General features: G+C 55.7%; 3 protein-coding genes across 4 annotated transcripts; 2 read left to right on the top strand and 1 right to left on the bottom strand.

Moving 5' to 3' along the window:
* The first annotated feature begins 3,435 nt into the window (after positions 1 to 3,435).
* Positions 3,436 to 28,962, top strand: ALAD (aminolevulinate dehydratase). Of its 2 annotated transcripts, none has more exons than XM_067561531.1 (12): positions 3,436 to 4,616; positions 15,134 to 15,280; positions 17,322 to 17,372; positions 19,037 to 19,133; positions 19,778 to 19,913; positions 20,592 to 20,675; positions 21,033 to 21,121; positions 21,430 to 21,485; positions 23,452 to 23,539; positions 24,703 to 24,789; positions 25,530 to 25,659; positions 26,829 to 28,962. In XM_067561531.1, exons 2-12 carry the CDS (start codon positions 15,168 to 15,170, stop codon positions 26,894 to 26,896), a joined length of 999 nt encoding a protein of 332 aa, XP_067417632.1. In that variant the 5' UTR covers positions 3,436 to 4,616; positions 15,134 to 15,167; the 3' UTR covers positions 26,897 to 28,962. The 2 variants fall into 2 exon arrangements, with proteins under 2 accessions (XP_067417632.1, XP_067417633.1); XM_067561532.1 differs by lacking the exon at positions 3,436 to 4,616 and adding an exon at positions 12,945 to 13,460.
* Positions 28,963 to 29,803: 841 nt separating this feature from the next.
* Positions 29,804 to 34,665, top strand: HDHD3 (haloacid dehalogenase like hydrolase domain containing 3). Its single transcript, XM_067561534.1, has 2 exons — positions 29,804 to 29,901; positions 31,807 to 34,665. Exon 2 carries the CDS (start codon positions 31,838 to 31,840, stop codon positions 32,558 to 32,560), a length of 723 nt encoding a protein of 240 aa, XP_067417635.1. The 5' UTR covers positions 29,804 to 29,901; positions 31,807 to 31,837; the 3' UTR covers positions 32,561 to 34,665.
* A 920-nt stretch (positions 34,666 to 35,585) lies between these two features.
* On the bottom strand, positions 35,586 to 54,446 carry BSPRY (B-box and SPRY domain containing). The gene is made up of 6 exons (XM_067561533.1): positions 54,108 to 54,446; positions 52,144 to 52,242; positions 50,272 to 50,502; positions 45,503 to 45,528; positions 43,911 to 44,035; positions 35,586 to 36,368 (listed from the first exon to the last, which is right to left on the bottom strand). The coding sequence occupies exons 1-6, from the start codon at positions 54,408 to 54,410 to the stop codon at positions 35,842 to 35,844; spliced, it is 1,311 nt and encodes a 436-aa protein (XP_067417634.1). The 5' UTR covers positions 54,411 to 54,446; the 3' UTR covers positions 35,586 to 35,841.
* Positions 54,447 to 58,351: the final 3,905 nt, after the last annotated feature.

The raw sequence follows: 58,351 nt of genomic DNA on the forward strand, positions 1-58,351 counted from the left end.
TTTCATCATCTGGATTCAGTCAAACCATGGAACTAAAGCAACGAAGTTTAGGGATGTTAGGTAGAGGGCAGCCCTCCATTTTTCATGCACCTGCCTGCATCTCTGTCACCAGAGCACTTCGCTCACTAAGGCTGTGCTTGCTGGGAGAAGGTGAGGTGTCAAAGAACTGGTGCTTACGTGTTTTACACCAGTCAGACACCTGCTCACAACGTATCCAGCCAGTCTGCAGGCCAGACGTACTACAGCACTCCTTGCTTGCGCCCTGCGATCCACATCTGCAACAAACTCACTCTGTCTCTGATTAGGGTGCAGTCTTTTAGCCCACATTGCAGATGCTGACCTAGCCTCGATAACATACAAGCTGACTGCCTCCCAGCTGGATTATAGCGATACAGTTTTTGTGGGCTTGAAAGTATGAGTTTTGAGAGAATTCCAGCTGGTCCAACAGGTGTCCGTGTCGCCTCAGCAACACAGGTTATTAGAAGTACTTGTCCTTTGCTTGCTATGCTGGCTTCCCATAGAATACTGCATCGAGTTCTAGGTCTTGGTCCTTATTTTCAAAACATTTAACGTGGTCATAGGATGCCCAAAGGGATTGCATCATGCTCCGGACTAGGAGTGCTCCCACCAGCTCTGCTTCCTTGGCACATGCTATCCTGAGGGCGAAGCTTGTCTTTGCAGGAGATGGAGCCTTCTCAGAGACTCATCCAGGACTGTGTGACTTGCTCCTGCAAGACGAGATCGATGCCAAACCTTTTCGTCCAAGCGCAGATGCTTTTGCTGAGACTTCCTATTAGGGAGCCCTATGGAGAATGCCTTGCAAGCATCCACTCTGGGGGTGATCACTGTGGTGAGGGCTACGAGAAAAACATCCGCCTGCTTCCCACCTACAGAAGAGCTACAGCTGCTGCTGCCTGGGAAGCCTGAAGCAGCCACGGGTCCAACAGAATGCCTCAGTGTGGAACGTGGTAACAAAGGGGGTGCAAACTCCCTCAGCAGATACCCAGAACACCACCAGCTCCGCTTTAGCTTTGGTGTCCTTGAATTCGCTTCCTCACTTTGGCATGGGAGCCTGCCCTAGACACTTGTTCGGCTGTTTCTTTAGTAAGACCATCAGGGAAGGACTCCCCTTCTGCTTCTTCATGCTGTGCCTGGACTTGTCAGCAGATGGTGCTCACCCCCTTGAAACCCGGCAGCTCACAGCTCTGGTGACTGTCCTCCAAGAATGGCAACAGGGAGCAGGATTTTCCCATGTGTGTGTTGGAGAGTTTCTGTCTTTCCTGACTAGAACAGACTGGAATGTCGGCCTCCTGCGAACGGCTCATCAGACTGGGCTTCATTTCACTGCTGGATTCTTCTACCCTAGAAAGGATTCTTGTTTGCTTTGTGCGTTGCCTAAAGCAGGAAGCCAAATCCAGAGCGCCGGACACTTTGGAATAGACTGAAATCTTTTTCTTTACTTATCCTTGTTTTGTTTTCGGAGTCTGGACCTTGACTATAATTTGACTAAGAAACTTGGACCTTGGCAGAAATAATCGATTATCCCTGACCTAAAGAATAGCAGCCTCCCGTCTGCACCTCCATGCCCAAGCGCCTTTCTCAGTGACCTAGTGCTGAGAGCCAGACAGCTGTTTTACCCAACTTGTCTCCTCAGATTGCTGGGGGCTCCAGGGTTATATGGATCAATTTCTTAGGATTGCTGCTAATTTGCACCCATGTAATTTAAGTTCCAAGCACATCACTAACAGGCCTAGCCTTGCCAACAATTGGCCTCTGGAGATTCACAAGATGCCAGCGTGGGCCTATCTGTGGCAGATTTGTTTCTGGTGATGCACTGGACTCTGTGACCTTTAGCCCTTTGTTACTTCTCATACAGTTAACTCAGTTCATTTAAACACCGGAAGCAGCACAGAACAAAAGGGTGGCTAGGAGGAAAAGAAAGAACTAGTTAAAATGAGTGGGCCAAATTCATCCCTAATGTAAAACTCAATTGCTCTAGTGGCGTTACAAGAGGGATGGTGTTAGTTCTATCTCCCCATAGGGAAAGGCTGTCTGTCTCATGAGTCACTACAGAACAAGTAGTTCCTGAATCTTTAGAAACTGAAGTCTGAGCTGGCTGGGCCACTGCAGAGGGTGTTACCATGCAGACATTTGGAACAGGAATGTGATCAAACGAACATGGCAACAGGGCACTTGCAAGGCAGATTAGCTGTCAGCATGTGTTGTGAGCTGGTGTGTTGTGTGGCTGGCTGACTAAGGCAATAGCAGGAGTTGCTTTCGTCTCCAAGGTGAGATGAATCAGAAAGCGAAAGATCAAGTGGGAGTCTCCCTTTATGAACCATCATGTTCTGACTGAACTCCCCTATCTGCAGTATTTGAAACGCCCATCCTTCCCTTCCAAGGCCTGAGCACAGCGGGAGAGGGTCTGTTACCTCACTGTGACTATTTCCTAAACCCTCAAGTGACTGGGTTAATGGTTGCATTCAGGGCTGGCCCCGTACAGTCGCAGGCTTTGAAGTTCATGATTAGTAGCTGGCTATAATCAGTTTTGCAGCACTGCAGAGTGGTAATCAGTTACAAGCTAGTTACAGAGAGACTGCGTGAAGCTAACTTTCCTTGAGTGCTCCTTCCCTTCCCAAAGGAAAAGCTCCTATGAAAAGCCCCATCCTGGGCCTTGCCTCAAATCACTGTGCAAGCTGTGTTTGCCCTTCTGGTTCAGAGCAAGTGGGCCATCAGTTTAACTTCTGATCTGCGGTCCACCAGCGAACTACTGCACAGGGACAGCCTCCAGCTGAGGATCTTCAGCTCACTTCTGTGATCCAAACCCAAATACATGCTGTGCTGAATTCCCAGGGAAGAAGAGGTCAATACTGGCTCCTCCCCTGCACTGCTTTCCCGTTGCTGCTGAGAGTAGAATTTTGAGGAGAGAAAAGACTATGAATGCGTTGGTGCGTGGAAGGCGGCAGCAGTCTTTCCAGGTGTGTTTCTATAGCTCCTAGCACAGTGGGGCCCGGACTGCCAGTGGGGCCTCAGGCCATTGCCACACTCCCCTGGAAATTCTCCAGCTCTTGACTTTACCAACTCGCTAAACCAGCCTCTGGTTCTCTAACCGCTGGCATACTGAGCATGTAAAGTAACTTTGGGTTTAATACAAACATTTGGGCTGAAGTGTGTAAATGGAACGAGGAGACTTATTGCAGCAGGAGTAGATCTGCCCCTACACCTGACATGTGCCAGGTAAGGGTTACACAGGGCATGCTTCTAGCAGCAATAGAAGACACCCTTGACCTGCACTCACAGTGTATTCTGCACTCATGGAAGGTGCTATGATGCCATTGTCTCACTCCAAGGCTTCCTTTCTTCTTCAGAAGTAGCACAGAACTAAACGGTGGCGTAGCATGGGTCAAGGGGCCAATACTTTCATTTGTGCCTCCCCTTACCCCCATCTGCAGCAGCTCCCCATGGGCCCGTTCCCTGCTCTCCCCCACTTCCCCTCCATTGGCAGCAGCGCCCTGCGGGTGGGGAGGGAGTCTGCGGGCCTGTTTCCTGCTGTCCCGCATATCCCCCCCTCGGTGTGGGGGCGTTGGGTGCGGCTGGGAGCAGGAGTGACGGGCAGTCAGATGCCCCCGGGCTGCCCGGTGGCAGTGGGAGCATGCCAGGCTCTTGTCCCCAAGGCTCCCTCATTGTGCCCAGCAGAGGGGCCAGGAGAACGCTTGCTCCCCTGCAATGGAAGCCCACGGCTGCTGGTGTCATACCAATCAGACTTTGGGACCTAGGTCTGGAACGTCTCAAATTCTGATAGGTCCTAGTTACCGATACTACAGTTGGTGTGGCCGCAGGGCCCTGGCTGCCTGTGACGGGGGGTGGCTGCTACTCCGAGGGCCCGGCTGGTGCTCCGAGGGCCCGGCTGGTGCCCCCCTCAGTACCCGACTGGAACTAAATCTACAATCTGCTTTTCAGCTGTCAATAGGTTACTGAAGTTTCATTGCAGCTGCTAAGTGCATCACCGCCAAGTCCCTAGCTAGACCTGAGACCGAGCCCTGTCTCTGGGCGGCTCCTCGCCCAGCAAGGCCGTGAACAGCAGAATACCATCTCTGCAATTCGGTGAGCAAAACCAAGTTGCTTTTGCTTATTACTGCAGCCACACGCATAAGGTGCCTCAGCCGCTGGAGCGGACGCTGGGGAAGGGGTTAGGAGCCCGATACCTAAGTGTGATCCTCGGCAGGTGGATGGAAATCTAACAGCCTGGCAGCGGCACGCAGGCACTGGCAGGGCTGCGGGGAGCCCAGGGCCCTGGGCCTTGGCGTAGCCAGAGCGGGCGGAATGGCCCGGCGCCCGGCCAGGCGGGGAGAGTGGGAGGCAGGAAACCTGGACCTGCAAACCCAGCTCCTGGCCTGTCCTTGAGACCCGTTTCGGTCAGGGGCGGGGACGGCTCGGGGTGCACGGGCAGCAGCCGGGCGCGGCAGTCCCGCAGGAGGGCGCCGGGCCGAGCCCGCGGAGGGCAGGGCCGGGCCGGGCTGGGCTGCACGGGGCGGAGCCCGACCCCGCTGGGCGTGGTTCGGCGGGTTGGGCGGGCGGAGTCGGGACAGCGCGGCGGCGGCGGCGAGGGAGGCCAGGTGAGCCGGGCACGGCCGGGGGGCGCGGAGCCGCTGGGCTGCGGGCGGGGGGGCCCCATGCGCGGCGCTGGGCAGGAGCCGGGCGGGGCGGTGCCGAGGGGCCGCGTGTGTGTCGCTGGCGCCAGCCGCCCGGAGCCCCGCGGGCCTCTGCACCGGGCTGTGGGAGCAGCGCGACGAGCCCGGCTCCCGGCTTGGCTCGGCCCGGCTCCGCTCGGCCCGGAGCTCGCCGCCTTCCCCCGCAGCCGGGCCGGGCCGGGCCGGGCCCTGCGAGCTCTCCCGGTGCCAGCCCCGAGGCCGAGCCGTGGGCGGTGCTGAGCCAGCCGCTGGGGGGCCGGACCCGGGCCAGAGGCGGGGAGCGGGCGGGCGGGGGGTCTGGGCCTTCCCCGGCGGGGGGGAAGGAGCGGCCAGGCCTGAGCTGCTGTTCGCGGTCTGCGCCCTCCTCCGCTGTGGCGGGGCAGGGTCTGGCTCCTGCCCGCCGTGCCTGTGCTGGGCCCCGGGCCTGCAGTCCGGCCGAGCAGAGGGTGCGGGCGGTAGGAGGCAGCAGCTCGTTTTCTCCCCCTCTGGCTATTTGCCAGCCCGGCGGTGGGCAGGTGGCAGCTGGCGCCTCGCGCTGCAGGGGACCAGCCGGCCTGCGGGTGCCTGTGTGGGCTCACGAAGAGCCTGAAACCAAGTCCAGGTCCCCCTCTTGCTTCCCCTGTGACCTGCTGCCGCAAGCGGGGCGTGCTCCTTGACCAGTTGGCATGTCCCCATTTAAAGCCCGCGAATCGTAGTTTTCCAGTGGGCTCCGCCAGGCTGCTGCCAGAACAGGCCGCTCAGTCGGAGAACCACTGCCAGTGTGTGGCCCTGTGTCAGCCTGTGACATCGCCTGTGTGCAGGGCCCACAGACAAGGATGGCTGTGTCCTCCACAAGCGCTGTCTAGGCGTTGTCAGTTCCCAGAGCTGAGGGCACCAGCCGTACTATGAAGTAACTCCCAGCTAGAAGGGGTCATCGGGTACAAGGCTGCACCAGTTAATATTTGTTAGCATTTGGGTGGAAATTGCAACAGAATTTACCGAAGCTTCACCAGCCAAGGCAGACCCAGGGTCAGGAATGTACTGGACAAACTCGGTGGGTTTTTTAGTTTAGAAAAGCAGCAGATTTTTCTTGTAAGTAATTAACATCCTCTGGCACTGCTAATCCTGCTTTGTATGTAGGGGGCTGGGAAGCTGTCTCGCCTGGCCTGGCTTTAGATTTATGCAGCATTTTCACCTGTAAGTGGATCTGTGATTCAGTTCAGCTGGAACAAGCCTGGGTCTCCTGACTGGGGTCCTGTCCGCTTCCCATCCCCCACCCTTCTCCTTCTGTTGAGCTGCCCTCAGCTGCTCTCTTCCTTATCCTGTGGGACTAGAGTTACTGGGAATGAACGGCTGGTTCTGTCCTTGCAGGACTTTTGCCTGTCATTAGCTGTGAACAGAGAGCCTCTTCACCCTGCAGGGAAGGGTGGAGCGTGTGATGCCCTATTGTGTGCTGGGCACTCAGTGGACACAAATGCTAAATCATTTTTACATCAGTGGCAAAGGAGAGCACAACATTCCAGCATTCAACCCTGTTCTCCCAGGGCACCAGCAGCTGCCTCGTGGCCCAGGGAAATCGGTTGCTCCTTGACTAACCTGATCTCTTGGGCAGTTGGTATCTCTGCTGCAGATAAAGACATCTGTTCTTCTCATAATGATTGCCCAGCCAATTCCTTCCAGCTCACTCCTACCACAAGAAGTGTGCATGGTGGGGGATGGTTATCTCTAGCACGCGTAATTTAAATGTGTTTGCACTGTCACTCTTTGCATAGATTACCCAGAGCAAAGTGGTATCTCGCTGCTCCATCTGGAACAGCTGGAACAGGGTAGCATGCTATTGTGGCCTGAGCACAGTTAGGTTCAGTCCCTCCCTGCTTAATCACTCCTCATAACTGTCCGGTAACAGTCAATGAGGACAGAGCGTTCAGGTGACTTTAAAGAACAGGCGTATTCACTAAAATGGGTTAGGTAAAAACAGCTCCCAGGGATGATTTGCACAACAGGCTTATGCCCTAATGTACGCTCCCTGCAGTGCTGTGGTGCCATGCTCACAGTGCCTTAGGAATGCCAGAGACAGTAAACCTTTCTCCAGAACAGACTCCTCCTTGGTGTACATGCGCGTGCCCTTGATTGAAGCCAGCAGCATGGACGGGCACCGTCCGATCCCCCACAAGCTCTCCTGGGTGTCTGCCCAGTTGATTGAACAGCCCAGTGAGCAGGGCCTGGATCTGTGAGAGTGAGAAGTTTTCCCTAGGGGGTGTGAGGCCTCGGCTCTCAATTTCTGCAAACATTTGAACCACGTGGCTCTAATCTAGACCAGTGCAGTGTGGTGTGCCTGAGTCTGCGCCTTTGCCTATGCTAAGGCCTTTCCAAAGCTGCAGCAGGCTAGTGGAAGTGACAAGACTGGTCAGTTTCAGGTTAACAATCCTGTCAATTTCATGCTGCTTCTGAGGAAAGCTTTGGGCAAGGGAGAGGCAGACACTGGTCTTGGTGGGAAGAAGAACCCATAAATCAAGCTGACAAAGACAGTGGGAGAGGCACTCCATTCTTGCAGCAGTCAGAGGCTCTGGGGTAGGGAGACACTCAGAAAACTCCTTCCTCCTAACAGCATCTAGCCGAGGCTGGTATGAAAAGCAGAGCCCCTGGTCTTTCCATGCTGGGGTGGCAGGGGCAGGGCCCTTCCCCAAGATGGGCTGTCCTTGGGTTTTGCTGGTGGAGTCCCTGTTCCCCTTGAATTTGTATCTCCCTGGCTTGTAGGTTTAGGGCTGGTACACACTGCCATTTGTGTCGGTGTAACTTATGTCGCTCAGAGGTGTGATAAGCTTCCCAACGAGTGACGTAAGTTGCACCCACCTAAGCATGGGTGTGGACAGCTCTTCTGCGGACATAGCTACCGCCTCTCACGGAGGTGGTTTAATTATGCTGACCGGAGAGCTCTCTCCTGTCGGCAGATAGATAGAGCATCTTCACCAGGCACGCTGCAGTGGCGCAGCTGCAGCACTTCTAGCATAGACCCACCCTTGTCTCTTGGCTAGCAGGTGCCTGGTAAAATGTTCACGTCCTGGCAACAGTACCTTTGCCTCAAATGGATGGTATTGTGGATCTGCAGCCCTCCTTTCCTTGAGGCTTATGAGAGAGTCAATGATCTCGTGACATGGTATCCTTCCACAGGCACCCAGCTTCTCCCCTCTCAGCTAGCTATTACCTCTGTTAGTGTATGCACCAAGTGACTCCACGATTCCCCACCCCCACACCTATGCTCTGTCAGAATACCTTCCATTTGTAGCACTTCTGTAGTGCCTCCTTCCCAAAGTGCTCTACTGTGTCTCCCCTCTACAGGCATGCACATGATGGAGCTGGATTGCTCACTCTAACGCACGGGAATCTCCTACCCAGCTGTCCCTGGGGTGGAACAAGGGGCTGTTTGACAGCCACGTTCCATACTGGCTTAGGACAGCAAATGAAGGGAGAATCCAGTTTCTATTGGAAACTGGGACAGGATGTAATGATGTGGGCTGAAGCTAACACTGGGGTCCTGGCCAGTGAAATACAAGTGAAATACCAGGGGCTCTCTCCCTGCTCTGAATGGAGAGGGTGCTAGAGTTAAAGCTTATCTGGATGATGGCATGCTCTGCAGCACACCACCACCTAGCCCCATGCTGTTTGGCACTGACAAGAGAAGAGTAGGAGCCGCTTCCTGCCACACTCGGGGGGAGTTGAGAACAGAACAGAACAGCAGAGAGTTTAAAAATGCAGTTCCTGTGTCTGGTGCTGACTTTCATTTGTTTGCAGCCTCCCTGCCAGAAAAACACAGGCATGGCACGTGGTCTCAATGGCCATTGTGAGAACTGGCACCTTGCACCAGCGTCAAGCTGCTTAGGGGATTGCTTTCATTGGCCTTTCCGGGCACAGGCTTACAGCAGTGTTGCAAAATATGCAATCTTGGTTTGCTAAACCAGACTCTGATTAAACAAAAGGAAATAGGAGAGGGCTAGGAAAGAGATGAAATAAGATGGGGAAAGAAAAGGACACATGGGGGGGGGACACACACAAAGTCTCACATCCCCGGTGGTGGTTGGGATTTAGCCAGAGCCAGGGGAGTTGACGGAATCAGCTGGGTCCCTTTTTGTCTGGCCTGGTCTGATCAGGAGATTTCTCGGGGTTAGGCCTAGTGGTGTTATGGTGGGTCCCAGGAGACGGTGGGGCTGGCAGCCGTGGCGGTAAAGCTCGTTCTTTCCCCTGCTTTCGGTTAGCAGGGGTTGAGTTTTCTTTTTCTTCATTTTCCCCGAAAAGGTTTCTTTTTAATGACCTGAAAAGGGAGTGGTGGTGGAATAGTCGATCCCCTTATTATGTGGTCACCAAGTAGGCCTAATTTTCAACAAACCAGTTTTGGTCCATTGACTTCCAATCCCACATGCACTTTGCCAGGCATGATCTCAGCACAGCCCTTGAGTTCTATCAGTTGGCCTTTCCATTGGACTCATTCAATCTCACTTTCGTGCCTTTTCCTATCAGTGTTTGTTGTTGTAGGTTATTGTGATGCTTTATGAACTTTTAAGGAGAGCAGCCCTATTGGATCAGATCAATGATCCCGTCTTCCCACAGTGGCCAGGTGCTTCAGAGGGAATGAACAGAACAGGGCAATTATCGAGTGATCCATCCCCTGTTGTCCAGTCCCAGCTTCTGACCATCAGAGGCATCTCACAGCTGAGTTTACAATTAGGTAAATGTGTAGGCCCAGTTATTACGATCCCTCAGCCTGCAGAAGTCAGGCTTGCTGAATAGGCAGCTTTCCTCCAGTGGTAACGGCCCTGTAGGATGCTTTCCTAATGTACTGCAGGGCAGAGTCGCAGGCATTTGTGTCTGACTCTCCTCCCTGCTGCCAGGGGGCAGAACCAGGCTGTTCTTGCAAACGTGTGTTGCAGTTAAAGGGGACTCAGGTAGCTTCCCTTCCCTGAGAATCTCTTACTTGGATGCTGCGGTGTAACAGTCGGGTTAGCTTCACCTCTGAATGCACCGGGGCTAACGATGGCCCTGCTGGCTGCAGGCTCTTGAACTATTCCAGCCTGAGCTGGAATCTCCCTCTTGGCTGTGAAGGATTCATCCTGAAGTTGTGCTGAAGTGTCTGTTTTGAAAGTTAGAATGAGTGAGACGCACCCCCACAACGTCTCAGATTAACCACACGCTCTCCAGGGAGCTCTGCAGAGAGGCCATGAAATGAGTCCTGGCAGGATACAGAGCAGGACCGAACCTAGGCCCCGACCATGTGAGCTAAAGCAGTAAGTGGCAGGCTGTTAGCCTTGGTGTGGGCCTGCTGCTGGAGGGATCTGGTCATCTGCCCTTGGCTGCACTTGTGACACACCTTTTCAGCCAAAAATAGAGACAAATCTGAATGCCGGAGCATGGCTCTGAATGGGGGATGCAGTCTTTTCCCTTTGGCCCATTATAGATCCGGACATGTTAAGAGCAGAAGGGTGCTTTGGATAGTCCAGTCTGACTTCCTGTGTAATGCAGGGCAGATCCTCACCCGGTGGTGCCGGCAACCAGCCTGTATCTTGTGACTGAGCCAGAGCCGCTCTCATCACACGACATGTAGAGAGCGGCAGAGTGCTGGAGGTAGAGGGCAGGCATGGACCCAACCCTGCCGAAAGCCCTCGTGGGGTCGGAGCTGATGCTCTGGTTGGAGGTTTGGGGGAGGATCAGAGCGTGGTGATGGAAGCTGTCTGCCAGCCCGAGCCCTGGGGGACGGGGGGGTCATGCTGCTGCTCAGAATGCAGTGACAGTTCTGATACCCCAGGAAGCCCCAAGGAGCTCCCACCATCCTGCCTGGTAGCCTTCGTCCTGTACGCTAGCTCCCCTGGGCCATTTGATGTCGAGGTTCTTTGAGCTGCGTGGACGTGGACCCTGGAATAATCCCCAGACGGGGGGTCTGTGCCCTGTCTTACTGCGTGTGCTCTGCCCCGTGCTGCTTTGCCCCATGCGCTCGTCCAGCCCTTCCCCACAGCCCCTGGGTCCAGCATTGGTCAGCTCTGTGTCATGCTGCCTGTGTCAGTACCTCTCTGCTCCTCTCATGGTGGGCGCTCTCGCTGTGGTGTGGTGGGGAACTGCAGCCCCCAGGCTTTTGCCCCACATCCCAGGCAGTCGTGGTAATCGGACTGAATCTTCCATAGAGAGAGGAAGTGGAGCTGGATTGCTCGCTGCTAAGTGTGTGGGAATCTGGCGTCTGGCCTACTGCTCAGACCCCATCTCTCCCCAGGCGCCATCCGCCTGAGTGTCTGCTTCACATGAGTGACTTTATCATCACAGCTTTGGCTGACAGCTGCGGTGACCTCTGCGAGTGAAGGGCCAGCGTTTCCCATGCAACAGAGCCTGCTCACCTACTATCCTTGACAGGGCCTAAATACAGACATTGACAATAGCACCCAGCCAGTCCCTGTTGTTCTCTCTCCCCTGTCGTCTTTGGGGCCCCTGCTCCAGGAGAGGTTGTTTCTCTAAGCTAAGACCTTAGATCGGCTGCTCACCTGGCTTTTCCAAGGTCTCTGCCCCCTCTTGTCTCTCTGGCACCTCCAGCCTTTTCCTGCCCAGGGAGGAATTATTAAAAGCTCCCGTTGCACCCTGCTGATTACATTCTCCAAAGCTGCCTGTGCTGAGCTGCTGCGTCCCGTATCCCAGCCCTCACCAGGCAGAACTGGAGTGCAGCATAGCTCCTGGCTCCAAGCTCCCCTACGATTCTCTCACTCTCTGTTGATGAGTAGATCTGACGGGACGGCTTCCTGTGTCAGCAAGCTGTGCCCCGCATGACCTGGCAATGTCGCTGAGCGTTACTGTCTGGCTTTCCGCAGGGCGGGCAGGATCCTGCGGCTGTGAGAGCTGCTCCAGGGAGTGTCTGATTGCCTCTCCATGCAGCACAACAACTTGCAGACTGGCGTCTTGGGTCCTTACCTGGAGAGCTTCATTGCCATGTTCTACGTTGTCATTTAGTGCTTTGCTGCTGCTGCTGTCAGCAAAGGAGGGACACGGGCTGTTGTATTTGTGTAGGGGGACTGGCTAGCAGGCCCAGCCTGGGATTGGAGCCCGTTGTGCTAGGGGCCGCTCAGAGCTTGCAGTCCAGGCTGTAACTCAGCTGGTTTAGCACCTGCCAGGGTACGATTGCTTTGGACTAGAATTCTGGAGGAGGCCACAGCCCAGCAACACAACCCTACGTCGTGGTCTAGCCAGAGCTGGAGACAATAGATGGTGGGTGGAGCACAGAATAATCATGACTAGGACCTGACCTCCTGAACACGTGTCTCAGTAGATAGGGGCTAGTCGGCTCCTGCTCACCCTTGTGCGAGGAATTAATCCGAGTATCAGGAAAGATACCCACCCCCGCGATCAAAGAAGAGGTCTGGGTCATTCTGCTGGAAAGGGCCAAGCGCTTGGTGTAGGGCACGATCTTGTGTTGGCCTGGCATGGCCACGCTGGCTGGGCCGGTCTTTTCTAACTCCTGGATCAGAAGCAAAATCCCTGCCCCTGAGCAAAGGGTCAGCCCTGAAAATGAAATCCTCGAGGTCCACCAGGGACTTGGCAGTTGCTGCTGATCTTCTGAGGAAGGCTCTCAGATACTGGCCTGGTGGGTGATAGATTTCACTGTCAGTGTCTGTCTCTCTGGCTGCTTTGTGTTACTGGCTGGGCTCCAGCCTGTCCTAGCACAAGCTCAGTCCTTGTGTTCCTGGCACGTCCCGAGGCTCTGTGTTGCCCTGGGTGCTGGAAACGCTGTGACTCTAGAGATGACGCTGACTGGCAGCAGAAAGTCCTTTGTGCACAGCTGCCTGCTGTGGCTCTGCTGGGAGGTTGAGGCTTGTGAGGGCTTGAGCAGGGTCACCCTGGAGCTTGAGGGCTGGCCTGGGCACCGCTGGACACTGGCAGGCTCCTCCGGGCTGCATCTCGGGGCTCCCCTGGGGCCGAGGATTGCAAAGGATACAGCCGTTCCCTGGAGCAGTGCGGCTCCGTGTCCCGTGTTGGGTTAATGGACGTGTGCTGGGGACTGAGTCGGGGGGGTTCCCACCGTGGCGGTGATGGTGTGAGACGGGATGTGGGGCCTGCCGGTCGGATAGCTGTGCAGAGCCGGCGGCTGCCTCTGACGCCGCTCTGAGCAAACCAGCCTGATGGCCGTCCCTGCGCTGCTGCCAGGGACAGTGCAGCCGTCCTCTCCTGACTCCCATTCCGAGCCTCCTCTTCCAGTGGGACTGTCCAGGCGGCAGTATCCCTGTGTCTGCTTGCGGGGGGTGCTCCTGTTTTTTCTCCCCGATACAATTGCAGCCCTTGCGAATAGCGGGCCCGGTAACCCCGCTGGCGGGGCTCTGGGATGGGCAGTGCCCGCCCTGGGCTCGGAGCAGGAAGCGCTGCGAGACCAAGTGACCTGTGAGAATGTGAGGATGGACAGCAGGATTAGGCACTGATGGTTTATCTGCCTGAGAACCTGGGGACAGGGATTCCCAGGGGGTTGCTGTCTAGCTTTGAGGGCTTGCCAGATACCGGACCATAATATTGCTGTTCCGATTCTTGTGCTTTTTACTTCCCCTTTCAGTCATCGCTGGGCGTTGGCAGCCTGCTCTCGCGGGCCTGTAGCGCTCGATAGAACCGTGTTCTGCCTCCCGCACTGCGTCTGCATGATCTGCAGCTCGAGCAGTTTGTAGGAGATCAGCTGCTGAAATGCTGTTGTGATTGCTGCAGGAGAGAAGCCAGGTGGCCATGGGGAGAACGTAATCTGCACGACAGAAGTCTGACTTGTGACCTGTCCATGCCGAGGTAGCCCACCTGACAATATAAAGATCAGGGCAGGCGGCAAGAGGAGAGCGGATTCTCCCAGACTGGTGGCGAACACTGCAGTTTGATTTCCCAACCAGTTACAAACAGCGCTTCTGATTCCCCACACTGGTTATCAAGAAGCTAAAACAAAAAAAATACACAGCCCCCTTTACTGCGTTTCAGTCTGTAACTCCCAGTCAGCCACTAGGCCCAGTAAAAAGATAAGTTATTGAAAACTCTTCCCTTTGCCAAAATGTTCTCCTGAGCCCAAAGGGTCAACCACAGTACCAGATCAATGAGAGTTTGGATCTTACCCAAAATACCACGCTGCCAGCCAATCCTTTAGTAACTAAAACTAAAGGTTTATTATAAAAGGAAAGAGAGTTTGCGGACGAAACAAATGAGGAGTGATAGATACCATGGTCAAAGGTCAGGGACACATACAAGTGACCTAAACAAACTGGAGGATTGGGCCAAAAGAAATCTAATGGTGTTCAACAAGGATAAGTGCAGAGTCCTCCACTTAGGAAGGAAGAATCCTTTGCACAGCTATAGACTGGGGACTGACGAACTGGGCAGCAGCTCTGCAGAAAAGGACCTGGGGGTAACGGTGGATAAAAAGCTGGATGTTCCTGAGTCAGCAGTGTGCCCTGGTTGTCAAGAAGGCTAATGGCATATTGGGCTGCATTAGGAGGGGCATTGCCAGCAGGTCACGGGAAGTGATTATTCCCAAACTATTCGGCATTGGTGAGGCCGCATTTAGAATATTGTGTCCAGTTTTGGGCCCCCCACTACAAAAAGGATGTGGACAAGTTGGAGAGAGTGCAGCGGAGGTGCAACAAAAATGATGAGGGGGCTGGAGCACAGGACTTATGAGGAGAGGCTGAGGGAACTGGGCTTGTTTAGTCTGCAAAAGAGACCTCAGAGTGAGGGTGGTGTGTGCGGCCTTTAACTACCTGAAAGGGGGTTCCAGGGAGGATGGGGCAAAAGGCTGTTCTCGGTGGTGGCAGATGACAGAACAAGGACCAACGGTCTCAAGTTGCAGTGGGGGAGGTCTAGGTTGGACATTAGGAAAAAGTTTTTACTAGGAGGGTGGTGAAGCACTGGAATGGGTTACCTAGGGAGGTGGTGGAATTCCATCCTTAGAGGTTTTTAAGCTGTGTTGACAAAGCCCTGGCTGGGATGATATAGCTGAGGTTACTCCTGCTTTGAGCAGGTGGTTGGACTAGATACCTCCTGAGGTCCCTTCCAACTCTAATATTCTATGATTCTATGATTCTATGAAACAAATGAGGAGAGATGTTACATGGTCAAAGCAATCAGACACATACAAGTGACACATATCAGATTGTCAGCAGAATTGTGGCGTTTGCAGAGTTGTACCGTCCCTCTGGCGGACGGGTCTCCGTCCTTTGTTTCACAGCTCCGGTTGTAGATGAGCTGATCCAGAGGTAGGGTTTTAGGAAGCAGGAATGAAGACAAGATGGGGATGGTGCAGCTGCCTTTTATGTTCCTTTGTCATGTGGTTTGCCCCAAACACAGCCACACGGCACATGGCCTGGAAAAGCCTGAGTCCCCTGTCCATACACACGTTCTTACATGCCCTAGTGACCCTTAACGTGTAGTCCCTGGGATGCAGCCTCTAACTTGCTATTTCTCCTTGTGTGTTTCAGGCTGTCTTTGCTGGCCCGTTGCTGAGTTTCCAGGATGCAGGCACAGTCTCTGCTCCACAGCGGCTACTTCCACCCTGTGCTGCGCTCCTGGCAGACCTCGGCCACGGCCTTCGATGCCTCAAACCTCATCTACCCCATCTTTGTCACGTAAGTGAGGTCTGGAGCCGCAGGCCTCGCCTGAATCTGTGCTCCTAGCTGGGTGGGCGTGAGGAGATCTCGGGGGGAATGTGCAGATAGAGCTCCGTGGAGCAGCTTCCTTGCTCCAGAGGAAGTCATGCCAAGGGGCAAAGGCTCCCTGCTAGTGTGCGACACCAGAGTCTGCAGGCCACCCACCTAGGAGCAGGGAGCTGACATCCTGAGCAGAGCCATGGTCCCTCTGGCAGGGACGGATGCTGTGGCTTTGGAGGCGTGTGCTCCTCCAGGAGCGCCATCATTTGTGCATGTTAGGGCTCCACCACCCTCTTCTCTGTTCCCAGAAAGCAATGGTCCAGAGTCCAGGCGATGCGATGGGTTTACTGGGTCAAACAGGCAAGCTTAAAATCCCAGCCCTTCATGCCAGCTGGGCTTCCTCTCCCATGACCGTACTTCTACAGGCCCATAGAACTTGCTCTGCCCCTCCGCCCTCCTCCTCCTTGGTAGGGTTAATGATAAATGCAGGGTCCTCCCCTGACACCACCCACTCCGACACAGGGTCATGTTCCCTTTTGGGGGGTCGCTTTTCTCCTCTCCCTCCCAGCTGCTGGGTCACTACAGCAACTCCTGCTTGAATCTGGTCCCTTAGGTATCTCCTCTCCTTACAGGAAGGCAAAACTTTAACTTGCTCTGGGGGGGCCAGTTTAACCTGGTGCTTTCACTCACATTCTTTCTTATTTGCCTTCTAGTCTGGTTGGGTTAAAAGCAAGGTTGTTATTTTGTCTTTCACCTTATTTGCTTCACCTTCTTCCGACAGTGCAGCGCTGTCCTAACTGGGTGGGGAGGGGCAGGGCAGATTTCTGCCCCCTCCCACCCTGCTGCTCTGAATTCCCTTCGCTGCGGAAGTAGCCATGGGCATAGTCACCCGTTAGTAACCTCTGTCCACGGGGGAAAGCTGAGCATTGCAGCCCTTCCCTGTACCTGAATCAGCTTTTCCTCTGTGACCGGCCTGCTGTCTTCCCTGGACTGTTTACTAATCTTCTGAGCAATGGCCAGGGTCTGAGCTGAGGCGTCGGTGCGTGGGCGGCGGAGCCAGTCCGCATGCACTGCACAGCTTGGGTGGTGTCTGAGGCCCTCGGGCATCTCTGACCTCAGGCTCCATGGCCTTGGGATGCTGGCGGACATGGAGCTGTGCGTCCCCTCCTGAGCGTGCTGGGTTTGAAGGAGATCATTGAGCCCCGTGGAATCGGTCTCTTGGCTGGTTCACCAGGCTATGAGCTGGCTTCATTCTGAGCCCTTCTTGCGTGGCACCTGCCACGGCCTCTGGAGCTCGGGGCAAACCTGGCCTCGTTGCTCTGGGCTGGGCTGTCCTTGCCAGCCACGTTCTCTGCCTACGGTGGCAGGACCCCAGGCCAGTGATCCTCTGTCACAGCACTGGTGGCAGGGTCCCAGACTGGGGCAGCCACAGGTCTCTGCCCACTGCGGCGACTCTTGGCGTGGCACTTTGGAAAGACGCTTGCTGGCCCCGCCAGCCGCCAGGGAAATGCAGCGTGTGCGGCCACCCGCAGGAGAGCCGGGGTCGGGGCTTCCGCCTCCATCCCCCCAGGAGCAGCGTGAGACTCCGGGAAGTTGAGACTTCGGCCCCTAAAAAGGCGGGGCGCTCCCTCTGGAACCTGCCTTCCCCCGCGGCTGTGTGTGGCGTGCTCTGCTCTCGGGTGGGCTCCCCGTGTCCTAGCTGCCACACAGAGACCTAAGCTGCCCTTCCCCAGAGGCAGGACGCTGCCGCTCATTGCAGAGTCTCGCTCTGGGCCTGGAGAGGGGCAAGGGGGTTGAAGGCCTGTTCCTGCTGCTCGCAGTCGCCCCCAGGTTGCCAGGGCGAAGGGAGGCTGCCTGGCAGCCAGTGACTGAGCCCGATCTCTGGCTTGCTCGCTCGGCTGCCTGGCGTCACACACAGCCCACGTTAGCCGAGGGGTCTGGGCCACGGCTCTCCCTGCTCACGGCCTCGCTCTCGGAGAGCCGACCTCTCACTGGCTCTTCGCTCTGTTTGACTCTCCAGAGACAGCCCTGACGCGGTGGAGCCCATCGCCAGCCTCCCCGGACAAGCCAGGTAGGAGTCCGTGGAGATCCCTGCGCTAGCCGTGCTCCACGGGCCGGCAATGCTCCCTGCCGTGTCCGTAGCTCAAGGGACTGCCCAGTTCCGGGCTGTTGGGGGGGCGGGAAGCAGCCTGAGGGATTCTGGGAGCTGCACTCACCCCCCAGGAGCTGTGGGACAGAGGGGGGCAAACTGAGAATACTCCTCCCCGTGTAGTGCCTGCTGAGGCACTGTGGGGCAGCCACCTGCAATTCCCAGGCTGCACCCGTGAATGCCGGCAGCAGCAGGGGTCCCCTTTGAGGGCTGCTCTTTCCGTGGAGGACATTGGCCCTGGATCTCGCCGAGCTACCAGCAACCGTGCTGGGAAGCTGCCTCTGTTGGCAGCAGGGCTGTGGTCGGGCTCCCATGACCCGTGTGGCCGAGAAGCGGGAGCTGGGGCTGGGTGGCAGTTGTGGAGGAGGGGTTTTTAGAATAAAATCTCCGCCCGTTTACGTCTGGGAGCCCCAGGTGGCAGGAGCTGGGTCTGAACAAGGACAGTGCCTTCTGCCGGGCCCTCCCTGCCAGCAGTGACGCTGCTGGGCTTGGGGAATTGGTCCCGCTGGCTGTCAGGGCGGAGGGAGACCCTCTGCGATCTCCCCTCCGTGGTGCGGTGACTCCCATAGACGCCCAGCTGGGGGCTGGCCTCCCACCCCATGCATTTCCTGGCACCGCTGGTCCTGCCTCCAGAGCCCAAGCTGTGCGGAGCTGAGCCACAAACGTGAGCTGGGCAGGGCCTCGTAACGACTGCTGAGATAATGGTGTATCCAAAGGCAGTCTGCTCCCCGGTCCTGCTGGGGAGACTGGGCCCGGATCAGCCTATCGGGGACCCTGGGCTCAGCCCAGGCAACAGATAGAAAGCCAGCCTCGCCTCCTGCCCTGGGGACCCCAGATAAGGCCCCAGGTTGCTCCTCCCATGCTGCTCCCAGGATCTCCAGCGGCATCTGCTCTCGCTAAGTGCTCAGCTGCCTGCAAAGCTCTTGACTGCCTGGGACTGAGACCTGCCCTGCCCCGGTTCAGAAGCAGGGATGGGGCCAAGCAAACAGCTGTAAAAGTCACTAAGTATGGGCCCTCTCCCCTGGCCAGGACGGTGCGGGGTGGGGGGCACTGAGCATTCACCTGGGACACAACAGGCCCCCCCCCAGTCACAGCACCTCTAGGCAACAGCACTCAGCCAGGGCAGGAATGGCCGTGCCCGCGAAAGGGGCAAACCTCTCGGATGGGGCGGAGGGAGAAGCGTGGGAGAGTCGGCTCTGAGCAGCCTGCATTCCCCTGTGCTGCCCTGCAGCCTTCTGGGGCCCTGTGGGCAGGGAGGGAGGGAGACGCTTGCAGCTCTCCCTGTGCTGGGGGCAAGGCCGGCCGGGGACAGGCTGCCGGGCCGTGGGGAGAGGCCCCGTCCCCTGCGGTGCCTGCACAGGCCTTCCCGGGGCGGTGGGGACCTGGCATGTGGGGGGCTGCTTCTTGGGGGTCCCTGCTGCTTGACAGCTGCTACCCGGGAATGGCCCTGCCCAGGGACACTGGTCTGTCACCCTGGCTGCCTCTGGGTAGCCAGCCTGCTCCTCAGTGCCCAGCCCAGTAGCCCAGAGCCCGGCTGATTGGGGGGGGTCCCTGCAGCGCCACCCCCAGACCTGTTCCTCTTCTAGGTATGGAGTCAACAAGCTGGAGGGGTTGCTCCGCCCCCTGGTGGACAAGGGGCTGAAGTGCGTGCTGATCTTCGGCGTCCCCACGAGCCTGGCCAAGGTTGGTGGGGCGAAGGGTTCCGGGGGTTAATGCAGCTGCACAGGTAGGACCGAGGGGCTGGGGGTGTCATAGTCGCAGGCTTTGTCCTGCAGCTGCATTTTCACTTCTTCTCTGAGCCCCTTGGGCTCTGACTGGTCAGATCTTGTCAGCTAAGCAGGGCAGCGAGAGCCCAACCCTCGGCTGGGAGACCCCCGTGGAGCGTGCACTGTGGGGGCTGGGGAGTGCTCTGACCCCAGGGCCCAGCGTGGTGCGAGGGTGCTGCACTGCAGGGCGAGGTGTGGGTGGCTCAGCAGGGGATACAGTCCCTCAGGCAGTCCAGCCCCCCGGGGCAGCACTGTGCTGTGGGGAGCGGGGTGGATGGCTCAGCAGGGGACGCGCTCTCCGACAGTCATTGCTGACCCCCGTGTGGGGCTGGGGGAGCTGCTGTGGTTTGGATGAGATGTGAATCCACATCCTGATCCCGTGCTGTTCCAAATGCTCCCAGAGCCTTTTCCAGGCTCCAGCTTCAACTGGATGCGGGACCCTCTGTTTCCTACGCCCTCAGCTGCGCCATTCTGCCCCTGCGGGGTCTGTGCGTCGGGGCTGGGTGAGGGGACCCTGCAGAGAGGTGAGTCCTTACCAGGGAGCATCTCTTCCCCACGCAGGATGAAAGAGGCTCAGCTGCCGACTCCGAAGACACCCCGGCCATCCAGGCCATAAAGAAGATCCGCTCCTCCTTCGTGGAGCTGCTGATCGCCTGCGACGTCTGCCTGTGCCCCTACACCTCTCACGGGCACTGCGGTGAGCACCAGGGCGGGTGGGCGGGCAGCCACTGCCACCAGCCAGCCACTGCCACCAGCCAGCCAGCCACTGCCACCAGCCAGCCACTGCCACCAGCCAGCTGCTCCTCTGCCCTCATCGATGGCCATGAGACGAGCGGGGTGTGCTCAGCTGATGGGCTCTTCGCTGGGGATGTGCCCGGCCAGTCTGCACTGACCGTAGGGCCATGTGCCAGCTGGGCCAGGGCCGCGAGCGTGGAGGCCAGCCTGCCAGGGACGTTCGAGGTTCTAGGGGCGGAGGCAGAGTTAGAGCAAAGGCTGCAGTGACTGGGTGATGCATGGCCGGCCGCTCCCGTCACCTCACGCCTGCTGCCATCCTGCTGGATGAGTTGTTCCCTGCAGCCCCCTCTCCTCTGTCCTAACCCTGCTCCCACGGCGGCTGGGATGTACGTGCCGTCTCCAGGCAGCAGGCCCTTGGCCTTCTAACCGGCTGCTTTGCCTCCATCCCCAGGCTGCTGTGAACCCCCAGCAGAGTTCAGTCGTCCCAGGAACCTGCTCCCCTGGCCCAGTCACCCCCCTCGAGCTGGGTGTGGTGTGCGGTCTGGCCTGGACGGGGCTCCTGTCCCGGGGCGAGGGGCACCGGGCAGTTCAGGCTGGTGTGGGCTGGGCTCCCCGTCTAACCCCTGGACTTGCCTTGCAGGCATCCTGCGGAAGGACGGCTCCATCCACAATGAGGCCAGCTGCCAGCGGCTGGCCGAAGTGTCGCTAGCCTACGCCAGGGCAGGTGAGAGGTTCCCAGCAGCCACTGGGTCCTGCTGGCTGCCCCAGCTTCACCCTGCCGTGCCGGCTGCCCCAGGAACGGGTCTGTGCAGGGCTGAGGGCTGCGGCAGCCGCCGGCCCCTCCATCTCTGCAGCTCTGCGTACAGCCTGGGGGGCACTGGGGTGTCTGAACCAATTGCTCCCCTCCTCCAGCAGCATCTGGCGTGCTCTCTCCAGCCAGGCGGAGCCGTGGCGCAGGGGCCCTTCTGGCTGTTGGGACTTCAGTTTTGAGTCATCGTCATCCCCTACCCAGCCCGTGAGCGCCTGCAGGGATGGGTCCTGCTCCTCGCAGTCCCTCAGCATCTGTGATCTCTCCCTGCAGGATGCCACATCGTGGCCCCCTCGGACATGATGGATGGACGCATCGCAGCCATAAAAGAGGCTTTGATCTCCAATGACATGGGCAACAAGGTGGGCAGGGAAGGCACGCGTGCTCGGGGTGCTGGAGGGAGGGGCGCTGGTGTGGCGCAGAGCCTGCGGGGAAGAGAGATCCCGGCTTTCCACAGTGGTAGGCCCGGGGGTTCGGTGGTGGTTTCCGTGGTGCCCCAGGGAGGGGTTCCCAGGCCCTAGCGGGTGTGGATGGGAAGGTGACGCCAAGGTTCCCGGCTGGGGGTTGGAAAACGTAGTACAAGGGGACTGCACAGAGAATTCTCCCCCAGCCCCGGGCTGGGCTGGAACTCCCCTGTAACCACCCTGCTGTGTCAATCCCACCCCTGCAGGTCTCCATGATGAGCTACAGCGCCAAGTTTGCATCCTGTTTCTATGGCCCTTTCAGGTGAGTTTCTCCCGGGGCGGGGGGAGCGTGAGCAGTGTGTTGGCCGGGCTCCCAGCGTGGCCCCGAAGGACTCGTGCTTGGCCTACGGCTCCGAGCAATTCAAACGTAGAACTCCCAACGTCTGGGACGCTCACTAACTTATGCTGAGCTCTGTGCCTCAGTTTCCCTGTTTGTAAAATGAGGGAGGTTTCTCCTTCTCCAGGGGAGGGCAGGTGAATGTTGGCTCCCACACAGGGATCATCTGTGGCCAGAATATAACTGCAGAGAGCCACTGTCCCTCCCACCAAGCCTGGAGAGGACTTCTGCTCCCACCCGCCTTCGTCTCGGCTGCTTGTCCGAGCTCTCAGCCCTGCCAGCTGCTTCTCAGGGCCACACGGGACAGGAGGGGGAGCATTGCACACAGCCCTTGTCGCCCTAGAGAGGGAGTGCTGGGGCTTGACCCAGCTCGCTGGGCTGGCAGGTCCATTGCACGGGCTGGGCCCTGGCTCAGAAAAGAGGGGAGAGGTGGGATCTGAACTAACTTACTGCAGACCTTAGGTGTGGGAGGGGCAGGGGTGATGGGCTGTGTGCTCACTGGGGGTGGGGGTTGTGTCACAGATACACAGGATCATCAGTGCTGTGCTCCCAGCTTTGGGATGGGGTCTAGGAGGACCCCCGTCAGTGTGCCAGTCACCAGGGCTCCCACTCTGCCTCCAGGGTAAGCCCCACGGCCTCACTGCCTCCTTAGACGGGACCTCTGGGCCTTCAGCCCTGCTGCTGCACACCGGGAGCTCGGCCCGGCGAGTCCAGTGGAGACAGCCTTGTGGCAGAGACGTTTCCGCTCTGCAGGGATTAATGCACCCCAAGCGTTTGCAGGGACACTCGGGGCGAGTCTGCATGAAAAATGCTGCATCGGTGCAGCTTCAGTGCTTCGACGAAGACGCTCTCTCTCCCGTCGGCTTAGTTAATTCGTCTCCCCGAGAGGCGACTTAGTGCTGTCTGCTCTGGGGGTTAGGTCAGTATGACTACGTCACTCAGGGCACGCTGTAGTTACACCAATATCGATCTGTCATGTAGACCAGATCGCAAACAGTGGCATCAAATCAGTCGGGTTTATTAGCTGGCTGGAATACAGCATAGGCCAGCCTAGGAAGGCCGGCACAGGGAACTGAAGGTTAAAGCATAGATCAGCGGTTCCCAGCCTATGGTCTGCAGACCCCTGGTGGTCCGCGAGGCTACCACAGGGGGTCCATGGAAAAGAAAAATAACAACATCCTCACCAAGGAAATGCACAATTTCAAATAAAACTAGCAGCATGTGGTGGTCCACGAAATGTTTGGAGGTTGAGAAGGGGTCTGCACACCTGAAAGGGTTGGGAACTGCTGGCACAGACCATTCTGGTTAGCCCAGAAGCCAGCGAGCCAGACGGTAGTGACTGCATTGTTCAAGCGGTCTGTCTGTCTCCATCTGACTTGTCAGTTCCCAGGTGAGGTGGGGAAATCATCTCCCCGCTAGGTGTCAATGTCCTGGTGATTGGATTTGCCATTGTCCCAGGCCAGTCCTTGTTAATGGCCCATCCGGGCCCAGACAGGAGCCAGGTGACATTCAGACCCACTGTGTCTCTTAGCCTGCCCTGCGAGCAAACAGTGCTCCTCAACTGGGCAGCCTTGCAAAATATGAGGGAAACTGAGGCACACATAGGAGTCATCAAAATATTTCCAAAATTCCCCCTTTGTCACAGGCTGCCAGGCCTCACTGTGGGGCAGCGTTCCCACTGGTGGGTTCGTGTGGATCTTGGGGGTGGGCTAAGCAAGCTGCTGCCTCCTGGATTGGGAGAAAGATGGGATTTTGCTAAGGCACCTCCTTTCCCCTGTGAGGGGATTGCCCTGATGCCCAGGTTCTCGCAGGAGGGAGCTGCTGGATCCTGAGCATTCTCTGAAGCCAGACGCTGTTGTTTTACTGCCTGGTGTCTCCTTTGTGTTACCAGAGATGCTGCACTGTCCAAACCTGCGTTCGGAGACCGACGATGTTACCAGCTTCCCCCGGGCGCCCGGGGCCTGGCCCTGCGAGCTGTGGTGAGTGAGCCTGCCCGCAGCAGGCACCAGCCAGGCTTCCATGGCCCGACCGCCCTGGACGCAGCAATTCCCGGCAGCAGAGAGAATCCCAGCATGGCTACGTGCAAGGAGCTGGCTGCGATCCGGGGATTTGTGGGGAGGCAATGGGCGTCACGGTGTAGCAGATCCTCAGGGCCCCAGGCCTGTTGTACCTGCCCTGGGACAGCCTGGGCAGCGGATTAGACCCCACGCTGACCTGGACTAGGGTCGCCCCAGCAGATCAAGGCCTGGGGAAGCAGGCCCAAGGTGGTGGGTTCAGCCCTGTGCCACGAGGTGGAGCAGCCGGCTTGGCACTGGCCTGGAACAGTGGAGGAGTTCCTGCAGCCAGCTGGGGACACGCTAACCCCAGCATTGCCCAGCTCATCAGTGCCAGCACTGCCGAGCCTCTCCCAGCTTTCTTTGGCATGTGGTCCAAGGATTCAGGGCAGGGGAGGATGTTGTTGGGAGCTGTCAATTTCGGGTGTGACTGCGCTTCCCATCCCGTTGGCCTTGCGCACATTGCTGCTGCTCTGTGTCCCCAGCCACGATCTCCACGTACGTCCGCCCTTCCCGGGCGAACCCATCCTCTGGCAAGGAGTGCTGAGCATGGCTTCCCCGTCTCCCTCTTCAGCCCCTGCCTGCCCAGAGATCCCAGGGCTGGCAGTGGCCCAGTAGCCAGAGGCCCCTCTAGCCCAGCTTGCTATGGCTTACGTCTGTCAGTCACATGGAGCAGTGACTGGGCTGAGCCAAGACCAGTCCTGTCGGGCAGGGGAGGGGATGTTGTGGGTCTAACATGGCAGCTGGCCTGGCCAAACGCACCGGCCCCTACGATCTATCTCTTCAGCAGAGCCCTTGAAACCCAGGTCTGGTGTCAGCCCTTTCACATCACACAGACTGGGGGATCACCCGCTGCCCCTCGCCCCCCTCCCACAGGATGGCTCCTGGCCGCCTGCCCCACAGCTGGGCTCTGTTTGTTGCTAGGACTGTGTGGGGCACAAAGGGGGCTAGGAAGACCGAACTCTCCCTGGAAGGGACTTCCCCCCCCAGTGGCCAGGACCTGGGCTGATCTCCCAGGAGTCTCCTCCCCTGCCCCCCCCCATCCCTGTGCTGCTCTCACAGGCCCCTGCTGTGTTCTCTCCTTGCAGGACCGGGATGTGCGGGAGGGAGCAGACGTGCTGATGGTGAAGCCGGGGATGCCCTACCTCGACCTCGTGAGAGACGTCAAGGCCAAAGTGAGCCCCGCCTCCCTGTTGGCAGCCACGGGCGCTGGAGATGGGGCACAGAGTGGGCAGCTGCAGAGTGACAATGGGCTATTCCAGGAGTCTGAAACCAAAGGGGACAGTCCCCTGGGCCTAGCAAAGGGCAGAAAAGGCCCTGAGCTTCCACGGCTCAGCCTCTGCTCCAGGCCCCGGGCAAGCACAGGCAGGGCGTGCAGCAGTGTGTACAAGCTGCAGCGCAGCCCCAGACCCTGGGTCACAGTCCAGATGATTTCCCCTAGGGAGAGTCTCCTTGGCACTGGGCGGCCCCTGGGCATGCTGCTGTGGCTCCCACCAATACAGTGCGTTGGGGGAGGCGGCTTGCTCTGGTTGGGATAATGGGGGGCTGATCAGACCCCTAGGCTTCGTTAGCATCCCCTTGGGATGCGGCTGCCTTGCTGCTTGAAAGCTCTGCCCTGACTCCTCCCAGTTACTGGAGCTGTGTGTTTCTAACCCTCGCCGTTCAGACACCAGCAAGTGGCCCATGAATTGGTGGCATCTGCCGTCCCCCCGAGATCCTGGCCTTGTGGGTGGGGTTGCTAAGGGCACACTGCAGACACTGCTCCCTCTGTCACGCCCAAAGCCTGGAGAGTCGCTGGCCACAGAACAACCTGCTTCGCTTCGCTTCGCTGCCAGCCATGCCGAGCTGGGAGGGGCTGGGCCGTGCAGCTCGGGGGCCAGGGTTCTCTCGCTGACCTTCCTGCTGCTGTTTTCAGCATCCCACCCACCCGCTGGCTGTTTACCACGTGTCGGGGGAGTTTGCCATGCTGTGGCACGGAGCACAGGCAGGGGCCTTCAACCTAAAGGCTGCCGTCATGGAGGTGATGTCCGGGTTCAGGCGAGCAGGTGAGTGCGGTTGGACAGGGTCAGCATCGTGACCAGTGAGGCTCCAAGCCGCTGGGGCACCTGGGCCCTGAGTTCTCGTCCCCTCTGGGTCAGCTGCTGTGGGGTGACAGCCTGAACCCTGGCAGTCGCCCACGACTCTGGGACCCGTCCTGGCCATTGCGGGCTGGAGGCCGACCCTGGAACGCAGAGCCAGGCCTGGTGGAGCTCTCTCAACCCTTTCACAATAGCACAGTAGCACTGCCCCTCGCCGCCTGTTTTTTCCCGTGGGTTCAGGAACAATCCAGCCAGGGTTCTCTCTGGTTTCCTAGGTAACAGTGCGGTTACAGCGGGAGTCTGGGAGCCAGGACTCCTGGGTTCTGCTCCAGCTCTGGGTGACCTTGGGCGAGTTGCTGCATCTCCCGGCTCCTCCTCAAGCAGTGGGGTCTCCTGCTTCCCCAGGGACAAAGTACAGGGAGTCCCTTGGATGAAAGGGACAAGCAGGGCTTATTTCTGAATGTATCTTCCTGGGGGAAAACAGCCCAAGCTCAGCAGCCCTTTGCCTGCCTGGTTCCTGTTTTAGAGCCATATCTAAGGCACAAGGAGCCCGGCTCCAGTCCCACTGTGACTCCGTGGAATCACCCCAGTCCTCCCGCAATCTCATCACGACACCGGGCTGTGGTCTTTGGTCCGGCTCCTACAGGAATTTCCCACTGGTTGGTGCTTGTTAAGGAATATGCCAGAGCAGAGGTGCCCGACTCCCAGGGGAGAGGGTCAGATTCTGGATTTGAATGTTGGCCCATGGGCTGAGGCACTGTTAGCTGCCCACGGTGGCGAGGGGACGTGGGAGTTCGTGGCTCAGAATCATTGTTTCCGGCTGTCTGTCGACTGAGGCAGGAAGCCCTGCGTTGGTCACTCCCCGTGCATGTCTAGAAGGGTCTCAGCAGCCAGGAGGTCTCTAGAGACTGAGAGAAAGAGCTGAGCTCCTGGAGAAGTTGAATGTCACATTGGCCAGACAGACTTTCCTGAGGCACCGACCCAGCCTGCAGGCTGCATGTTAGTCACCAGGGGCTGGCTGGGTCCGTGGGCTGTGACTGCAGGGCTGGGAGTGGGACTGCCTCCCTTTGTGGAGCGTGGCTTGATACTAGCTGTGTCTAGCAGCTCCTCACATGTTCCGTGCTGGTGCATTCCAGGAGCTGACATCATCATCACCTACTACGTGCCCCAGCTCCTGCAGTGGCTGAAGGAGGAACAGGCCTGAATTGCCTGAATGAAGGCACCCCGCCGAAGGAAACCTGCAAGGATGGGAAAGGACTAAAATGCAAAATGAGGATTTTTATGAGGCCTTAGAAATACAGGGATGATCCGGCGTAAGCATGTCCAGCGCCACTGGCTGCAGGGGTGCTGCACCTGCCTACGCTAGGGCTGCCTTTAGCCCAGAGAAGCCAAAGGAAAGCGATTTTAAGTGTTCTTTTAGAACTGGCTTAATGCTGAGACCCTCCATGGAAACAAAATGCCTTAGGACCAGAACTGATCTCCCCAGCAACCCACCTTGGAGGCATCTTCTTCACGGAATGGGTTATTTTCCTGTGTCGCTGCGGAACAGCAGCGGGGCAATTTTTATGAGATTCCTCGTAAAGGAAGCACCCTCTCGCCTGGGTGTTAGTAAAACCGCGGAGGGCTGACATGAGGGAGTTCACCTGCACAACGATCAGGGTGGGGAGGGTCTCAAGCATTCACAGCAGATGTTCTCCCTGCAGTACACTAGTGAAATAATTCCTTTGCACAGCCTACAACAGGGTAAACCTGCAGTCGAGCTCTGCTCTCATCTCCTTGGGCTTTCTGCACAGAAACGCTGTCTTGTTCCCAAAGGTGGAAGCAGCAATGAATGCCCAGAGGCAGGCAGGACTTCCCTCTGGTCAGCCAGTCGCTGCGCTCACTCTGACACTTTCCCCTTGTGAACACGTTGCTATTTCAAACCTTTTAATATGGAGAAATACCCCAGGATGCCTGAGGGAGGAGGGTTCCCCCTCCACAAGCACATGTGCCTTAAACCTGTTATTGCATGGAAGCAACAATGTTGGCCTGGTTCTGAACTGTGGCCCTGCTGTCCCTAGGGCGACAGGGTGTCTGAGGCTAGGCCGTGACCTTGAGGGCTTCAGAATTATAATGTCCTGACTGCAAACAGGCCATTGCATATTCTGTTGAACATCACGATGGGTTCTTTTAGCTCTGAGCACCTAGAAGCCCAGCTCCTAGCGCTCACACTGGCTCAGTCAAATCTCAGTTCCGCTCTGGCCCTAAAGCGATGGTTACACAGAAGTGTTGTCAAAATAATCTTTCTCGAAAAACCAAGAGCACTAGAAATGTTTCCCTATTTTTAAAATTCCAGTGAAAGTTTTTAACCCACTACCTGTTCCTGTGCTGGGTTTCACACTCAGCGTGGCAGCAGGCAGAACCAGGCAGCGAAAGTCGTCATACCGGCTCCGGTGTCCAGTGCCCACTTCAAAATGACTTCATACTACCAGTCTGCAGTGGTGTCAGTACTGGCTGAGTATTTTAATTCTTCAGTTGGTCATCCTATTAAATGAAGTCTGGATGTTTTAGATCACTTGCTAGAGCTACTCTGCTGTGTTAGTATTAGCAGATATTCTTCAGTGAGCTGGGGTGAGTTCAGTTGAAAATTAAAAAAGAAAAAAGTCTACAACCAGAGCAACTTGAAGTTATTTATAAGGAATGGGATGTGGGGGACTCGGCTGCAACTTCTTGGCGTGGCTAGCACTCTCCTTTGGGTAACACAGAGGGATTTAATTTTACTCTGTATTGCCATGATTTTTGGGGTGGAGAAGAGCTAAAAATGTCCTGAATCATCTGTAGAAGAAGCTGTGCTAATGTGAGCGGATCTTTGACCTTCCCTGGAGGCGGTCCCACTCAGAAGGTACGGTCTTGACTCAGAAAGCATCAGTCTGTCAGCCCTCCTCCTGTTAGCTTGACAGGTTGTGTCCTTTCCAAGCAGAGGACAGGCCTGTCCTCTGATGAGCTTAAAGATGGCAAAGAAACACGGGTCAGGTGCCTGTGCTGCTGTCAGAGTTGGTGTGGTTTGCCTTAGGAATCTCTCCTCCCCTGGATGGTCTCAGTAAATCTCTTCTTCAGAACCCTGAGCAACTAGGAGGAAGAGGAGGCCACCCCTGGTTAGAAGGAGAGGGCAAGGGGCAAGAACAGCTGGTAAGCGGAGCAGTGGTGCCCTGGGGAGGGGAAAGGAGCGTGTCCTAGGAAAGAAGCTGCCATTTCGGGCCCCCTGCCCCATTGTTGTAAGGGAAATTCAGTGGGGTGGGTTGAGGCACTCAGTCGCTATGTTCCCCATAACAGCATTGGTCACACATAACAGCCCCACCAAAACAGCATTGGTCACTGATTACACTTCCTAAGTAATTCTGGGAGTTGGCTACTTTTAGTGCCACATGGCCACTGCCCCACAGCTTGTCCGGTGCGGTGGGGGGCTCTCCCCCCTGGAGGTGCTGGATCTTGTGGGTGTGGGGGATGAAGGTATATTTAGGCCTGGGGGGATCCTGCCGTGGAGTTTAGGGGTCTGTGCTGATCACATTTCACGGTGTAAGCTGGAGGACTAAGCAGGGTGCAGGTGTACGGGGCTGTCCAATAGCCGAGGAAAGTAAGTCACTGCGAAGCTGGAAAAGAGCGGTCTGAACTAGCCTGCAGCTGGACGGGCCGGAGGAGACAGACAGACAGAGACACACACAGACAGCGAGCACGTCAAGGGGAGAATAACCGGCGTGTGAGAACAGACACCAGCATAATACGTGCGTGTGGCAGGGAGGTTACAGCTGCACTGCCCCGGGCGCGGCCCGCCTGCAGCTGACAGCATCCAGCGCTGCCTGCCTCTGGCCTTAACGAAGAGTTAGACCGGTCCGGCGGGTCCGGCTGTGCGGAGTGGGCTGTGCCCCACAGCCGCTGGGGGGGAGTGTGGGCTATGGGGGGCTATATCCATGGGGGGAAGGCTGTGCCCCACAGCCGGTGGGGGGGTCGGGCTAGGGGGGTTATATCCATAGCCGAGGGGTGGGAGCTGTGCCCCACAGCCAGTGGGGGGGTCGGGCTATGGGGGGTTATATCCATAGCCGGGAGGGAAAGGGGGGCTGTGCCCCACAGCCGCTGGAGGTGCGGCAGGAAGCGGCGGGCGGAGCTGTTCGCTGCCCCGGGCGGTTCGCTCCGCTCCGGTCCCTCCCACCCACACACTCCCGGCGCCACAAGGTGAGTCTGCTGCGGGCGGGGCCCGGCCTGGGCCTGGGCCGGCGCCGCCCCGTCCTCCCCCGGCCCGGCGCCGCCCTGATCCCGGCCGGGGTCCCAGAGCGCAGGGCAGGCCCGGCCTGGCGCTGCCGGTCCGGTCCAGCTGCTGAGGGGGCGGCGCGGCTCGAGCCGGATCGGCCCCGGGCCCTGCGCAGCGGTCGAGGCCTGGAGCGTCCGTCCCCTTCCAGCGGCCAGGAGCAGCCGGGCCCGGGGCCGGCGCCGCGCCGCTTTGACGGGAAATCTCGGCCCTTGGTTTGAAACAAAACGGGCGGGTCGGCGAAGGGGGAGGCGGCCGCAGGCTGCAGGCAACCGGGGCTGGCGCCTTCCCACTTCGGATCCCCCGTGCACACCTCAACCGAACCGAACCCGGCCAGCCCCACTCCTGGCACGGTGCTGGGGGGCTGGGGCTGGGGAGGCGGGGGCCAGCTCCCCATCTCAGACCCCGCCCCCCAGCTCCCCATCGCACAGACAGCGCCCCCCCAGCTCAGACCCCCCCCCAGCTCCCCATCGCACAGACACCGCCCCCCAGCTGGCCCTCACCTTCTGGCTAAGGATTCATGAACAACCCAAGGAGGCGGCCACTAGCCCCCACAGAGAGACCAGCTGCAGCCCCCCCTCAGTCAGGCACAGAGGGTGTTGGTGGGGCAGGGTGGTGGAAGGTTTCACTGCTGCTGCCTTGGCCTGTACCTGCCTCATGCTAAGAGGGCTTCAGCCTCCTCTGAGGCGGCTCACTTAATACAGCAGCATGCAATGGGTCCTTGTCCCAAGTGTGTGTTGCATGGCCCTTAAATTGTAGGCAGGCTTGTGTTCCCAGACCGCAAGCCTCTCTCCATGACAGCTGCTGCGTGGTCTGCGTTTCCAGGCTGCCAGAATTCCTAGCCACGAACTCGGATTTCAGTGTCCTGCTAAACTGGTCGGGCTGTTTCTCCCAGCTGAATAATCCTGCCCCCTCACACACACAAGTTCAGGTGTTTCTAGAGAAACCCATTGTTTCATGTTACCCTTCTAGCCTGCTGCCCGATTACAAATGTAACTGTAACCTATTTCAGAGCAGGCGAGTTCTAATTCATTACAGGAGGCTGGTAGTCTTAAGTGGGTTACCTGGCTCCCCATTTTTTTCCATTGCTCTAATTTTCCAGCCCAGTGTCTGTGGATACCGGGGAGCCTTGTCATTTTATGTTAAGAAATACACATTGAAGTCAAATACAAATGGTACAAGGTCGGGTGTTCGAGTTTCTCCTGCAAACAGAGAGGTGCTGTCTAGGCTGTACATGGTCTTTGCTGACAAACTGTATCTAACATGGGAATGTCATGAAATCAATCATTTTAGACATGACGGGCGACCGACTTTTACTGTTGGTAAAAGCTCTGAGTGACTGAAATACTGATGCCGCTACTGACTTAACTGCGGTGGAAGTAAGGGCCTCTCTGTATGCACAGCACAGCAACTATCAGGGCAAGCGTTCCTGCTCGGCTCTGCCGCTGTGCCTCTGCTGAAGCCTGGAGCAGACCGCTTCTGTGGCTGAGAGGAGTTCAGTCTTCGTGGACTTAGGGCCCAGCCTCCGAGCAGGAGGCCAGTCAGTGCTCACGCGGGTTTTGTGACATGGATGCACAGCTGCCACGAACTGGCCTGAGACCCAGCCAGTCGTTTCAAACAAGCTACAGAAGAGCCAGCAAAGAGAAACATTTCATTCACTGCAGGCCTGGGAGGACCTGGAACCCGTGACCCGGGCTGAAAAGTTCCGGTGCCATTGTCCCTCACTTGAGTGACTCGCTGCCCCCACGGCTAAGTGTTCTGTCGGCGCTGGACCTGTAAGAGGGTTGGGCCTATGGCTTGTCTGATCTGTCTCCTTGTGTTTGGTGTTCTAGGTTCTCCTCGCTCCCCAGCCTTAACGAAGCAATGCTTCGGCTCCAGCTCTTAACGTGGGACGCCAAGGACACGCTGCTACGGCTCCGGCACCCAGTGGGGGAGAATTACTCCGCCGCGGCCCGTGCACACGGAGTTCGGGTGCAGCCTGAGGCTCTCAATAATTCTTTCCATCAGGCATACAAAGCCCAGAGCACGCTCTTCCCCAACTATGGCCTGAGCAAGGGGTTAAGTTCCAAGCAGTGGTGGGTAGATGTTGTCAAGCAGGCCTTCAGACTCTCTGGTCTCCATGAAGACAGGGTCCTTGACCCCATTGCAGAAAGTCTCTATCAGGAGTTCTGCAGTGCACAGAACTGGGAGTTGTTACCCGACGCCAGGGAGACTCTGAGGCAGTGCCACCAGCTGGGCATCCGCATGGCCGTAGTCTCCAACTTCGACAGGAGGCTGGAGAAGATTCTGTCTCACTGCAACCTCAGGCACCATTTTGAATTTGTCCTGACCTCAGAGGAGGCCGGCTTTGCCAAACCGGACCAGCGGATCTTTCGCAAGGCACTGCACATTTCTGGGGTAGCCCCAGAGCAGGCAGCTCACGTGGGGGACAGTTATGTGAAGGATTATAGGGCAGCCAGAGCCGTGGGCATGCACAGCTTCCTGCTCACGAGGGCCGGGCATGCAAACAATTGGGAGACAGAGGTACCAAAGGAGCACATCCTGCCTTCACTTCCCCACTTGCTGTCTGTGATAGAGAAGGGCTAGCGGTGAATCTCTTGCTTCTGTGTTGAGATCGCCTGGGACAAAGCAGATTTCATACACCACCTCGTTAAAAAGAGGGATCAGTTTGGGGGGGAAGGAGGATGTGATTTGGTTCTCCACCAGGTGAATCAGGTTCTAAAGAGTAACTGCCTGCCCTGCTAGAGAGAGGAGGCAAAAGCAAACCCTTCTGAATTCAGTGAGCAGCACTTTCTAGCACCGTCCACACCAGAACATTAGTGATACAATATAATAAACTGCTGCAGCCACTCGGCACTTCTCTGCCACTTCCTTCCATAGCTCGCAGAGTAACGGGGGGGTCATGCCATTAGCATCATTTTACAGGGGGAACCTGAGAAACGGGGACCAGCCCGTCAGAGCGGAGAACAGAACTCGCGTCTCTGCCCAGCAGCCCGGCCATTGCAGCGTGAGGAAAGACAGCGTTTCTTGAACCCTGGAATGAACAGACAGAGCCAAAAGCAGAAATGGCTTCTGTGGGCCAGGTTCATTCCCCCTGGCCTAGCTCCCTGCCGGCCTGGGCCTGCTGCACTGCAAGGGGGATTGGTGCTTTGGGATGAGGGAGAAGGGGGTTCTGCCAGCAAGGAACGCTTTGGTGGGCTGCTGAGCTCAGCAGATCCCTGGCTGACCTGACAATAGCCTTTTCCCAGCCAGCACCTCCCACTTCTTGGTTGCTGTGGCCTGTAAGGCAGCCATTGCTCGCCCTTGTAGCCTCTCGCCACAGGCTGTCTCTGCACGAGGCCTCTGCCAGGGCCTGCTCTGGTAGAAGCTGGCCCATCACTTGGGGCCATTAGTGCCTCTGCCCTGGTGCTGGCAGAAAGTCCCATGGGCTTTCCCCCCCTTGCACAAAGATGACCTGGGGATGGTGATGACTCTGCTCCCAGTTAGGATTTTAGCAGAGCCCAGAGCGAACCACTGGCGTGCTGCATAGAGGGGAGCGCTGGAAACCAGAGCAGCCCAGCACTTGGGGACGTGCTGCTTCCCTGAGGCTGAGGGGAGCTTGGCTGTGAACAGAAAATAGCCAACGGCCCTTTCCCTGCCCAGACCCCAGCAGGGTTTTTTTTCCAAGGGCTGCACAGAGTGATCGCTGCAGTACTCCCTGTGACTGGGCGTGCAGCTGCCTGGAGATGCCCCAGCACAGTGCTGGGGAAAGCAGCTGCGGGGCTTGTCTAGGCAAACAGTTAGTGTGCAGCCAGCTGGGCTGAGAGTTGGCCCTGCAGTACCTGGCCAGGCAGACCCAGCTGCTGCATGCTAACGATTCTCTAGTGCGCACTGATCCCCTTTGAAACAGCAGCAGCTCAAAGTGCACTAGGGAAGTTAGCGCGCAGCAGTGAGGGGCACACGGTACCTGCCTGGCAGGCTAAACGTACACCGCAGCTTGCTGCAGAGTAACTGTCTGTCTAGACCAGCTCGCAGCGTGCAAGATTCAGGGGGTTAAAAACCAAGCTACTTACGTTTAAAAGGGGAGAAACCTGCCCAGGCCAGGGTCCCTATGTCTAACAACACCTGGGCCCCGGCCTCATTTTTAAAGCCCCTTTTCCTGAACCCACCCCACCTGAACCTAAACCTCCTCTTTATCAACAGGCTTTTCTATGGCACTCAGCTTGGTAGCACCTCTCAGGCAGCCGGGAATTTCGCCACACCCCTCTGAGGTCTGGGAGGGCAATCCCCAGGTTACAGGGGGGGAACTGAGGCACAGCGCTATTACGTGACTCATCCCATGAATCAGACAGCCTGACTGCATTTCAGGCTGCCGCTGTAACCCCTGCACGTCCACAAAGGCTGAGCAGATCACACATACCAGTGCTGAGTTCCCTCCCTCCAGGCTAGTGGTGGAAATCGATGCTTCAGTGTAAGGCACCCCTTTTCTGCCTGGCATAACGAGCCCCCACGTAGGCAGGTGTTCCTGGAGCCCCCAAGGCCCCATTAGCAGCAGAAGCAGCAGCTGCACTGGAGTTAAGGCTTCAACTCTGTAGAGATCGCTGCTGTATGTAGTAGAGAGAGCCTACAGCAGGGGGCCTGGTACGAGACCTAAGGCCTGAACTAAGTGAGCAAAATTCAGGCCCTGCTGCTATAAAGCAAATTTAGCAAGAGTCGGGCTATGAGCAAAAGGCCGGCCCTGTTGCAAAGCAGACGCTAGCTCACAAGTTCACTGGCTGGTACATGAACTTGGCCAAAAACACAGGCACCCCCAAGACGTACGAGGCATGGGGCATCAGGTATGCACATTCCAGAAGCAGCAGGTACCATAAACACAATACTGGGAGCTGGAACAGGAACACACCAGGACGGAAGGGCAGGATAGGCTGATGGATGAAAATGATTTGTTTGAACCAGCGGGTACAAGGTAAGGGTGGTAATACAAGGAAAGGGTCAGGGTAATATGGAACTTGTTTGTATTAGTGTATAAAAGAGGGGCTGCAGGAGGAGTGTCTGTGTCCAGCCTAAAAGGGAGCAGACTGTCCTGCCACTCACTGAGCCGTGTCCAATGTAATGGGTACACACGTGTTAGTGTCCCCATAGTCTACCAGGCACTAGGACCGTGCTTCACTAACAATAAACCAGGCTGAACCACTGAACCGAGCCTGTGGTCTTCTTGGATAGTTCAATCGAGGTCTCCTGGGCTGGCTACCTGGCCAGAGCACGCAGAGAGAATACACACAGCCAGCAACTGACAACACTATAATTTCACAGATATACAATAGAGAGTGGTCAAAGGGCTTAGGCCAAAGCAAAATTAGACGCAGTTCAGACAGCAGGACAAGATGGCAAATCCTGGATTGTTAAGGAGTTGTATTAACGCTGTGATCAATAAACATGTTTGCAGTTTTCAGGCTAAGATCAGGGTCATGCTTCAGGGCATAAGGTGATTTCTTGCAAAGGTCAGGAAGGATGGAGTGTTCCCCTGTAAGTGCAGTATTGTGCAGTTGGTCAGATGCATTATGGGCAGTTTCCACCTCTGAAGTTTCAGGGATTGGCTACAGCCAGAGGCTAACTACATGACAAGATGAGCCAATCCTGTGTAATTAGATTGCCTGGACAGAATTCTAGGGGGCTACTGCAGTTAAGAAACAAGCTCAGAGCAGGCACCTGGGCTGAAGCTAAGGCCTATTTAGGTGCCGGTGCATTCAGGCTGCCAGCTCCATCCTGGCTGCTTGGAGTGACTGAAGATCCAGCAGGTGGCTGTGCCAAGCTGCACATCTCTGCAGAGAGCTCCCCCTTGTCCCCACAGCTGGAGTGTGAGCTGCTGCCCCTGCGCCACGCCTCATTCACTGAATGAAGGAGATGCTCTGGTCAGCCACAGCAAGCACAGGGTAGATGGGTGCGGTGAAGGCTTCACGGTGCGAGTGGAGGATGGCGCAGGCGACTGGGTCGTAGAATAGCACTTCCCCACCGTCCAAGTCCACCACCACGCCCACCTGCGTGGGGCACCTGACCAGCTCCACAGCCTGATGCTGGTCGTTGTGCGAGAAGCGGAACTCCTTATCGTAGCGGGAGAACACCCAGGAGCAGGGGTTGTAGCCCAGCCGGGCTTCGTTGCCGGGCCCTTTGCGAGGCAAGGAGCCGTAAGAAATCCCCACTTTGTACGCGCAGCTCTTGGCCACGCTGACCCTCCAGGCGTGGAGCCCTTTGTGGAAGGCCTTCGCGGCCAAGGCGTTGGGCCAGTGATCGAAGCGCTCCAGGCGGTCCGGGTAGGGCTTTGCCTTCTTGGGGCTGAACGTCAAGGTTTTCTTGTCTTCCGACAGGGCCAGCAGAGGGCTGACGGTTTTCTCATCTACGTGAACGTCTTCCAAACCTGCCAGGGACACCGAACAGTCAGTACAGGCTGCGCAGCGGGACCTTGGCTAGCATCAGCCTGTGTCCCCCCAACCACCCTGGGCCTGGCTGGGAGCTGGTGCTCATGTCCGTGTTTCCCCTTTATCATTGGCCTCCCTAGGCAGTAGCCCTGTGCAGTGGCCCCTTCCTCTGGCGCTCAGCAGCACCATGGTCTGGGGCCAGCGGGCCAGCTCTCGGGGGGCGGGGCGCCCCCTTCCCTGCCCCAGCGAAGGGCTGAGCTCAGCCCGGACCCGTGTTGCCCTCACTGCTAGTCCTGCCCGGACACTGGCTCCTGGAGTTCTGCCCAGCCGTAGCCTGCACTAGGTCCTGACCGGCTCCCTCCATCATGAGCCATCTCCTTTTCCGTGCCTACCCCACCCTGCTGCCGGGACACAGGGCAAGGCAGGGGCAGGGAGACGCTGACGCAGAGGCCGGCGTGGCTCTGTGCTGAGGATGGCTGGTGAGCAGGAAGTCTCAGGCTCCCAGCACACTGGGGCTGGAGCAGAGGTTGGAGCAAGGTTACCCTGCATGGCAGCCCAGGGGTAGGACCCAATGGGGACCGGTGCTGCAGGGCTGGCAGCTCCGGCTAAACCTGTCTCCAAGCTGGGACGAGGCACTTGCATTCACAGGCCACCACCCATGGACAGCTACTGCCTGGCTTCCATCTGACATCCCCGCCCCACCTGATGCGGAAGATCCCGCCTGCCCACTGGGGCAGAGCAGCCCTTCGGGTGGGCTCTTGGCAGGGCTGGTGCCAAGACAGCCTCTGCTGCAGGTTTCCCCTTTCAGCCAGGACGTGTGATGGTGCAGAGCACGTTCCACACCCGAGATTGCCCTGGGCCGCTGCCCACGGGGCTCCCCCAGCTGAAGGAGGCGGCGCGCTCTTCTCGGGACCCAGCTTTCCCCACCCAGCTCTGGAAGCGTCGGGTCCGACTCGGGGCAGAGCCAGCTGACGGAGCAGGACGCCTCTCATCTTTCCCAAATAGTTCCCTGCCCTGGACCGCGGCAGCCCAGAACGCAGCAGGGACAGGGCTTCATTTGCCCTGGCACCTCTGGGCTCGCCACGTCAGAGAGGAGTGTGAAAGAACTGCTTGAGCTCCAGCACCAATTTCATTCCAAATCAAGCACGGAGCAGAGATACGTGATTAGTTTGGGCCCAAAGGCATAGATGAGTGAAACAGACAAGGACTCAGCTGTGAGTAGGGTGGGAGGTGGGGGGGCGCAGGGGGGATCTTGGCCCCTTCCCAGCAGACAGGAGCCCATCCATATCCCAGCCAGCCACCCCCCTTGGTGTAGACTCCCCCATTGCCGCAGTCCTCAGCTGAAAGACCAGAGACTGGACTCCCCTCCCCCAGGTCTGGGGCTCCTTGGAGCACGGACCGGCTTTCAGGGCAGTGTCTGAACAGCACCAGCGGGATCTGGGCCATGCCTGGGTCTCCTAAGTCGCACTCCGACCGCACCATAGTGCTCAAGCCCATCCAGGGCTGGGCGAAGACAAGCTGGTTTAGGGAGCCTGCCGTGTGCTGCCTGTCAGTCCCTTGCCCTGCCAGTCACCCCAGTACCTTCCTCCTGCACACAATTCCTGCCCAAGCCCCTCTCTGTGACCCTTCTGGGGCCCGGGACAGAGAATCAGTGGTTACCAATGAGCAGGGGCAGGGCAGGGCAGGGCCAGGCTGCTCCTGGTGGCGTGAAACAACAGGAGAGGTCACAACCTCTAGGAACCGCAATCAACAGGCTTGTGGTTTAGAGCCATGTGCTGAGCAGGATCCAGAGTGGCAGGGCAGAGAGGATCCTGGGACCCTTCCGCCTGGAATCTCCCTCCTCTCACCACGGCTGATGATCCTGTCCTGCCTGGGGCATCTGGTGCCATATCCCTCCACCCCCAGGGCAGGATATTCCCGCCATGCAACCCACCCCCAGCTGAGCTGCATGGGAAGACGACTCAGCAGTTCTGGAGGGCGGTGGGGTGAGGATGTTTGTGCAACTGCCCAACGGTTCTCTGCCAATTTGCTTTTCAAATCCTCTGAGTGCAGAGCTGCACTGCAGCCTCCTCTGCTCAGTCCCGGGGCCGCTTCCCAGCAGGAAGCTCTATCTGCCGGGACCTCTCCTTGCCCGTCCCCCATTTCACTTGCTTTGTATCTTAAGACATCACCCTAAAGACCAGATTGGGAGCAGGTGAGTCACCTCCTCCTAGGCAGACATGAAGGACAGGGCTGGGCTGGGCTTGGTGTTGAGCTGGGGGGAAGGCATAGCTTGCTTACCTCACCTCGGGCCTAATCCTGCCAGGTGCTGAGCACCCTCAGCTGCCACTGATGTTCCACGCCTGGCAGGATCACTTCTGTAAGACCTGGGAAACAACCAGTGGATGGAGCCCAGTGCACGGCAGCTTAAGGGCCTGAGCCAGTGGTTTGAAAGGGTCAGGAACAGAAAGGATTAGAAAACCTGCCTTACAGCGGTAGGCTCCAGGAGCTCAGCCTATTAAGGGGTGACCAGATCACAGTGGTTAAGTACCTATGTGGAAAACAATGATCTGATAACAAGCTCTTCAGCTGAGCAGACAAAGGTCTAACATGACTCAATGGTGAGACAAATTCAGGTAGGAAAATGAAATCAGAAATGATTAAGAGTGAGGATAATTAACCATTGGAACAATGTACCGAGGTCATGGTGGATTCTCCATGACTGACCATTTTAAATCAGAATTGGATTATGTCCCAAATCATCTGATACAGGGATTATTTTGGGGGAGTGCTATGGCCCGTGTGATGGGTCAGACTAGATGGTCCCTTCTTGCCGGGGAATCAATGAATCTAGGAGCAGTCTCCAAGCACCCTTGGGAATGATGGGTGAATCAGCAGCAGACGGAATAGAATCATAGATGTGTAGGACTGGAAGGGACCTCGGTAGGTCATCTAGTCCAGTCCCCTGCACTCAAGGCAGGGCTGAGTAATAACTAGACCATCCCTGACAGGTTTGTCTAGCCTGTTCTTAAAAATCTCCAATGACGGAGATTCCACAGCCTCCCTAGGCAATTTGTTCTAGTGCTTAGCCACCTTTTCCTAACGTCCTACCTAAACCGCCCCTGCTGCATTTCAAGCCCATTGCTTCTTGTCCTGTCCTCTGTGGATAAGGAGAACAATTTATCCTCCTCCTCCTTGTAACAACCTTTTAAGTACTTGAAGACCATTATCATATCCCCCCTCAGTCTTCTCTTCTCCAGACTAAACAAACTGGTTTTTTCAATCTTCCTTCTTAGGTCTTTTTTTTTCTCTAGACCTTTATTCACTTTTGGTGCTCTCCTCTAGCTGGTCTCCAATGTATCCACATCTTTCGTGAAGTGTGGTGCCCAGAGCTGGCTGTAGCACTCCAGTTGAGGCCCCATCAGTGCTGAGTGAAGTGCAAGAATCACTTCTCGTGTCCTGCTTACAACACTCCTGCTAATACAGCCCAGAATGTTTGGGGTTTTTTTGCAACAGTGTGACACTGTTGATTCATATTTAGCTTGTGATCCACTATGGCCCCCACATCCCTTTCTGCAGTACTGCTTCCTAGGCAGTCATTTCCCATTGTGTATGTGTGCAGCTGATTGTTCCTTCCTACGTGCAGCACTTTGCATTTCTCCGTATTGAATTTCATCCTATTGACTTCAGACCGTTTCTGGTTTGTCCGGATCATTTTGATTTCTAATCCTGTCCTCCAAAGTGCTTGCAACCCTCCCCAGCGCGGTATTATCCACAGACTTTAGAAGTGTGCTGTCTATGCCAAGTCAGGTGGCAGTTAACAGCAGCAGCTCTAGGGTGAGGGATTTCCACAGGGTCTTATTTAACCCTTTCTGCCTGGCGCCACGTGAAGTGGGAGAATAAGAGGTCGCTTTGAGCAAAGCAGAATAATAAACTATGCCACCTGTGCAGAGCGCGGCTGCTGCAGTCACGAACTCTAGGGGAGCTGCTCTGGGGGCTTTCCTATCCGTGACAGCAAGCTCAGCTGGGGCTACCGGTCAGGCATGTCCCCTGCTAGCCAAAGCGGACTCGGCCCCATTCGATCGATAGAAAAACTTTATCATTAAGTGAATGAGAAAAAACACCTTGAGCTTCCGAATGTGTCTGCTTCTGCCATTCCCTGCCCCCACCACGTGTGCCCAAGCGTTGCCCAGAGAAAGGGAACACAGGCAATTTGCCAGACGTCCCAGCACTGCGCTTATCTCATACGAAGTGCAGCAGAATGCAAGCTCCCTCATCTTTCATATAGAGGGGCAGCCCCCAGAGACGACGCTCCCCAGCAGCACATCTGGATCCAAGCACAGCGTTGCATGCTGGGGCCTGGGCTTTAGGGCTTGTCTGCAGAGGGGGATTTTCCAGCATCATCATGCTGGTGTAACTCCCTGTGTGGGCACTCTTCTTCCGGTGTTATCCCAGGGAGCTAGACCAATATAACTCCTACTGTAATTATACCGGTATGATAGTGCTGGTCAGTTTCCCTGTGCTGACCAGTCCTTCGTCAGGATGAAATCCTATGGCCTGGGTTCTGCACAAGGTCAAATCAGATGATCTGATGGTCCCTCCCAACCTTAAAATCTCTGAATCTATGAGCTATGTTTTGGGAGGCCTCTTTAGTCTGTCTACACTACATAGAATCATAGAGTCATGGGGCTAGCAGGGACCACAAGGGTCACCTAGTCTAACCCCTGCCAAGACGCAGGATTTGTTGTGTCTAAACCATCCAAGACAGATGGCTATCCAGCCTCCTTTTGAAAACCTCCAGTGAAGGCGCTTCCACAACCTCCCTATGCAGTCTGTTCCATTCTCCTGCTGTTCTTACCGTAAGGAAGTTTTCCTAAAATTTAATCTAAATCTGCTATGCTGTTGTTTGAGCCCATTGCCTCCTGTCCTGCCCTCTGTGGCAAGAGAGAACAACTTTTCTCCATCTTTTTTATGGCAGCCTTCCAAGTATTTGAAGACCGCTATCATGTCCCCCCCAACGTTCTCTTTTCCAAAGTAAACATGCCCAGTTCCTTCAGCCTTTGCTCACATGGCTGCATTCCATCCCTTTGATCATCTTTGTCGCTCGCCTCTGGATCCTTTCCAGTTTCTCTACATTCTTTCTATACATTGGTGACCAAAATTGGACACAGTACTCCAGCTGAGACCTAGACAGCGCTGAGTAGAGCAGTACTATCAACTCCTGTGACTTGCATGCTGTGCCTCTGTTGATACAACTTAAAATTACATTTGCTTTTTTTGCAACAGCATCGCATTGCTGACATATCCAGCTATTTAGCTCATGCCCATCACTGTGGTACCATGTGCCCTGGTGAGAAGACAGACACTAAGCTGATGGTTTTCAATCTGGTGTAACTGGGCTGTTTATTAAGTATTTGTGTGGTCTGGAGCATATTTTATTTCTTTTAAAAATCAGGGCCTAGGTCTTCACACCTGTGTGCACGAAGTCAGACTCCTAAACCCAGACTTAGGCTCCACCGCTGAAATCTTGGCCCTAGCAAAACTCCCACTGACTTCAGTGGGGCCAGGATGTCACCGCTGGACCCTAAGTCCAGGTACCCACATTTGAACATTTCCATCCATGTGTTTAAAAGCAAGTCCCTGTCCTGGGTTCCACACAGCACCTAAGCCACTCAACCCAGAGAGACTGTCACATGCAAGGGATGTATGGGCATTTCTGAGGCTTGTCCCATTTCTGCATTTCACTGCAGCGGGCAAGGCTCCTCGTCAGTTTCCATCTCTGCATCTCACCCACTGCCCCAGGCTGCAATATCTGGGCTGCAAATCCTGCAGGGATTCAACCCCCTCCAAACCGGTGCTCAGGGAGATATGCTCTTGAGGCCATGGAATCAGTTCTGCTATAGCCTCCCTCACCCCAAACACTCAGAAATCATGAGTTCAGCCTCCAGATCAGGAGATTAGCTTAAAAATCACATGAGTCCTCAACATAATCAAATGCAGGCTGGTTTTATTGCCTTCTGGTTTGTGAGCTTTTAAGGTGCGTTCTGGTCCCATTTTTAAGCTTTTCTCTGCAACCATTAGGCCTAGAAACTAATTTATTTTTGAATGAAAGCTGAGATTGGCACATAATCAATAGTCTCCAGGAGCTGGGTTTTTAAGTAAAATAGCCGCTATCCACAAGCTTTGCAATGAAGTGGTGAGATTTGGCAACACTCTTTTTAAATTAGGTCTTGGGTCTCCATTCTGGGGCAGTGCTGCTCTAAGGGGCTGGCTTCACTTTTGTGTTTCAGATTATTTTGTTCAACATCTTCATTAATGATCTGGAGGATGGGGTAGATTGCACCCTCAGCAAGTTTGCAGATGACACTAAGCTAGGGGGAGTGGTAGATACCCTGGAAGGTAGGGATAGGATACAGAAGGACCTAAACAAACTGGAGGATTGGGCCAAAAGAAATCTGATGAGGTTCAACAAGGACAAATGCAGAGTCCTGCACCTAGGACGGAAGAATCCCATGCACAGCTACAGACTGGGGACCGACGAGCTAGGCAGCACTTCTGCAGAAAAGGACCTGGGGGTTACAGTGGATATGAAGCTGGATATGAGTCAGCAGTGTGCCCTTATTGCCAAGAAAGCTAATAGCATATTGGGCTGCATTAGTAGGAGCATTGCCAGCAGATTGTGGGAAGTGATTATTCCCCTCTATTTGGCATTGGTGAGGCCGCATTTGGAGTATTGTGTCCAGTTTTGGGCCCCCCACTACAAAAAGGATGTGGACAAATTGGAGAGAGTCCAGTGGAGGGCAACAAAAATGATTATGGGGCTGGAGCACAAGGTGTATGAGGAGAGGCCAAGGGAACTAGGCTTATTTAGTCTGCAAAAGAGAAGAATGAGGGGGGATTTGATAGCAGCCTTTAACTATCTGAAAGGGGGTTCCAGGGAGGATGGAGCTAGGCTGTTCTCAGTGGTGGCAGATGACAGAACTAGGAGCAACAGTCTCAAGTTGCAGGGGGGGAGGTCTAGGTTGGACATTAGGAAAAACTTTTTCACTAGGGGGGTGGTGAAGCACTGGAATGGGTTACCTAGGGAGGTGGTGGAATCTCCATCCTGAAGAGGTTTTTAAGGCCCAGCTAGACAGAGCCCTGGCTGGGATGATTTAGTTGGGGTTGGTCCTGCTTTGAGCAGGGGGTTGGACTAGATACCTCCTGAGGTCCCTTCCAACCCTAAGCTTCTATGATTCTATTTCTCTGTAGCATCTCCCTGCTGAAGCAAACAAGGGTCGTATCTGTTCTCTTTAGTGATAGCTGCTCCTGACACAATCGTGACCATGGGGGATGAATTCCCATTAACAAACATCTCTGTCTGGCTTAACATGCACTTGTGCATGCGGAGAATTTGAAGCACGCTTTGAAGTTACAGATTTACTCTCAACACCCATTTGCTTTCATGCACGCAAACCTGGAGAGCAATAATATCAGGCAGTCGGGGGAGGCTTGCTTAGCACAAAATGAATCAGTTTGTCGTGAGTCCCAGAAGAATGTGCGGCTGTGAGCAAGACACTGACCTGTGGCACAGCTGAGAACAGCAGAGGCCCATAATTGGTGCAGTAATGGACTCTGGACACATTGTTGATTAAAGTTTAACTTCTCCGACTCCTGCGGCTCCAAGATTCCCTCCGCTGCCTCTGTCCTAGGAAATGGAAGAGAGTGTTTATTTAGAAATGGACCAATTTAGTGTCAGGTGCGGGAAGATACACACACAAACCAGAGGTCACAAGGAAGTATTTCAACAATACTGCGCCAGATTCATCCCACGGGTGCGACTGAACGTGGCGAAATTACACCCAGGGTGAGGTGTCTCTTCATCTAGAATCCCCAGTGCAATTGTCAGGTGGCTTTGATTTCAGGCAGTGACAAACAGACGCTGACAGTTTAAAATACCCGCGAGTCGTTCAGCTTCCCAACGCCTCCAGTCGACACAGAGCAAACAGGTCTGAGACAGCCCCACTGAACACAGGCAGGTACAGCGAACATGCTGAAGTGGGCTAATCAGATTTCCCCACCGGGCCTGCTATAGAAAAGCCTTGCTGCTAAGGGGTAGGGACCGGCAGCAGCGTAACATGCCGAGACTCCTGAAGGATTTGACATAGCATGAGAAGGAGGCAGATCCCTGCAGTACGTGGCAGACCCCTGGAGTTTACTGGGCTGGTAAGGAAATGAGGCTCTGAGGTTTGCTGCTAATCACCTGCCATGCTTTACTGCTCACTCTTTAAAGCTAAACACAGGGTGAAAATGGGTAACAATCAGGATTCCAGGTAGTGGTAAGAAGCACTATCATTAGAACCACCCTAGGGGGCACTCAAAGCACCAAACGCCCAGCGAAGGACAGCCCAATTTCAGTCCTAGTTTTAAAATGCTATTGAAAAATCATCCCCTTTAGCCACGGTGCAATTCCCATCAGGTCCCCGTGCTCTGGAGCTGGGAAAGGCACAGGGCAATGGGGGCCGGGCACTCACTCTGCACCTCCCTTGTCTGGTTAATCAGGAGGCTGCGTGAATGCAGAGCCCTCCAGGGGGAAGCCTGAAGACAACTTGAAATTGTTACCCCTCTGTGCAATGCTGTAGTGGGCCTGTCCGCGGGCACGGAGTGCGCCAGGCTGTGTGGGGCAGACAGTCCCCAACACTTTTCAACGTGCCCGTGGTGGGATCGATCCATTTCCTATTGGAGGAAAGGGGAGATTTTCCATAGGCTCTAGTGGGAGCTAGATAAAGCCCCCAGTAAGCAAGTAACGTCTGCCAAAAGTGAAAGAGAGTGCGCCAATGTCTGAGGCACACGTGTGCAAGCACATCCGAGCATCTGTGTAAATCAGCTTTACTCCATCGAGCTACCCATGGGATAGGTCCTGGCCACAGAATTTCTAGGTGCCAGGAAAAAGAGTGTAGGTCCCCATGTCCGAGCCATAGTGCAGCGTGTGAAGCAAAGCCACAGTGGGACACTGGGCAAGGGGCATTTATATGCATGCAACGTCTCAGCTCCTGGCCAAAAGCAGCCCCAGACAGCAGCAGGTCAGTGTCCCCCGCTGCGTGGCAATGGCATGCTGTGCGCGTAGAATGGGGAAAGCGAGTCAGGAGAGGTCCGGGACCATTCGGGTACTCACCTCTCGAAGATCTCCTGCTCCGCGTGCTGGGGACAAGGAGAGAGACAGTCATAAAGGCTGAAATTCTCATAAGAACAACCATACTGGGTCCGAACAATGGTCCATCTAGCCCAGTGTCCTGTCTCCCGACAGCGGCCAGCGCCAGAGGGAATGAAGAGAACAGGCAATCATCAAGTGATCCATCCCGTCGGCCACTCCCAGCTTCTGGCAGTCAGAGGTTTAGGGACACCCAGAGCACAGGGTTGGGTCCCTGACCATCTTGGCTAATAGTCATTGATGGACCCATCCTCCATGAACTTACCTACTTCTTTTTTGAACCCCGTTATAGTTTTGGCCTTCACAACATCCTCTGGCAAGGAGTTCCACAGGCGGCCCGTGCATTGTGTGAAGACATACTTCCTAATATTTGTTTTAAACCTACTGCCTATTAATTTCATTGGGTCACCCCTGGTTCTTGTGTTATGTGAAGGAGTAAATAACACTTCCTGATTCACTTTCTCCACACCAGTCACGATTTTATAGGCCTCTCTCAGATCCCCCATTGTTGTCTCTTATCTAAGATGAACAGTCCCAATCTTTTTAATCTCTCCTCATGTTTTCTTGAGGCCACGGAATCAGTTCTGCTGCAGCCTCACCCACCCCAAATACTCAGAAATCATGAGTTCAGCCTCCAGATCAGGAGATTAGCTTAAAAATCACATGATCCCTAAAAATAATCAGATGTGGGTTCTTTTTATTGCCTTCTGGTTTGTGAGCTTTTAAGGAGCATTCTGGTCCCATTTTAAGCTTTTCTCTGCAACCACTAGCCCAAGAAACTAATTTATTTTTAATGAAAGCTGAGATTGGCACATAATCAATAGTCTCAGAAGTCTCCTCATCATTTTCGTTGCCTTTCTCTGTACCTTTTCCACCTCTAATGTATCTTTTTTGAGATGGGGCAACAAGAACTGCACGCAGTATTGAAGGTTTCTGTATACCATGGATTTATATAGAGGCATTATGATATTTTCTGTCTTCTTATCTATCCCTTTCCTAATGGTTCCCAGCACTGTTAGCTTTTTTGACTGCCACTGCACACTGAGTGGATGTTTTCAGAGAACTATCCACGCTGACTCCAGGATCTCTTTCTTGAGTGGTAACAGCTAATTTAGACCCCATTATTTGGTATGTATAGTTGAGATTATGTTTTCCAATGTGCATTTATCACCATTGAATTTCATCTGCCATTTTCTTGCCCAGTCACCCAATTTTATGTAACCTTGTAACTCTTCACGGTCAGCTTTGGACTAAATTATCTTGAATAATTTTGTATCGTCTGCAAACTTTGCCACCTCACTGCTCACCCCCTTTTGCAGATCATGTATGAATATGTTGACCAGCACTATCCCGTGCAGATCCCTAGGTGTAGGTCCCCATGTCTGAGCCATAGTGCAGCACGAGAAGCAAAGAGGACATGACTATTTACCACTTTCCATTGTGAAAACTGACTGCCTATTCCTGCCCTTTGTTCCCTAGCTCTCAACCAATTATTGATCCATCAGAGGACCTTCCCTCTTCTCCCATGACTTCCCCAACGTATCGTGTTCATCTAGGTGTCTGAGAATTCTGTTCTTTATTCGTTTCAACCAGTTTGCCTGGTACTGAAGTTAGGCTTGCAGGCTGGTAATTGCCAGGGTCTCTTCTGGAGCCTTTTTTTTTAAATTGGCATCACATTCCCTGTCCTCCATTTGGTATGGAGCGGATTTAAGTGGTCAGTCACATCCTACAGTTAGCAGTTCTGTCCTTTCGTATTTGAGTTCTCTCAGAACTCTTGGGTGGATACCATCTGGTCCTGGTGACTTATTACTGTTCAATGTCTCAATCTGTTCCAAAACCATCTCTAATGCCACCTCAACCTGGGACAGTTCCTCAGATTTGTCACCTAAAAAGAATAGCTCAGGTGTGGAAATCTCCCTCACGTCCTCTGCAGCGAAGACCAATGAAAATAATTTATTTTGCTTCTCCACAATGGCCTCATCCTCCCTGCGTGCTCCTTTAGCACTTCAATTGTCCAGTGGCCCCACAGCTTGGTTGACAGGCTTCCAGCTTCTGATGCACTTTACAAAATTGCTGTTAGTTTTTGTGTGTTTTGCTAGTTGCTCTTCACATTTTTTCTTGACCTGCCTTATGCTTCTTCTACACTTGACTTGCTAGAATTCATGCTCCTTTCTGTTTTCCTCCCTAGGATTTGACTTCCAGTTTTTAAAGGTTGCCTTTTTACCTCTAACCCCCTTACTCTGCTGTTTAGCCATGGTGACATTTTTTGGTCCTCTTATTGTTTTGTTTTGCTTTGATTTGGGGTATACGTCTAGTTTAAGCCTCTATTATGGTGCTTTGAAATAGTTTCCATGCAGCTCACAGGCATTTCACTCTTGTGACTGTTCCTTTTAATTTCTATTTGACTAGCCTCCTCATTTTTGTGTAATTCCCCTTCTTTGAAGTTAAATGCCACTGTGATGGGGTTCTTTGGTATTTTCCCCCTACAAGGTGTTAAATTTAATTACATTGTGGTCGTTCTTACTAAGCAAGTCAGCTCTATTCACCTCTTGGACCAGATCTGGTGTGTCACTCAGGACTAAATCAAGAATTGCCTCTCCCCTTGTGGGTGCCAGAACTAGCTGCTCCAAGAATCAGTCATTAGTGGTGTCTGGAAATTTTATCTCTGCTTCCCATCCTGAGGTGACATGCCCCCAGTCAATACAGGGATAGTTGAAATCCCCCATTATTACTGAGTTTTCTATTTTTATAGCCTCTCTAATCTCCTGGAGCATTTCACAAGCACCACCACCCTCCTGGTCCGGTGGTCGGTAGTATATTCCTGCTGCTAGTCTCTTATTGTTCAAGCGTGGAATTTCTGTCCCAAGAGATTCTCTGCTACTGTTTGATTCATTTAGATTTTTACTCTATTTGGCGCTCTGCTTTCACATATAGTGTCACTCCCCCACCAGCATGACCTACCCTGTCTGTCCTGTCCATACTGTACCCTGCTATTAGCAGGTCCCATTGATTATTATTGTTCTTACATAATAAAATCCCTCCCTGGTGCCTAGACACTGTGGTGCTGCGCACATGACAGAGCAGATCAGAACCCTGGGCTGGCGAGCTTCTCTCGAGAACGGAACTGGCTTGTCCGGTGCGAGGGAAGCGCATGGGAGACCTCGGTCAGGGCACCAGCTCTGTGAAAGGGGCTAGGGGTGCAACTCTGGATCCGTACTCCGTGGTGCTCCAGGATTCCAAGGGTTCCAGGTGCCTGTTCCTGCCGCATCGTCCTCTTGGCTCCTCAGTATGGAAACCCCATCACTTGCACTTGTCAGTTGTGTTCTCTCCCCCGCCTTCCACCACCACCGCACTGAAAAAAACATCCTGTGCTGGCTGAAAGGCAGCCGAAGCACTGCTAAGGGTGGAGCTGCCCTGCTGACTGACACCATGACAGCTTGATTCCACACAGAAGGTTAACAGGAAATCTATTTCTGTGGGCAGATGGACTAGCCGAGCCACCTCCACAGGCAGGGAGTTCCAGAACACGCAGTGCCTTCTGCACAGCCACAATTATCGATGCTTTAACGTCCTGACAACGACACAACGGTGACGTGTCAGTGCATTTAAACCCACAGGAAGCTCAACACTTAGCACAGTCATTGCAGTTCCCCATCAGCTGCCTGACTCATGGCGTTTCAGATGTTTACTGCAAGTGTACTTTGTCTGCCCTCGGTCCCCATCTCTTCTGGGAAAGGCCTAGGACTTGGGGGTGATGACAGCTCAGGAGAACGCTGCTTCCAACCCAGACCTCAGTCTGTTGCCAGCCAAACTCTCCTTTGTATCATCTCTCTCATGATGGGGAGCCTGCCTTCATTAGCAGAAGTAAATTCAGGAAGATTTCTTTGCCCAGTGTGTGGCCAATTGGTGGCATTTACTGTTGTGGGGTTAGAGGATCATATCCCAGGCTGGATAATTCTCAGATCAATCATATTTGTAGCCGTACATGCTATGGTCAATGTGTTCTTCTCTCCTGCGTCAGGCCGTGGTCTGAGCACCACAGAGCCAGGAAGGAAAAGACAAATGCACGCCACTTCTGAACAGAGCACCACAAGCACCTTCCTTTGACACATCACGTGTTGGCTCCTGCCAGAGACCTACATCTGAGCCAGGATGGAAACTTAAATCCCCATCACACCACCCTCACCCACTACCACCACTACATGACAAAGAGCCAGACAGACTTTTTCACCTGTTATTCTCTTGCTGGCTGGTATTTAACAGATCTCATGCTCCAGCCTCCCCTCTCTCTGGTTGAACAAGTCTGACTGGCCAATGCCGGCAGGCAGAATAGGAGATTCACTGTTACTAGTGTCACCACTGAACAGCCAGCATTGCTCTATCCCCCCGGGAAAAGTTCTGTCCCCAGAGCAGTGCTTCTGCCATCCCTTAACAAAGTTAAACCTACCTAAGCAATGGGTTAAGGTGGGGGAAACAGGATCACTGTCTGTTAACATCTGAAGGGAGAGGACTTGTTAAGGTTAGCCAAGGTGATTTAATGTATAATGAGAAGGAACCGGCCAAAGATCAGTGCAGACTTAGGCCTGGCCTACACTACAGAGTTAAGTCAACGTCAGGCGGCTTACCCCGACCTCACCAGGGAAGTGTCTACACTAGCAAGTTGCTCCCACCATTGTACGTTGCCCACTACATCGACGTAATAACTACCCCTCCGGGAGCACTGTGGTACTTACCACCAGGCAATGGTCATCCAGGCTGGTGATCACGTCCACCAGGTAGGTCCGGAGGGCAGCCAGTTTCTGCAGGGACTCGCTCCAGTGAGCTCGCTGGGTCAGGATGCTCTGGTGAGCCCGCTCCTCCTCCGTGTGCACTCTCTCCAGCAGCCGTTGCTCTTCGTTCTCACACGCATTTCTCACGAAGATGAGCCTCTGGATCACCACTTCCCGGGCCCAGCTTGCCGCGCTCTGCCGCAGCCAGGACAGGGGAGGGAGAGATGTCAGGCAAGCAGTGCCACGGGCATGCTGGAAAGCTACGACCAGAGCTGGTTTTCAGCATGCTCTAAGGCCGAGTTAATCCACCCGAGATCACTGGGATTAAAGTAGTGTAAACCAGTGTGAGATCGGAGCCAGGCCAATCGACCTACCAGCTGTGGCGTTTCTAAGGCACCAGTTGGTATCACCATGGCTACTAAGTGCCAACTGGACACTCAGCGAGGCCCGAAATTGCAGTGTTACATAAAAAACAAGTTTTACTCAGAGACTCTAAGGTCAGAAGGGACCAGTATGATCATCTAGTCTGACCTGCACAATGCAGGCCACAGAACTTCACCCACCCACTCCTGTAATAGACCCTGACCTAAGACTGAGATACTGAAGTCCTCAAATAATGATTTAAAGAACTTCAAGGTACAGAAATCCACCAGCAAGTGCCCCATGCTGCAGAGGCAAGCGGATATATCGATGGATATTATTCCATGTAATATTCAGGGAAATGATCCCACAACTCCTATTGACTCAGCAGCGGGTCTGTTTGGACTGAAGCATGTCTGTGCCATGTCTGCAGCTCAGCCATTGCAGAGGGGGCGGGAGAGGCGGGAAGTGAACTAACTAGAAACAAAACTGAAACTGACTAGCCTTTTATTTCCATTTCCCCAGCTGAACTGGGAGAAGTTAGTTAGGGTCACTGAAGTGTTCACAGGCATTATTGCTAACACAGGCCTGGTCTACACTAGAAAATTAGGTCGACATAACTACATCGCTCAGGAGTGTGAAAAATCCACAGCCCTGAGTGGTGTCGTTACGCTGACCTAAGCCGCCGTGTAAACAGCGCTAGGTCAACAGAAGAAATCTTCAGTCGAACTAGCTACTTCCTCTTGGGGAGGTGGATTATCTACGCTGATGGGAGAAGCCCTCCCTCCGGCTGGCATAGGTAGTGTCTACACTGTGGTGTTACAAGTGTAGACACACCCACAGAGTATTTACACAGAAATAGCTGCCCTGATCCTCAGTTACACTATGGCCACTTTACACTGCGCTCGCACTGTATTTGGGCTTTAAAATGAGTGTAGGATGAAACAGACACTGCCGGAGTGGTGTAACGTGGCCTCGGTGTAAGGGAGAAATGGGCCCAGTAGCATTGTTGTCTTGACCTGGTCACTTTAAAGGAAAGCACTGACTGAGGCAGGCGTGGGAAGCAGGACAGCTCTTCGGCTACCAACTGAACTGAGCGATGAGCAGACTCCAGAGCCCATCACCAGGACCCAGGCCAAGGTCATGTACAGGAGGATGGGGCAGCAGAGAGGGGGTCCATGCCACACCAGCGCACACTGGAAACAGTGCAATGCGTACTGTGCATACACTGAACTGGCTGACTCAGGGAGAAGAGTTGGGGTTAATAGTGCAGGAGCCAAGCAAACCTGTCAGGTCATTATGGGGCGTGATCAGTTAGGGGGAAGGGCCTAAAAACAGGTGAGTGAAGCCATCTCAGCAACTCCGTGCAGCCAGCAGTAATACTGCTGATTGGGGGGGATGTTCACCAGTGAGATGCAGGCTGCACTAGCAAGTCCAGGTCCACACTCCCACACCAAGGAAAGAAAAGAGAATTACCAGAGCGCTTTGGTTCTTCCCTGGCAGCACTTCGGCCATGTATTTGGTGATCACAGCACTCTGCAGCTGGAGCTTCTCACACTGATCCACAATTTTATTCTGAAACACAGAATCGGAGCTCTGGATTCACAGCCTCTCTTGGGGCATCCTCTGCCCTTTGGGCACTGTGGGCTCTGAGAAGTGTGGTCGTACAGCATCCCTTCGCTAGAACAGGGCTGCAGGAGGAGCCGGGGCACTCCTGGCTCTTAGCCCCATTGCAATCAGCTGCAAACACACACCTTCTTTACGAGCATTAATAAAACCCAATCCTGCCTGAAAAAGTCACGAATGGGCCTAAAATGTCCCTCAAAGCTCCTATGTTTTAATCATATGACAATCCGCTTAGTAAGGCCTGTCCTTGTTGCCAGTGGTATTATCTCTGCGAGAGGAAGAGGTGGAGGGAAGGGAGAAATGGTTAAATGCAGAGGCCAGGTTCTGTCATGTTCTGGCTCCTTTACACCACTCTGGCTTTGTGAGGGGACAGAAACCCAGTGGAAATGGCCTCTGGGACTATCCCTGGCATAAGAGGTTTCTCCCGACACTGGCAGAGTTGCCCGAATGGCTTTAGCCACCTCCCTCAGCCACTGGCATAGAGCGTGCACCAGGGAAGGGCGCAGGTGTGGCCAAGATCAAAACAGCTCCAACTCTGCTCAGCAGGAATGCCTCTAGGAAGCAGTTGCAGCCAAACAGAACTTGGAGCAGCCCTGGGGCTGCTCTAATTTGTGCCATGACTGGGCAGCCCAAGCTATGGCGTGTAAAGCAGCCTTTGCCCGCCCCTGCAAGAGGCATAGTTTTGTCCTTTGGCATCTTTACTTCCCGTCGGCAGTAAGGGGATTCCTGTCTGATTGCTGGGACCCGAATCTGTCATTTGGCTTGCCATGTAAATACCCACAGCCAGCAGACAGCAGCAAGGAGGGGTGTACACCGCCTTTGTATCATTTTGATCTCGCCCTAGGGATATTCCCAGAGCAGTGCAGAGGATGACCACCCCAGGCAGGGCCCAAGGCAGGCCCGCCGCCTGCACACCTGCGCCCTGCCGACAGGTGAGAGGGAAAGAGCAGCCTCGCGCTCCAGGGCAAGTTGTGCTATTGCCAGCCGGCAGGCACGAAGGTGTGGGATTGGTCACCTGTGTCACATGGCACTGTTTCTGCTCTCTGATTGGATGGCTGAAACTTTTTTAAACAGGACAGTGGGGGGTGGGTGTGACAGTGTCGGTGGCTCTCCCCGGCCCGGCCCGGGCTCGGTGTCTAGCGGAGCGGCCCCGGGTGCTGCAGCTGCAGCTTCACAAATACACCTCCCCTCCCCCCCGCCCATGGGGGAGCGCGCCCCTCTGGGTCCGGTCCACTGCCCCGGCCCCATGCCCAGGGCTGCCCAGCACGTGGGGCCAGGCCAGGGAGCGACCGGCCGGGCCGGGCCCTGCCGCACTTGGCCTCCCTCCGGCCCGCGCTGCTGAGCTCGCTCCCCCCCGGCGATGCTCGCCGTGACCCGCCCCGCTCTGCCCATTTCCCCCAGCCCAGCCCAGCCCGCGGAGCCGCCGGGCCGGGCCAGGCCGGGCCCCCCCTCCCCGGCCGGGGGCTTTGCCTCTCGGCAGGAGTCTGCGCAGCGCCTGGCACCGGGGGGCCCTGGGCTCAGCCGGGTCTCGGGCGCCAGCGATACCCCGCCGCGGGGACGGCACCTGGGACGGGCGATCCCTGGGGCGCGGCGTTAGCAGCCCCCGCTCCACCGCCGGGCCGGGCCGAGTCCCCGCCGGGGGCACCCGGCCCCAGCGCACGGCGCGGCCGGGCTGGCTGCAGGGAGGCGCCCAGGGGCTGCCGGCCAGCGGGGCGTGGAGCGGCCCGGGCTCGCCCGCGGCTGTGAGCAGCCCAGCCCCGACCCCCCGCGCCGGGCTGTGCTCCCCGAACCCCCGGCCCCGGCCCGGCGCCTACCCGCAGGTCCGCCGCCTTCTCCTCCAGCGCCGTCACGCGGTGGCCGCGGCAGCCGCCCAGCCCGGCGCACTGGGCGCACACCAGCCGGCGGTGCGCGGCGCAGAACCAGCCCAGCTCCAGGTCGTGCTCCGGGCAGCGCTCCCCGGCCGGTACCGGCCCCGCCGCCCCGCTCCCCGCCGGGGGCTGCCGCGGGGCGCCCGGCTCCCAGAGCTCCGCCGGCCCCGCCTGGCTCCGGCTGCCCGGCTCCGCGCCGAGGGGCGGCGGCCCCGCAGCTGCCGGCAGCCCGGTCCCCTCCTGCGCCATGGGCCGGCGCGCGCCGCAGGACGGAGCCGGAACCACTCCCGGGCGGACACGGGCCACGGGAGCTGCTGGGAGCGGGCGGCACCTGTCCCAGGTGCGGGGAACTGACGGGCGGGCGGGGAAGGTGACGGCAAAGTTAGAGCGAACCGCCCTGCACACACAGACACACACACACAGCACTGCACACACAGACACAGACACACACAGCACTGCACACACACACACAGACACACACAGCACTGCACACACACACACACACAGCCCTGCACATCACCCCGATTGCTGCACACAGCACTGCACACACACACAGACTGACACACAGCACTGCACACACACGGACACAGCCCTGCACACCACCCCGATTGCTACACACACACACACACACACACAGAGCCCTGCACACCACCCCGATTGCTGCGCACACACACAGACACACACACACTGCTGTGCACACACACAGAGATACACACATACACCCCGACTGATGCATACATACATAGAGACACCAACTGCTGCACACACACAGAGTGCTCTGCGCACACACAGAAACACTGACTACTGCACATGCAGACACAGGACCTTGCACACACACACACCATCCTGCACACACAAGTGCACCGCCCTGTGTGCCTGCACACACCATCCTGCACTCACACCCATACACACCATTCTGTGTGCACGTACACACTGACTCCGACAAACACACACACTGACTGCTGCACACACCCTCACTGCCCTGAACACACGCATGCACGCCACCCTGAGCACGCACACACACATTGACACACGTCCCGCACCCTGCACATGTGGACACACACATACTGGCTGCTACACACACACACACACCATCCTGCACATGTGAAAACACATTTGATTTCTGCACACACCCTCAACGCCCCGCACCCTCACCCACACCGCCCTGCACACTCACACATCCCATGCCCTGTGCGTGTGTGCACACACACACTCTCCCTGACTGCTGCAGTTTCACTGGCAGCTGCATCTGAATTTCAAAGCGATTCCTCCTCCATTAATCTTCACACACTCTTCACCACACTCAAATCCCTGGGCCCGGGCACTCCCTGAGGACAGGGGCCTCTGAGCAGCTTCCTCGCTCTGGCCTGTCTCTGAGAGCTCTGCCTTTCCCCCCACAAATGTACTGGAGAAGGGGAGTAAGAGAGGCTGCCATTTGTCTGTGTGCTGGTAGGACCCACGTGTGTTTGAAAGCCCATTGCACTGTTTTCAATGACCGCACAAGGCGTGGGGCCCCTGTGCGTGGATGTGAGGGTGAGTGTGTGTGTGGCTGTGTGAGGAGGGAACGACAAAAGGCATATTTGAATGGCAAGTTGGTTATTGGTTAACAAACCTACCAGCCTTGAAGATGCCGCTGGTGGGAGGGCGGCCCTGTGTGAAATATGACTGTCCGGGAAGGAAGGGAATGCCCTCTGCTGAGATCACAGTGCTGTTGTGTTCCCTGGGGAGTCACATTTTCCTTTTGTGGGTGGGGTGTTGGGGCAGGGGCCATGGTTTCCCATAAGTGCATGTACAGCAGGAACTGTCCGTGAGGGTGGGAAGGCAGGGCCAGGGCCAGGGCCAGAGCAAGGCTGGGTCACAGGTTGATTGGGATCAGAAGCTCACACCTCAGTCCTTCTCATCTTCTCTCGGGACCAGTGTAAATTGGCCTCCCAGCCCTCACCCCACCTCTAGAACTGACCCCAGAGGAATCTCTGTGAAGACTGAACATTTCACTGGCCATTCCCTATTACTGCTTATTTTCACGCCCCTCTCTGTGGGCAGGCCTGGCCCCCAGTGTACTATCACACGACAGGGTGGAGCAGGAATGTCCCAGCAATGTCTGCTCCAGTTGGACGGGAATTGGAACATACTGGTTGTACTGGGAGTGCGCCTGGCGCCCTGAGATTTCTCGGCTGCTTTGCAGAGCCAATGTCATTCACAGCAGCTTCTAAGTATGGTCACTTGGCTGAATCAAAGTGACATCTGAATCTTCGGAACTTTGCCTGACACTAGTCATCGTCTTGTATGTTTCGTGTTTCTGTAACTAGCTGGCTGACTGGCTTGTGCATCCCATCTTTGCTTTGTCCTGGTCTGGGCAGTCCTGAGTGCCAGAAAGCCTCCCCCTCTGCTCAGCACTGAGTGATGCTCATAAGCCTGTTTCCGTGATGATCCTGTCTGAACCCCAGCCCTTGCCTTGTCAAAAAAATGATCCTGAAATCTCTGGGGATTTTTGGAAGCCTTGATCACTAGGGAAAGATGCTGTCTCTGCTCAGGCAGTCACTGTGCAGCAGAGACTCTCATGGAAATCAGCAACCCGCGATATGAAAGTGATGTATATCCCACAGGCAAGTTTAATACAGAGGAGGCCTCATTCTGCTATTTGACACTAGTATAAATCTGGAGTAACTCCATTAATATCTGGATTTAACTGGCATAACTGAGAGCCGAGTTTGGCCCAAGAGCCTCTGTCAAAGTCAACGAGAAGCGTTGCTCCACAGACGGAAGCCTTGGCAGATCCTGTTAGCTAGAAGGAAGAGAAACTGACCTAGATGTAAAATCACTCCTGGGAGATTGAGGGCAGAGTTACTGTAACTTTACCAGGTCATGGCCTCCCTAGGAAGAGATGACACAGAGTCTCCTTGAGCCACTGAGCCAGGGAGAATCTCCTTGTGCAAGCTGTTGCAGGGAGAATCTCACCCAGGGACACTGCATTAGGCACCCTGCCACCCAGGCGCCGCAGGAAAGGGATTCTCAGAAACCAGCAAACTGAGCTGGGAGTCCTCTGAACTAGCCCCTTGGAAATGCTGAGGAGAGGGGTGTGGCCTAACCCCACCCCTGGCTTCAAGGGACTGTCCATGTGGGAGTCAGTCTCTGGGGTCAGCCCTTCCTCGCGGCAGGCCGGCGCGCGCTCCGGTAGCCAAGAGCCCGGGGGTGATGGCGCCACGCTGGGCTGTGGGAGACGTTTTCAGATCCCTGCTCTGCCTGATTTGAACCTGGTTGTCTCATCTCCCAGCTGAGTGCCCCAGCCACTGGGCTACACAACCATCCTCTTCTGCTTGTCCTACAAAGGGGCCCAGCCTGAGCGGAAGAGACGGAGGAAGCCCCAGCCGAGTGTGCGCAGCTCTGTGCCGGTCGGGGCACTCAGCGGCGAGCAGGGAGAGGTGGCTTCAAGTCCTCGCTCCAGCTCAGGCAGAGCAGGGATATTAGGCACCTCCAGGGGTAGCTGGCAGCTGAGCAGGGGCTTGGAGGATCTCAGTGGTGCCTACATGCTGGATTGAAGCACTTCTATTCCTTCGCAGGGCTAGCCCCCAGTTCCCTTACCTGCCCATGCACTACATGGGGAAGGATGCTGCTGCCGGGCCATCCTGAATGACATGACCACACGTGAAATGCTCCAGCAGGAGAATACGATCCAGAAGCAGCCAGAGTCTCATGGTGCTTTATTATTGCAAGGAAAACTGGCTGGGTTGCACCTCGACCAGATGTCAGTGTTGGTGTCCAAGAGGAAGAGATTCACACCTGCCAAACAGCAGCTCGGAGAGCTGCGAATGAAGCTTGCTCCTTGTGGAGGTGTAAGTGAACTGGCCTGGCACTGCCGTTCTCTGACACCTCCCGAAGCTCCCCTAACCAACAGGGACTGATCTGAAAGCTGCAGGGGACCCAGGAATAGCCGCAAGTGGCTAAAAATGTGAGGGTTTGATTTTGTGAAGCTCAAGCCGTTCAACTGACTGAAGGATGCTTAAAGCAGGCGCAGACTCTGCTCCATTACTCCGCCGTTCACCCTTATATATTGCACATGCCGAGCTCCGTAGCCCTGAATATTTGTGTGCTGCTGGTGTAATGAATCTGTGCTCACAACTAATCCCATATGGTGACACGGGGGGCCAGAATGCAGCAATTTTGTCTCCAGAAACACATGCTCGCTCAGC

Source organism: Emydura macquarii, unplaced genomic scaffold, assembly GCF_026122565.2.
Source record: "Emydura macquarii macquarii isolate MOO-44397 ecotype Brisbane River unplaced genomic scaffold, CSIRO-AGI_Emac_v2 contig_2417, whole genome shotgun sequence".
Classification (NCBI taxonomy): domain Eukaryota; kingdom Metazoa; phylum Chordata; order Testudines; family Chelidae; genus Emydura; species Emydura macquarii.

Excerpts from the sequence above, each read along its gene's own strand:
- BSPRY (XM_067561533.1), bottom strand. The coding sequence starts at position 54,410 with ATGGCGCAGGAGGGGACCGGGCTGCCGGCAGCTGCGGGGCCGCCGCCC. Across the intron at positions 52,243-54,107 it reads AGAAGGCGGCGGACCTGCGG|AATAAAATTGTGGATCAGTG; the intron begins GTAGGCGCCGGG and ends TCTGTGTTTCAG. Across the intron at positions 36,369-43,910 it reads TGTTCTCAGCTGTGCCACAG|GTTTGGAAGACGTTCACGTA; the intron begins GTCAGTGTCTTG and ends TGTCCCTGGCAG.
- ALAD (XM_067561531.1), top strand. The coding sequence starts at position 15,168 with ATGCAGGCACAGTCTCTGCTCCACAGCGGCTACTTCCACCCTGTGCTG. Across the intron at positions 19,914-20,591 it reads CACCTCTCACGGGCACTGCG|GCATCCTGCGGAAGGACGGC; the intron begins GTGAGCACCAGG and ends CTTGCCTTGCAG. Across the intron at positions 24,790-25,529 it reads TGAGAGACGTCAAGGCCAAA|CATCCCACCCACCCGCTGGC; the intron begins GTGAGCCCCGCC and ends TGCTGTTTTCAG.
- HDHD3 (XM_067561534.1), top strand. The coding sequence starts at position 31,838 with ATGCTTCGGCTCCAGCTCTTAACGTGGGACGCCAAGGACACGCTGCTA.